The following is a 56,383-nucleotide window of genomic DNA, read 5'->3' as shown; positions in this document are numbered from 1 at the left end:
GGAATCGGGAGCAGTTTTCGGTAAAAAAAAATAAAACATGTTTATAAAAAATTGAGCTGTTGCGGAATACACAATTCTAAGCGGAATCCCCAAATTGTAAGTTGAATATGCAAATTGTAAATAGAATTCGATAATTGTAAGAGGAACCCGCAAATTGTTTGCGCACTCCAGTTACACATGAAATAGAGTTTTAAATTATACTTCTAATTAACCACTGGCCACCAGCAAAATCAATCTGAATTACTGCTAATTACGTCTAACTTCGATCTCAATTCCTACCAACACATCTCACTTCGATCTCAATTCCTACTTACTCACTCAAACTGAATCTCACTTTCTACAAACGAAAAACCAAATTTGACCTCATTTCCTGAAAACTCACATCCAACTGCTACCTCATTTTCTGCCAAAGTACACCAAATTTCGATCTCAATTCCTTCCAACTTCCACTCATCTTCAATCTCACTTCCTGCCAAATTGATTCTAACTGCGATCTCAACTCCTGCCAACATACGCCCAACTTCGAACTCAAATCCTGTCAACTTACATCTAACTTCGATCTCAACTCTTGTCAACGTACACCCAACTTCGATCTCAATTCCTGTCAACTTACTTCCAATTTTGATCTCAATTCCTGCCAACGTACACCCAACCTCGGTCTTAATTCCTACCAACTTACTTCTAACGTGGATGTCACTTCCTACCGAGGTACTTCCAACTGCGATCTCAACTCCTGCCAATATACACCCAACTTCGAACTCAATTCCTGTCAACTTACATCCAACTTCGATCTCAATTCTTGTCAACGTACACCCAACTTCGACCTCAGTTTCTACCAACTTACATCCAATTTTGATTTCAATTGCTGCCAACGTACAACCAACCTCGGTCTTAATTCCTACCAAAATACTTCTAACTTGGATGTCAGTTCCTACCAAGGTACTTCCACTTCGATCTCAATTCTTGTCAATGTACACCCAACTTCGATCTCAATTCCTGTCAATTTACATCCAATTCTGATCTCAATTCCTGCCAACGTACACCCAACCTCGGTCTTAATTCCTACCAACTTACTTCTAACGTGGATGTCACTTCCTACCGTGGTACGTACTTCCAACTGCGATCTCAACTCCTGCCAACATACACCCAACTTCGAACTCAATTCCTGTCAACTTACATCCAACTTCGATCTCAATTCTTGTCAACGTACACCCAACTTCGATCTCAATTCCTACCTACTTACATCCAATTTTGATTTCAATTGCTGCCAACGTACAACCAACCTCGGTCTCAATTCCTACCAAATTACTTCTAACTTGGATGTCAATTCCTACCGAGGTACTTCCAACTGCGATCTCAACTCCTGCCAATATACACCCAACTTCGAACTCAATTCCTGTCAACTTACATCCAACTTCGATCTCAGTTCTTGTCAACGTACACCCAACTTCGACCTCAGTTCCTACCAACTTACATCCAATTTTGATTTCAATTGCTGCCAACGTACAACTAACCTCGGTCTTAATTCCTACCAAAATACTTCTAACTTGGATGTCAGTTCCTACCAAGGTACTTCCACTTCGATCTCAATTCTTGTCAATGTACACCCAACTTCGATCTCAATTCCTGTCAATTTACATCCAATTCTGATCTCAATTCCTGCCAACGTACACCCAACCTCGGTCTTAATTCCTACCAACTTACTTCTAACGTGGATGTCACTTCCTACCGAGGTACGTACTTCCAACTGCGATCTCAACTCCTGCCAACATACACCCAACTTCGAACTCAATTCCTGTCAACTTACATCCAACTTCGACCTCAGTTCCTACCAACTTACATCCAATTTTGATTTCAATTGCTGCCAACGTACAACCAACCTCGGTCTCAATTCCTACCAAAATACTTCTAACTTGGATGACAATTCCTACCAAGGTACTTCCAACTTCGATCTCAATTCTTGTCAATGTACACCCAACTTCGATCTCAATTCCTGTCAACTTACATCCAATTTTGATCTCAATTCCTGCCAACGTACACCCAACCTCGGTCTCAATTCCTACCAAAATACTTCTAACTTGGATGTCAATTCCTACCAAGGTACTTCCAACTTCGATCTCAATTCCTGTCAACTTACATCCAATCTTGATCTCAATTCCTGCCAACGTACAACCAACCTCGGTCTTAATTCCCACCAAAAAACTTCTAACTTGGATGTCAATTCCTACCAAGGTACTTCCACTTCGATCTCAATTCTTGTCAATGTACACCCAACTTCGGTCTCAGTTCCTGTCAATTTACATCCAATTTTGATCTCAATTCCTGCCAACGTACACCCAACCTCGGTCTTAATTCCTACCAACTTACTTCTAACATGGATGTCACTTCCTACCGAGGTACGTACTTCCAACTGCGATCTCAACTCCTTCCAACGTACACCCAACTTCGATTTCAGTTCCTGTCAACTTACATCCAGTTTGATCTCAATTCTTGTTAACTTACACCCAACTTCGATCTCAATTCCTGTCAACATACATCCAACTTCGATCTCAGTTCCTGTCAACTTACATCCAACTTCGTGCTCAATTCTTTTTAACTTACACCCAACTTTGATCTCAATTCCTGCAAACGTACACCCAAACTCGATCTCAATTCCTGCCAACTTAATTCCAACTTGGATGTCACTTCCAACCAAGGTAAACACAATTTTGTTCTCAATTCCTGCCAAAACACATCCAACTGCGATCTCAACTCCTGCCAAGGTACACCCAACTTCGATTTCAATTCCTTACAAGTTACATCCACCTTCGATCTCAATTCTTGTTAACGTACACCTAACTTCGAACGCAATTCCTGTCAACTTACATCCAACTTTGATCTCAACTCCTGACGACTCACCTCCAAATTGTATTTCACTTCCTGCCAAGGTACACCCATTTTCGTTCTCAATTAACGCGAGCTACATTCAATTTCGATCTCAATTCCTGGCAACGTACACTCAACATCGGTCTTAATTCCTACCAACTTACTTCTAACTTGGATGTCACTTCCTACCAAAGTACTTCCAAATGCGATCTCGACTCCTGCTAACATACAACCAACTTCGATCTCAATTCCTGTCAACTTACATCCAACTTCGATCTCAATTCTTGTCAACGTACACCCAACTTTGATTTCAATTCCTGCTTACTTACATCCAATTTTGATCTCAATTCCTGCCAACGTACACCCAACCTCGTTCTGAATTCCTACCAACTTACTTCTAACTTGGATGTCACTTCCTACCAAGGTACTTCCAACTTTGTTCGCAATTCCTGGCAAATTACATCCAACTGCGATCTCAACTCCTTCCAACGTACACCCAACTTCAATCTCAGTTCCTGTCAACTTACATCCAACTTCGATCTCAATTCTTGTTAACGTAGACCGAACTTCGATCTCAATTCCATCCAAATTACATCTAATTTTGATCTCAATTCCTGCAAACGTACACCCAACTTTGTTCTCAATTCCTGCAAAAAAACATCCAACTGCGATCTCAACTCCTGCCAAGGTACACCCAACTTCCATCTCAATTTCTGACAAGTTACATCCACCTTCGATCTTAATTCTTCTCAACGTACACCTAACTTCGAACTCAATTCTTGTCAACTTACATCCAACTTTGATCTCAAATCCTGCCGACTCACTTCCAAAATGGATTTCATTTCCTGCCAAGGTACACCCAACTTCGTTCTCAATCGAGGACAGCCTACATCCAATTTCGATCTCAATTCCTGCCATGTAGACCAAACTTCGATCTCAATTCCTGTCAACGTATACTCAACTTCGATCTCAATTTCTGCCAACGTACACCCAACCTCACCTCGATCTAAATTCCTGCCGACACACATCCAAATTGAATGTCATTTCCTACCAAGGTACATCCAACTTCGATCTGAATTCCTGCCAACTTACATTCAACTTTGATCTCAATTACTGCCAACGTACATCCAACCTCGATCTCCATTCCGGCCAAAATACATCCAACTTGGATGTCATTTCCTGCCAAGGTACATCCAACCTTGTTCTCAATTCCTGTCAACTTACATCCAATTTCGATCTCAATTCTGCTAAATTACACCAATTTCGATGTCAGTTCGTGTCAGCTTTCATCCAACTTCGAACCCACTTTAATCCCAAATATTGAAATGGGGGAGAGTCCTTCTCATGGGACCTTCTCCCCCAATAAACCTCTGAACGACCTCATCTCAAGTTTTGATCATAATTTTTGAACCAAATATTGAATCAAATACTGATTTTTGATTTCATTCGTTGATTGTGTTTCAAGCGATCCTGAAAAGTTGAAGAAAAAATTTTCAAATGAGGTGTTTTTTGGGTAATCAATACTACAGGTTTTAAGATTTGCTCGTAGATTCCGCTGACAATGAGTAAGTCCTTGCTTTTAAATTCCAAATTGCTATGCATAATAATGCCACCTCTAGCTTTTAATTCCAATATGCTTGGAATTTGAAAATTTTTGCGGACTCCACTTTCATTCGCGGATGCCACTTACAGTTTCAATAACGGCCTGCTATACACGCATGTCTTAACACCCAAATTTTGTACTTGGAGTCCATTTACATTTCTGAGCATGTTCAAAGATTTGTCTCTGGAATCCAGGAATTTACAGGCACAAAATTGTGAGCCTATCCAGTGTATAGTTTTGCCTCGTAATGACACTCAGAAGTTATGAACTGGAGTATTGGAAGCTTGTTGACGGTTCTACGAACAGCTGGCTTGTTAGATACAGCAGAAACGAGCAATTTTTTGACTTATAGTTAAACTTCATAGTTGATTTTGTTGCCCTCTTGGCTTTGCTTTGATGAATTTAGCTATCCTGTAATTTTGTGAAGTTGGTTTTTGTACAGAAAACCTCTAAACAACAGCGTGGAAATGCGCGTTTTCTAAATTTAGCAGCTATAAATCTACAAATATATGGTCCGATTATGTTGATACAAACTATTTCGTTTCAATTTTCACTCCGATGAAGTTCGCAACCTTGTTGGAATGCCCTATTGCAAGAATACTTTGGCTGGAGTAAGAAGACTATCAACTGTTTCTTTGCAGTGAAAAATCAAACGAAGTAAGGTTTGAAGACAATAGTTAGTTTGTTCATCATGCAAAATTTCATGACATTATGACTGGTTTTCACAGTAACTGGCAATTCCTGGCAAATTACATCCAACTGCGATCGCGACTCCTTCCAACGTACACCCAACTTCGATCTCAGTTCATGTCAACTTACAACCAATTTCGATCTCAATTCTTGTTAACGTACACCCAACTTCGATCTCAATTCCATCCAAATTACATCTAACTTTGATCTCAATTCCTGCAAACGTGCACCCAACCTCGATCTCAACTCCTGCCAACTGAATTCCAACTTGGATGTCACTTCCTACCAAGGTACACCCAACTTTGTTCTCAATTCCTGCCAAAATACATCCAACTGCAATCTCAACTCCTGCCAAGGTACACCCAACTTCGATCTCAGTTCCTGACAAGTTACATCCACCTTCGATATCAGTTCTTGTCAACGTACACCTAACTTCGAATTCAATTCCTGTCAACTTACATCCAACTTTGATCTCAACTCCTGCCGACTCACTTCCAGAATGGATCTCACTTCCTGCCAAGGTACACTCAACTTTGTTCTCAATTAACGCCAGCTTACATCAAATTTCGGTCTCAATTCCTGCCATTTAGACCAAACTTCGATCTCAATTCCTGTCAACTTACATCTAGCTTCGAGCTCAAGTCTCGTCAACGTATACTCAACTTCGATCTCAATTTCTGCCAACTTACACTCAACTTTGATCTCAATTACTGCCAACGTACACCCAACCTCAATCTAAATTCCTCTGAACTTACATCCAACTTGGATGTCACTTCCTGCCAACGTACACCCAACCTCGTTCTCAATTCCTGTCAACTTACATCCAATTTCGATCTCAATTCTGCTAAAGTACAACAATTTCGATCTCAATTCCTGTCAGCTTTCATCCAACTTCGAACCCACTTTAATCCCAAATAATGAAATAGGGGAGAGGTCCTTCTCATGGGATCTTCTCCCCCAATAAACCTCTGAATGACCTCATCTCAAATACTGATCATAAATTTTGAACCAAATATTGAATCAAATTCTGATTTCTGATTTCATTCGTTGACTCTGTTTCCAGCGATCCTGAAAATTTTAAGAAAAAACTTTCAAATGAGGTGTTTTTTGGGTAATCGATACTATAGGTTTTAGGATTCCGCTGACAATGAGTAAGTCCTTGCTTTCGAATTCCAAATTGCTATGCATAACAATGCCACCTCTAGCTTTTAATTTCAATATGCTGGGAATTTGAAAAGTTTTGCGGACTCCACTTACACTCGCTGATGCCACATACAGTTTCAATAACGGCCAGCTATACAAGCATGTTTTGACACCCAAATTTTGTACTTGGAGTCCATTTACATTTCTGAACATGTTCAAAGATTTGTCTCTGGAATCCAGGAATTTACAGACACAAAATTGTGAGCCTATCCAGTGTATAGTTTGGCCTCGTAATGATTTTCAGAAGTTTTGGACTGGAGTATTGGGAAGCTTGTCGACGGTTCTACGAACAGCTGGCTTGTTAGATACAGCAGAAAAGAGCAAATTTTTGACTTTTAGTTAAACTTCATAGCTTATTTTTTGCCCACTCGGCTTTGTTTTGATGAATTTATTCATCCTGTGATTTTGTGAAACTGGTTTTTGTACAGAAAACCTCTAAACAACTGCGTGGAAATGCGCATTTTCTAAACTTAGCAGATATTAATCTAACAAATATATGGTCCTATTATGTTGATACAAGTCATTTCGTTTCAATTTTCACTCCGATGAATTTCGAAACCTTGTTGGGATGCCCTATTGCAAGAATACTTTGGCTGGTGTAAAAATACTTACAACTGTTTCTTTGCAGTGAAAAATCAAACGAAGTAAAAAATGAGAGTGGTTTCTATTGAACAACCAATAACGTAACCGTGAACTAAACGCTAAAATTTAGTTTAAGAACGATGAAAAAGAAGACGTTGAAAATTTTTATAAAAACGTAAAAACGTAGGCTTGGTGAACAGTTTTTAAATATGCCCCAAAAACAGGGGTGGATTTAGGGGGGGGGGGGGGCGGATGCCCCCCCTCTCAGGGATTCGACCCCCTGCCGACCCAAAGGGTCCCCCCTTTGATACTTTTTCAGAAATCCATTTTGGCCGACCGACCCTAAAATTTTTCTAAAGGCGCCTTGGGCGCCAATATATACTAACTTTGAGGGGGAGCGCGCGCCAAAAAAAAACGCTATTTTTTGTCAAAATTTTTCAAAAAGTGCCCAAAAACGGCTTTTTTGACTGTTTTGACTGTTGTAGAAAATTTAGCCAAAATAGGGGCTCGAAAAAATAGGGGCTCGAAAATTTTTTTCGAGCTCTTTGGGAGAGCTCGAAAAAAATTTGGTTGACCTAAAAAATAAAGGTCGTCAAAATTTTGGAAAATTTTTTGAAAATCCGCCCCCCCCTCGAGAAAATCCTAGATCCGCCCCTGCCCAAAAACAACCTAACTTGCAGAAAATCTACTAGCAAACATGCTCAGTTTTGGACTTGCCAATCAACATTGCGCATGCAAACAGTTGGGCTTATTTAAAAAAAAATCAGGATAAATGTTTTTGAGTAAAAGAATTCCGCAATCAATGGATTTTGACTTTTGTACTTATAAAAATTTTAGATCGAAAACTTTTCCGAAAAAAAATTATTTTGCTTTTATTTGCAAGTTTCAATGATAAAATTCGTGTCTAGCTGTAATTACTGTTTGATGTCTGTACTAGCCCTCTTTTGAAGACAATGAAGACTTCTGAAAAATAATGAACAATTTTCCGAAACAAACTGAGAGTTTGGAACATGGTTTCACTCGGTTTTATTTAAAAAATTTACTTTTTTTCCTTTTCCAATATCTGCTTATTCCAGTTAACTTTTTCCGTAGCCTCGTTTTTTTTCTAATAAGATAAATCCTGAGGTGTTTCAAGAGATTATAATTGATCCAAGTTTTTTTTCATAATTGTTTCCTAAACTTGACTATAATTCCTGTTATCGGCAAAGTAAAGTTAAACTAAACAACCTTATAGTGGATTAAAAAATAGCTGACATAAACAAAATTGTCTGGCAATGAGATGTCTTGCCTCCTCTTGATTCATCCGAACACCCAATTTTACCAAGGAACAAACGTTTTATAGAGGTTCCTTTATATTAATTAGAAGATTCCCGTGGTAGGTAAAAAAGTACTCTGTGAAAAAGAACTTTGATCTAAAACGATGTGCTTATGATTTGGTGGTAAAAATCAAAAAAAGTGTTCATCATTATCAGAAAACACAGAAGCAAGAAACACGCAGCTAAAGTTAACCAAGAACAAAGTATTTAAAACGTTATATACGGCTTGAAATGGGTTTACAATATGTTAAAACGGGTTTCAGAAGTTTCACATTAAAGCAATTTAGATGCAAACGCCGAAGTCGAAAACGTACTAATAAAAAGAATTGTAATTGGTTGAGAAAGAAACACAAAATTGAAAATCTGATAGGAACAATAGATTTTCATCAATTATGATTGTATCGAAAAACATATGGAAAACTAATTGATTGTAACCGATTGAAATATCTTACACTTATCATAATTTTTTATGGAAAAGAGAGATTATAATAGATTTTTTCTCGATTTTTAGAAATGCTTTTGTGGTACTAAAATTATATGATAACCAATTAGTAACTAGATGAGGGTGTATTTGATTTTCATTCAAATTTATATCCAAACAATTCAACGACCAAATATTTTCATGAATGGCGCTTTTACCAAAATTATAAATATGCTAACTTCGTTTACGAATTTCGAAGTGTTTACAGAATTAACAATATCAGGCCAACTAAACCCAAAAGAGCGTTTCATGGCCAGAAATTGGTATTAGATTTTCAGTGGCTCGTCAATAAATTGCTTACTACAAACAAACTTATTCAAATGAACGACGCATTTCTTAATTGTGATAATATCAAAGTTCTAACTAAAAGAGTTGGTTTATTTGCGACACATTAAAACGACATCAATTTGGTTAGAATGAAACTTGAAACTTGCATCTGGATTTTACTGATTTCGTTTCTGCGTTTTTCTAGTTGTCAGCAGACAACGTATCCGTGCAGCCCGACTGGAACTAACGTGACGTGCTCCTGTTTCTTCGACGCCAGACTGAATGGAACTTCCGTTAATTGTCTGGTAAGTACAAAAATAAGACCAAAATTTTTAGAAGTCCCCTCCCCCTCCCCCCTTCCCCTCCATTAATCAACTTTCAAATATAAGCAAAAACTAAGGGCGACCTCTACATAAATAAACACATAAGTACACAGTACTGGTTGGCTGCAGTGCATCGTCAAATTACTAAACTGATTTGGTGATAAATTTATGAATCAAGAGCAGATTTAGGATTTTCCCGGGGGGGGGGGGGGGGGAGTAATTAAAATTTGAAAATTTTTGAAAATACAGACCAAAAAACACGTTTTAGGGCACTTTTTGGAAAATTATGATCAGAAAAGGCGTTTTTTTTGCCGCGCGCTCCCCTTCAAGATTAATGTATTTTTGCTCGATACATTTTAAGTCGGCCGAAAAAGGATGACCTATAAAAAATTTAAACCAAAAGGGATTCCTTTGGTTGATGGGTGGGTCGAATCACTGAGGGAAGGTCAAGTTTTTTAGTTCTACCAAACTGCTTTACCGAAGCCCCCAAATCAAATACCCAAGAGATCATTCAACATAATCAGGGCAGCTTAAAGATTTTCTGGAATTATTTGACGAACAGTTTTTCGGTTTCTGGCGCAAATTTTTTATACTTTTTCCGAAAGATTTCTCATCGGCATTTTTTGTCCAAAAAAGGCACACCCTCGCTCAAAAATAACGCGCTCAAAAACAACACCCTCATTTTGCTAAGTCGGCATTTTGACAACTTGGAAGCCATGCCTTCGTTATTGTTTTGGAGACACTTCTTGAAAAAATTAAAACCTTCTGAGTTAGGACCGAAGTGTAACTCATAGAGTAATTTCGGATAGGGTACACCGTCTGCTCGTCACGCTATCTTATTTTCGGCCGGATAGATTCGTGCAACTTCTTAGTCTAATACCGATCCTAATCTTACTCTTATACTATCTAGTCTCAGGTTGTTTAACTAGTCTCTGCTAGGCTCAATAGATCTAGGGTATACTGGTTTATTGCGGCTGCTGAAGTGCTCGGGAGAGTCCAACTAATTTCTAAGTTAAATTCAAATCTCTCTGGTGCTGAAATTACAAGTAACTTCAGCACTTACAAATAAGTGGGTTGTTAGTTAGATGGATCATGATTGGTTAATATTAAATACTTTACATTGGTAAAACATTTAATTTATCCAATCATAATATGTAGTTTAGATCAGGTTCCACCCATCCGGGTTTTACAGAGTTTTTTAGAATAGTTCTTCTGCAATTCGAAGGATGGATGATGGACGTAGGTGTTTGGCGAACATCATAATTTTCTTCCGTTTCCTCTTTTGTTAGGGAAGTTCCAGGAAGCTGGAGTTAGAGACTTAAGACGTTGTGTTCTTTTTGTGACAACGACTGAGTTCTCTGCAACAAAATCAATTCTGATTTCAGAATGGTTTGCTATGTCAGGTTTTTCTGTTCTGCGTGGAGAACTTCTTTTGTGTATGGTCTAGTTTGGGAATGGCGTGGAGATTGTGCGTGGAGGGGATGCCTGGTTACTCGGATCTGTACGTATACTTGAACATCGAGGTGGTCATTGGTCTAGTTCAATGAAGTCCTTTTCTGCGAGGTCAAGTCGTACTCTAAATCCTTTGAGTTGTGATTGTGAGCGGCATATCGATTGTAGTTGGTCATTCTCTCTCGAGTGTAGTGGGGTCGTCTTGTCTTTTGATGTTCGTCCTTGGTGTTGTATTCTGATCTATATATTGCATCATGTGATTTTACATTTTATAAAACTTTTATTAGTTTAATATTTTTTAATAATGATTTTAGTTAGTTGTTTTCACAAAAGCTTTTTGTTTTAGTTCGGTTATTTTGAAGAGTTACTCACACTTGAGTAGCTCTTATTAAAAATAGTGGTGTGGTCACAAAGCGTGGATGTAGCGCGGTGGGTTAGGCCGGCTATAGAGCATGCTCAGGACGTCCTTCCTGGTGGGTTAGGCCAGGAGTGGGAGTATGATTTCATGCGGTTTTTGTGAGGGGTCCTGTTATGTGACAACGTTTTATGTTGGGTTTGTTGTGGTCTTACTTATGTTTTGTTGGTTGTGTCCTTTTTTCAAAAATCAAATTGTTTGTGGTATGGGTTTGTCTTTCGACTTTTTTGTGTTTTATTATTTCTTTCTTAGACTTTATAATAGTCTTCAAAAGAATAAATTATCCAGTTTTAAACTGGGTTAATCCGGTTTGGGTACCGTTGGTTTCCTTTTCTAAGTCATGCTGTTATTCTATGATTTGTGGTATTTAGTAAGCTGCGTTGGTTAGTTTTGTTTAATATATGATTCCTTTCCAACCGGGTTAAAGGAAAGTTTGAAACATGTTATTATATGTTAGAGTTGTTGAGTGTGAAAACTTGAAACTGAAATTCATTATTTTAAACAATTCTTCGTGGGCGAGCTGTGCGAGTGTGGATAGAATTTCTGTGCGAATGAATGAAAATATCAAAAGGTTAGTACTGCATTTGCATTTATTTAATTTACTACATAGAATTTAGAAATTTACTGCTAGTCATGGGGGAATATTAAGATATAAATTTTCATCATAATTAGATTTACTGCTTGTGGGGGAAAATTTTAGAAATGAATTTACTGCATTGGTATTAAATTTATAAATTTATAAGTGTAAGAGATTAATAGAATTTTTGAAATCTGTTTGATGAAATTTGCGATTTTTATTTGTCTTTTGTGGTTTTTGTAGGTGATCGTCGGATGAAGGCTAAAAATCTAAAGAAAACATGAATAAAGTATGGTGAGTTTTTTAATATTTTAATTAGTTAGTAATATTCATTTAATTCATACTTACCTGTTAGTCGTCGGGGAAAAAACCGTGGGGGAAGATGTCGTGAATTAGTTCTGAAGTTGTTAGTAGTTTAGCTAAGATGCGGATGATATTTTTAGTCTGAAGCAGTGGCCAAAGCAATTGAAGTGCCTTAATAGTGGTTAGTTCTTCAGTGCCAACTGCAAACTCATAAGGTGTGTTTTGGATTAGATTATATAATTTGTGATTGAATTTAGTGTTGTGGATGAATTCTAAAATTGGGATTTCTATAGGTTGTACAAACTCGTGCGGGATAAGGAAGGGTCGGGATTCTTCGGCGTTGAAGGTCTTGGTGATGGGACAGAAGATGTACATTTGGGTTATGGGGTCATAATTACGAAGAATACCATGGAGGTTAGTGTCTTTAATACAATATGTGAAATTTAGGAAAAATGGTGAAGTGTATTTGGAATTAATGAATTGAAAACGATGGTGTGGTTGTCTAGAAGGTGTGTGTAGATCAAAGTGATTTTGGATGAAGCGATAATAACTATATGTGTGGGTTTGTTTAGTGCGCAACATAATATCGTGTGAGCAGTGTAAATCTCTTTCGTGTGGTGCAAGGAAATGAAAGGTTAGTGAAAATATTTGGAAGCGTTCTTTAAAACTTTCGTATGCTTGTGTGTCTGTTAGTGCTTCTGAAATAATGTGATCAAACTTTCGGTCGAAGATGTTTAGTGTAAATATATATGGTGTCTTGATGAAAAATTTCTCGGTAATTTGTGGATTAGCGAAGCGATCGTCGTCTAAGAATTGATCTTGGTTAGCTCTGATGATGTTGTGATCATAGTATTCGATTGCATAGTATAAATCGTACCTGTGGATATAATCAAGGGTTTTGGAAAGTTGGATGAATAGTTCGAGAATAGTGTAGAAAATTAAAAAAATGTTACAAAAAATGATTAGGATTATTAGAAAAGATTCAAGTATATCAAAAAGAAATATTATAAAGGTTTCGAATATTGTAAAAAAATGTTTAAGATTTATGAGTATTTGAGTAACTGATTGAGAGAAGAGCATTTAAGAAATGATCTCTTGGTCGAATATTTTTTGCTGTTTGAGGCGATTTTCTAGTGTGGTCGGATTATTTATTAGTTTTTTGACAAGTGGGTTGAGTTTTGTAAAAAATTGTTGGGGGCAATTTTCATGGTGACTGGGAGGTCGTCTTTTTCTTTATTTTTGTTTGTCAAATGATCCGGGGTATGGTGAGATTTTTATACTTTAGGCTAATTAAAATGTTCATTTTGTGACTTTAGGCTAAGTTAACAAATTTGCTTTGGGGGTATTCGTGGTCTGAGTTGGGGAAATATTGTTGATCTTTGGGTTATTAGATAAGGGAGGGGTACGGTATTATGGTGATATTTATTTTAGTTGTCAAGTTGGAGTGGTTTGCTTATTTTTGACCTGGAGGTCGTAAAGTTATAGTTATAGATGTGCCTGGAGTTCTATATGATTCGTCTAATTGGTCTTAGTTTGAGTTAGAGAAAGTGACGGATTGGATGAATCCAATTGGTCTATTTTGAACTAGAATTATTACGTACTTGTCAGCATGTTATTTTGAAAAATGTAAATGAAAAATGTTTTGGAGATTTCAAGATTGTGAAGCAAATGTTAAAATTACTTTTGAAATTCTACTTTCTTTAAAATTTTAGATTGGGGGATGAATATTTTATAGTTTTTACGTGGTTGATTTCGGAGTCTTGTTGTTTTTCTATTTTCTGATTTGTCGATTTGTTCTTGGGGTATTATTTGTTCGGTCATTTTTCTATTTTTTCTTTGTTTTGGGGATTCTTTATGGTTTTGTGTATTGTTTTTGGTGGCGGTTGGTTTTGTGTTTTGATTTTTGGTGGGGTTATCATTTTGTTCTGTGTTTTTCAGATGTGGTTCATTTTGAATGATTTTTAATCCTGTGAAAGAATATAATTGAGTTAATTCGCGGAGTGCGTATTCTTTTGGGTAATAAGGTAATAGGTTGTTTCGATGTTGAACGATTTCTTTTTTGTTTGAGTCGGTAATTTTATATGTGACATCAGTGGGTTTTGCAATTATTTGGTATGGTCCTTTTCGAAGGGGTTGTAATTTTTTAGAAATTCCTTTTTGAGTATTAAAATTAGGTATTAAAACAAATGTTCCAATTTTTAATTCGGAGGCTGGTGTAAAACGTGAATTGATTTGTTCATTAATGTTTTGTCTTTGTAATAACTTTTTTGTTATTTTTTGATAAATTTCATTGTGTTTTTTATCTCTATTTAGAATCCATTCGGTGTGTGTACCGGAGGCTAGTTTAAGAATTTGTGGGTGATGAAAATGATCTTCATCGTGTGTATGTAAAGGTAGGTTATAACAAATTGAGTCTTTATTTGGTTGACAATAACCTTGTGCGTTTTTATGAGAATTTGCTGTAAACATTATTGGTTTGCGTGGCTTTTGGTTAAAAACCATTTCGTATGGTGACATTCCTAAAGTTGTCGTAATTTGTGAATTATACGCTAAGGGAAATAATTTTACATCTGCTGACCATTCGGTATATTTTGTATCATTTCCGTTGATGATACATCTAAGATATTCTTGTAATGAACGGTTCATACCTTCGACTAAGCCGTTTGTCCAAGGTGCATGAGATGTACGTGGTTTGTGTTTAATGTTATATAAATGACATAGTGTGATAATTTCATTATTTATGAATTCTGTACCGTTGTCTGTAACTAAAATTTCTGGTAGTCCGAATTTTGCTATCCAGTGTTCATAGAGTGTTGTGTAAGCGTAATAAGCGTTACAATGTGGTACTGGGTTAAGTGCTACATAATGTGTAAATGCGTCAACAATTACCATAATGTAGGAGTTTCCTTCTGATGAGGGTGAAATTGGTCCCTTAGTATCAAATGAGATACGATGGTTAAAGTACAAGCTTTGTCCTTTAAAATCTTGTTTTTGTGCTATTTGTTTTTGATTCGGGTAAGGTTTATTTAGTTGACATACTATACAATCATTGCATAGTACTTTTATCCAAATTGGTGCATTTGGGAAGTAAAAATTTTGTATAAAGTTTGAATATGTTTTTTCTGATCCAGAGTGTCCTTTAATATTTTGTGTATGTGAAATATTAAAAGCTATAAGAATCATACTTATAGGGAGACATGGAACTGTAGATTCATTCAGGTTATACTCTAAAAGGTCTGTATTTTCGTTAATGGTTGTGTTGTTAAATTTGCGAAAGTATCGGAGGAGTGTTTTGTTTCCTAGAATGGTTGAATCTGCTTTGATAGGTTTAGTTTTATATTTGTGCCATGATTTCAGTTGTCGAATTACTGGGTCAAGGTTTTGATATTGTTTCAGTGTTGAAATTGTAATTGTTTCTGTTGGGGGGAGAAAAATGTTTTCGATTTCTAATTTAGATAAGGGTATTGTGTCAAGTGGGTCGTGAAGGTCAAAAACTTGATTTATTGTGTATTTTGAATCATTTGTTTGTGGTCCTGATAAATTTATTTTATCAGTTAAATCTTCTTTTTCAATTAGTGGAAAATGGTCTTTTTTAGGCGGGTGTTGTTTTGTTCGTTTTTGTTGGGTGTTATTTTTGATCCATTGAGAATATGGGATTGGTTTGAAAGTTGATGTTCCAAGTAGATCAACTTCATAATGATTATTTTGACAATCTAAATAAAGTGGGAAATGTTGTAAATTATTTATTTGTGATTGTTCAATATCAGTTTTTACTGCATATTTGCATTCCAATCGGGGTGATGTTTCGTTTTCTGCAAGGTAGATTTTTATGTTTTTGGGTATTTCAACTGTTGTTTTTCGTGTAAGTAATTCAGGTGGTGTATTTCGACTTAAGGTGTCTGGTAATGCAAGATTTTTTCCTGCAGTCCAAACTATATGTAAGTTTGGAAATTTCATTAGAATTAGTTGAAATCTGTAAACTCGGTGGTTTGGGTTAGATTTTTGTGTAAAGAGAAAGATGATTGGTTTATGGTCTGTGAATAGAACTGTTGGATGCTTTGATCCAAGTATCAGAAATTCATATTCTGTCAGTGTATATATTATGGCTGTACATTCTCTCATTACAGTTGAGAGTCGTAGCTCTGCTTGAGTGAATAATCGAGAATTTGCTGATATGAGGTTCATTTTATTTGTACCATTATGTGATTGTAATAGTGCTGCACCGATGCCAAAGTTCGAAGCATCGCACATTGCATAAAATGGTTGATTTGAGTCTGGAATTGTGTTTGAAATTTGTTCAGTTAAAAGTTTCTTTATTTCTTCAAATCGTGTTTGATGTTCTGTGTTCCATTCAAAATTATTTTGTTGTCTAAGGATGTTATAAAATGGTCGTAGATATAATTGCATTTTATAAACATATTTACTTAAAAAGTTTAACATTCCAAGAAATTCTTGGATTTTCTTTTTATTTGTTGGTGGTTGAAGTTTTTGAATAGCGTCAATGCGTGATTTCAATGGAGTGATTGTTTTTCTTTCTATATTATGTCCTAAGAATTTAACTCTTGTCAAAAAGAAGTGTGATTTATCGGGGGCGGCCTTCAGATTTTCGTTCTGAAGTATTTGGTGATATTTTTCTAAAACATTGAACATCTCGTCTTTTGTTTGTGATTGCATAAAAACATCGTCTAAATAGGTGATTGCGTTTTTCTTGAGTATTAGTGGTCTAAAAATTTTGCTCATAAAAGCTGAAAATGCTGCTGGTCCTATGGATATTCCATAGAATAAGCGGTTGAATTCATATTGTTGGTTTCCTATAACAAATTGTGTTAAACGTCGTGATTGTTCATCTAGTGGCATTTGATTGTATGCACTATTCATATCGGCGGTTGTAAAGTATTTGCCGTTTATTTTTGTTAAAATAACTTGTATTGGTTCAATGGGCCAATTACATTTTGATTCATCTATGAGTGAATTGAGGTATCTAGCGTCGAGAACGATTTTTAATGATTCTCCTTTAGCTAGAATGATAACGGGGTTGATAAATGTGTTGCCTTTTGGTTGTTCTTCTTTATTAACTGGTGATATAATGTTGTATTGTTCTAAAATATCGAGTAATCTGTTCACTTTATCATGTAAGTGAATTGGTACTTTACTTGCTCTCTGTTTTTTGAAAACTGCGTCTGGTTTTAACGGGAGATGTAGTGATGAACTGATTTTTCCAACGTCGAATTTTGATGTTGCATAAACTGATGAATATTCAATTAGCTGTTTGGCTAACTTTTCGAATTCGTCTTGTGTTATTTGTGAATGTTGGAAATTAAACATTGTTAAAAATTTCTGTTGGTCCTCTGTGTAGTTACTTATGTTGAATGTAGGTTTGAAATATGGAGTTTTTGTGAAATAATCCGTATTTCTGTTTTCGTTACTTATTATATTATTTATAGATAATTCTTCATTAAGAATTGTAGATTGGCAAATATCTAGTAATTGGAGTATATTATTTACGCGATAGGCTTTTTCGTGTATTGGTGATATTGTAGCGTTGGTTTCGCAGTATCCTAAAAGTCCTAAAGGTAATGTTACTTGGTAAGGTGTGTTGTTATAGACATGTAAGGAAATGATATCGGAATTCGAATTTTTCAAATATTTTATGGATGAGATTGTGATTTTGAAAAATTTGTGAATAGGTTTGAATTCAAATTCTGACATATAAAATTTTTGTTTGTTTTGTTCTTTATCATATTGGTGAACTTGTTTGATTGAAAAATTATAGATATTTCCTGATAGTGGTTTTAGGTGTTTTCTTTGTTTGTTAAATATCGGGTAGAATTTTGAAAAGAATGGTGGTTGTTTATTTAATCTTTGAAAAAATGTTAAGGATGTTTCTTTTGTTTTCGTATATTTATCTTTGATTAATATTTTACTATTTAGTATGTTAATTGTTGGTATATACTTCGAAATAAATGGTATTCCAATGATATTATATTTAATATCAGTGATATGGAATATTTGTTTAAATGGCTTATTTAAAATTTTGCTTTGCTCCATTGTTCTGGTGGGGAGGAGAAATAATTGGATTTTTCCGTAGTTTATCAATGTTGATCCTTGTGCTGTTGCTAACTTACTGGAGGTTTCAAGAGGTGTTAGCTTTGGGTGTAAAGTTTTTATTTCATTCCATGTGGGGATGTTTATTATGTTTGATTCTGCTCCTGAATCAATTAAAAAATCTATTTCAAGGTCTGGTGGTTGAAATTCTTTATTTCTTGGGCTTTCTAAGAGAAATGGTATTGTCCAAATTTTTTCTTTTGGTTGTTCTTTTTGTATATTTTGATAAATGTGGTTTGTATTCAAGCATTTTGTTTTGGTATTTTTATTGGTTTGATCTGTAGTGTTAATCTCGTTTGTTTCTTGCGTCGTTGGTGTGGAATTTATGGGTGTAGTGTAATAATTTTGAAGAAATTCTGATTGATTTTCATATATGTGTGATGAAAAGGGTTGTTCATATATGACAGATTCATAGTCATTTTCGACTTTTATCATATTGATAGAAAGAGTGTTTTCAGTATCACTTTCTGAATCTGATGATGTACAGTTTATTTGATTGAGTTGTAACGTATCAGTTACTGTGTCATCAATACCTGGAGGGTCTGATGTTGTTTCTGGATTTGACTGTACTTGATTGATTTGTCTTTGATGTTTAGGTGTACTACTTCTGTGGCGATTATTAGAATTATTATAGTTATTATTATTCCGGTGTGGTGATTGGGAATAATTTCTATAACGATTATTATAACTTGAGTGTCGATTTTGTGAATTATTTCGTGATCTGTTTTGGTAATTATTGTTTGGTCTGTTATAGTTCGATCTATTATATGAGTTATTCCTTGATCGATTGTTCGGGTAATTCTGGTTTCGGTTGTTTGAATAACTTCTATTTCGATTATAGGAGTAGTTTCTATTCCTATTGTATGATGAATTTCGTGATTGGTTGTTTGGGTAGTAGTTATTTCTTGATTGGGAATTAGATCTAGAAACAAATCGTTGTGTATTTGAATGTGATCTGGAGTAGTTATTTCGACTATTTGGTCTATTGTAGTGATTTTGTGATGAATTATTCGTGTTTCTTCGTTCTGGTGATCTTCCTCTATAACTTGAGTTATATGGTGATTGATTTCTTGTATAATTTGTATTGTTCGGGAGTGGTTTTCCTGAACTGTTGTTGCTGTGGACTGTTTTGTTCGGTAGATTTTGATCTTTTTTCATGTATTGATAGAATGATTTATTTGGTTCTTTATATTTTTGAGGTTTATTTTGATTGTCTTGCTGTTTTTGTCTACATTCGGAAATACTGTGTCCGTATCGTCGGCAATAATTACACCATTTTTTGAAAGATGGTTTGCCTTTAAAGTTTGGGTTCTTTTCGTAAATATTGAGTATTTCAGTGATTTTTTCAACGAGGTCTGTCTCTGATTCCTGTATATTATTAATATTAGTGGGAGTCGTTTCAATTCTGTTAACGTATTGTAATTTCAGATTTTCCGTTTCTTCTAGTTTCATCGTGATTTCTGCTTGTTCTAATTTGTCTACTAGTTTTCGAAAATCTAAATCGGGTTCTCGAATTGAAGAAGGATGGGATGCTCTCTTTTTTATTGCTATTTTCCTTAATTGTGGTGTTAAGGTCATCATTAAGATTTCTGTCATCTTTGTGTTTTTATAGTCATGTGTATTTAATGAATATGCTTTTCGAACTAGTGTTTCGATTCGTACTGCTATTTGCTTGATGGTTTCGTTTGGTAATCTGCGAATTTCATTACATAAAACTCTTTGTTGTTGTTTGTTTCTTTCGGAGTCAAACATTTTTGAAAATTCTTGTGTAAATCTTTTCCAGTTTGATTTTATTTCTAGAGGTAGTACTGAAAACCATTTTTGGGCTGCGCCATCTAAGGTTGTTTGTATTAACGCTGTGCGTCGATGTATCCAATTTTGATGTAGTGGCGTATTAATTGGTTCAGGTCCAATATTTAAAATCAGGTTTGCTGTTACTGCATTTAAATAATCTTCTACAGAGTATTCAGGGTCTGTTCCTGTGAAAACCATTAAAGGTTTGTTTGATGTTATTGATGATCCACCCATAAGGTATGGATTCATTGTCATTTGTAATGATTCTGCTGCATTTGGCATTTGAGAAAAATTTGAAAGTTGGTTTCTTGTTATCTCATGTTGTTGGAGATAATATGGGAGTGGTATTTCATTTTGCATTTGTGATGGTTGATACGAGTGTGCAGTCATTGGATTTTGTTGTTGAATTGGTTGAAAAGATTGTGTATTAATTGGATTTTGTTGTTGAATTGGTTGTTGATTTTGTGCATCTATTGGTTGTGGAGAAAAATTTCTATGATTTGTACGTGTTCTCTGTATTCCTTGTTTACGATATTCTTGAGTATTTTGTGCAAATATATCTGGTTGTAAGAAATCATCATCTGAGGATAAATAATCCATTTGATAAGATGTCTGTTTTTTATTTTTATTTTGTTGAAAAAATGGGTAATTTTCACTGTGATCCCGTGGAGGATTTGTTTGGAAATTTGTTGAATTAGGTTGGGCCATTGGGTTATCCCAATTTCGAGATCTTGTATATTGGTTAAAATTTCTTTGTGGTTGATTATATGTTTTTGATGGATGTGTATAATTATAATTATGGTCTGCAAAGTTGTTTCTAGTGAATGTTTTGCGTGTTTTTGATGGTATTGTCATGGGTCTGTATGTTTGGTAATCCATATGTGAATATTTAGGGGCAACCGAAGGTTTAACGGTTGATTGTAAGGTTACCTGTGTTTGTGAAGGATTTGTATTTCTTGGTGTTGTTAAATTTGGGCGTATTGGTGAAATACTTTGTTGTGTAGTTGTTGTGTGTACAATTTCTTCATTTATGAAGTGTGATGGTGTCTGGATATCTTGTTGAGTAAGGTTCCTAGTTCCATTGAGGTTTTCATTGTGTATAACTGTAGAGTTTAAACTATTATTTTGTGTATCAGGTAAAAATGTATTATAGTTTAATGGTGTTGCATCAATTGTTAATGGTATTACTCTTACATAATCTCTTATGTAAGATATTGTACCTATTGCTTGACTTGAGATTGATTGTGGAAAGCTTATAAATGCGGGATGAGACCATTCGGGGTCCCAAACATAATCTGATTGTTCTGTGATAGCGGTATCATCGTTCGAATTTTGGGGTCTAAAATTTTTTCTTGCTTGTGCAATTAAATCAATATTGTGTGTGAAATAATCTATTATGAACCATGCCAAAATTTTTTGTAGATCGTGTTTTGTATGTTGTGAAACGTCGTCTTTCGTGAAATTTTCTTTAATGATGTTTAAATAACTAGAGAGTAGTGTGATTTCATGTCGTACTTTCAAATGTTTAGATGTTTCTGTCGGTGAGACATTTGTTATTGGGATTTCGTTTTCTAATATCGAAATATAACTATATATTATTGCGAAAACTTCATTGGTGAATATGGAGTTTGCTCTTTGTGAGTTATGGTATTGGATGCTTTTTATATATTCTGAAAAAACTTTTGAAAATTCTAAATCAAGATCGTCTGTTTGAATTGTATATTTTCTATTATTATGGTTTGGTGAGGTGAATTCTATGGAGTAGATTCCATACTGTTGTGTTATGTTGCATATATCTTTTAGATAGTGATCTATGATTTGTCTTTTGATTTTTACATCGGGGAACTCTGTTTTACATGGACTGATTCCGGGTTCAAATAAATTTACGAGTAAATTTTGACAAAATATGTGTTGTCCTCTATCAGTATCTGCGTCTACTATAAAAGGAAAGATTTCATCATCATCTGGACTTTCTTCACCTGGGGTGTGCGTTGAGCTCATTTTTTCGTTCGATTACTGTTAATATGTAATTATTAATGTGTCGAATTGGTTGATTCCAATTGTATAAATGTACTGGTTTGTGTTTGTACTGCTTTTTTATTCTTCTTTTTCCTCTTTGTGATGAGTTTGAAGTTGTTTCTGAGTCAGAGAAATATAATTGATCGTGAATTGGGCAATTTTTATCTATTGATTCTTTTAGTTTGTAAAGTTCGTCTAGACTGTTGGTTTCTGATTCTGAAAATGCGTTTCGATTTTTTGAAAATCTTTTTCGTGTTATTTGTCTTTGTTTCGTTATTATTTTTCTTTTTAGTGTTTGTCGTTTTGTTCGAATGTATCCAACTGTTTGTGTATGAGGTGTGATTACAAGGTCGTATTTTTTGTTATCTATTTCACAATTGTGTAAAACGATTGTTTGTTTATTTCTTAGGTTTTTAAATGACATAAGGTTTAGAATGACGGATGCAAAAGGTTGTTAAATGATTTCTATTTTCCTAAACTGTTAGTTCTTACGATTTTTTGGTTAGCTTAACCTGGGTCTATTTGTTCAGGGTTGGAGAGAAAAGTATATCGATTCCGAAGAATGATTTTTTACTTTCTCGTGGCTAGTATAAGTTAAGGTGTTAACTTACTTAATCTTACTTAGGGGTAGTGATTGTGTTCGAGGGTTGGAGAATAGTAAATCGATCCACAAGGTTCAGGTATAATTAGAACGCGAGTAGTTCGTTAGATACTATTTTAAACTTACTAAGTCTAAGATTTATCCTGGGTCTGGTAAGAGGGGGGGTCAAGTGAAGGATGAATAACCGAAGTTCTTCACTGTTTATCCTAATTTGAATGATTAGTTTTGTTTAAAAATTTCTATTAGTCTTAGGTCTTTAGAAAGGGTTGGGTAGTGAATCGACGTTTGAGGTCGTTAGACACTAATTAAGTGGGTGGGGGAGAACAAAGTTGTTCTGTTTGATCCAAGGATAAGCCTTGATGATCAAATTTGAAATTTAATTAAGTAGAAAATGATTTAAGATCCAAGGATAAGCCTTGATGATCTGGTTTTAAAATTAAGTGAATTTAAGTTTTAATAAAATTTTAAATGTGTGTAAAGGAAAGATTTAGTGTTTTGATGATATTAGTGGGTTTATGATTGCTGTTATGTTTTAGATGATGGAGCTGGGACAACAGGATGATTTATGATTACTAACCATTTATTGTCATGCTACTAATTTTTATTTTTATTTTTCAATAAATATTTTTCAAACATGTTTTGTATATTACTGCAGAATTTTAGGAAAACGATCTTAGATCTTTTTATCAATCGTTATTGTATATTAATAAATTTGTTTAGCGCCTGAAATGATTTTGAAGAGTAACTTCAAGGTTTTATGTTTGCAAATGGAAATCTAAATTCATTGCAAGTAGTATTCGAAATATAAAAGTTTGTTCTGGCTTTTGCCGAACTATCATATAACTATACGGCAAGTTTCTACTTTGTCGTATGTCGTCTTTGGTTCGAGGTCTTCTTCCAATTCCGGGTAGTTCTGTTATGGTTCGGAATATTGGCTCTGATCTATTGAGTCGTAGAGACATTTCGATTAAATTATTGTCGTATAACATTTTGTAAATGTTTTTGTCTAATTTCTAATCTATTTTGGTTAATTCTAATCTATTAAGGTCTTGTTCGAGACTTATGGTCGCACCAGATGAGTTAGGACCGAAGTGTAACTCATAGAGTAATTTCGGATAGGGTACACCGTCTGCTCGTCACGCTATCTTATTTTCGGCCGGATAGATTCGTGCAACTTCTTAGTCTAATACCGATCCTAATCTTACTCTTATACTATCTAGTCTCAGGTTGTTTAACTAGTCTCTGCTAGGCTCAATAGATCTAGGGTATACTGGTTTATTGCGGCTGCTGAAGTGCTCGGGAGAGTCCAACTAATTTCTAAGTTAAATTCAAATCTCTCTGGTGCTGAAATTACAAGTAACTTCAGCACTTACAAATAAGTGGGTTGTTAGTTAGATGGATCATGATTGGTTAATATTAAATACTTTACATTGGTAAAACATTTAATTTATCCAATCATAATATGTAGTTTAGATCAGGTTCCACTTCTGTCCCCCTTTTTAGATTGAGGTTTTTATCTTGATTTTCCTTTTATAGGCTCAGGGATTAACAAGTTTTCCCACCGGTTTCGACAGCATCCCGGAAGACGAGCCAGTCGTGCTTCTCGAGTTGGGCAACAACTCCATTGCGGCGATAGGAGAAACGGATCTGAACAACTTCGACAGACTGGAAGTTCTGGTCATGTCAGACTGTAACCTCACCGCCAGTGCTGTCAACGACTTCGGTGATCAAGCTCACTTTTCACACCTTTTTTTTATCAACATTGAACATCTTTTTTCTAACAGCAAACAAGTAATTGCAGCTAGGTTTGTATCTTGGTTCTCATATTAACCCTCATTTTTTTCACACATTCTAAAAAAAAAACAATCGTGTTTTACCCTAATTGTTTTACACCTCGTTTTCACACCACAACTTCTTATTCAACTTTTAACCCAACTTTTTTTGCCTACTTATAAAATCTTGTACTAATTTACCCCAATTTTTTTTGCCATAAATTTCTCGATTACCTTCTGATTGCAATTCTATTTGAATTACAGTCATCCGTCACGCAACCAACCCGCATCTAATTTTAGGCATAAGCAATCGTTATGACGGGTATTATGTTGCTGTTTTGACAATTATTACGGATTACAATTCCCAAAATAAGGTGTTCATAGAAATTATAATCCATTCTAATCGTTACATTTTCCAAGAGATCATAATTTAGGATATATAATTTATCATGATTGATTATAGATCACACAAAAAAATCTTCAAATCATTTATAATCAATTAAAATCGATTACAATCCCTTATGTTGCCAAAACTTTGTCACACCAAAAGTAAAGTTTAAGATATCAATGGGTTAATATTTTTCTGTCAATATCAATTAAATTTCTAAAAACGGAATGTCTTGTCACATTTTAGTTCATCTGATTTCAAAAGATTACCACGAATCAAAAGTTTCATAGAGATCCTTTCACATTAGTTGAAAGATTCATAGAATCTTCCGAATAAATCATGAGCCTAAAGCGATGTGCTGATATTTTTATGGGTTACAAAAACTTAAAATATGCATCATGAAACAATTTCAGTGTAATAATAAAAAAGAGTTGTAAATTTGAATTAATTTGAAAACTCTTAAAACACTTCTTAACTTTTCACTTTCTCATTTTCTCAAAAATAGGGATTGTAATTGCTTATTAAATTAATAAAATCGATTTTTTCTTAAACTTACAGAGACTGGTACTAAAACCAATGTACAATTGATCTTTGAAAATTGAAAATGGACACGGGAAACGGCAATGATGTAACAATTTTAGTAAAAAAAAATTTTTTTTTTTCAGCAGAAAACGGTAAAAAGTGACGGGAGCCATCTGTGAATACGAAAAAAACTGATTTTCAGCAGAAATAATGGAATAAATAAAAAATGATTTTCAGCAGAAATAATGGAACGGGAGCCATTAGTCAAAAAACGATCATAAAACGGTTTTCAGCAGAGACGTAACAATAAATTTTTGCAGCTGAAAAGCGGTAAAGAAAACGACGGGAGCCATTTTTTTCAATAAATAAATCCCATTTTTCCAAAGAACACACATTTTTTTGTTAAATCATAAATTCCGCAGCTGGTTCGTTAGATATTATTAACGGCTGCTCATCGGACTTATTGTCTGAGTAGCGGAATGTCTTCTTAAAATAACAACAAAAACTGTAAGCGTTCTTTTAAAAAACTGGGAGAACTGAAAAAATGGTATTTACATAATATTTGTCAATGAGGGAAGGATCAGCAGAAAGAAAAGCTGTTATCAGTGAAAAACTGCAAACCAGGTTGAAGCATTCGTGTCATTTTTTGTGCAAAAAATATAATCCAAAAATGATCAAAAGTTGGTGTGGATCGAACCACTGACCTTTTGTTTTCAACTTTAATCATATTTTTTTCAGCTTTCTTTGACAGCACTACACTGACAACTCTGATCCTGAACAACAACCCGGATTTGAAAGAGATACCGTTACCCCCGGCTGGCCTTGTGTCTCTAGAATTGAAAAACTGTGGGTTAAATGAAACTCGGAGAAACGCTCTTGATCTGAGTAGCCTGCAGAATCTGCCCTACTTGGTGGAATTGAGTCTGGACAACAACGGTTTGACCGAGTGGCCGATTAATTTTCCTCCTAAATTGGGGGTGAGAAAAAACACACGTTTTTATGTTTGATTTTTAAGCAACTAAATCGGTTCATTCGTAACTTTCACCTTTCTTTCTAAAACCAGATTCATAATACTGCGATGTTTCAAAAAATATTGGACAAGAGATTAACCAGCCTTGCAGCAGTATCTGATTTTTTCAAAAAAATTTCGGCTTTCATTCATTTTTTGGCAATTTCCGATCACAATTCAAAAAAATGAGAGCTGAAAACTATGCTCGCTAAATCTCCGTAGGATGAATTTAAAACCGGAAAATCAATAATGAATTCGTATTCTCGGCAATACAAAATTTATCGGCTATATTGATAATTTTCATTCAAATTTCGCTGTTAAACAAGTTCATAATTTCAACAATACAGCTTGTTTCGGTACAAATTGGCGCAAGCTAGCCACAAGAACCGGTCGGTAATGTCCTTGAGACAAATTGTTCTTTTTAGCGGTCAGCCTTAATCAAGGCTGAACCGAATTAGAACCGAAAAAACAGTGAAAGTAGGACATAACCCCCTTTTTTTAGTATATTAATACATGGGCAAGTGGGTGACTCGAACCTACGTCAACTGTAATGTTACGTTACTTTTTCTTTGTCCGCTTGGCCATCTGGTCTTATTTTATGAGCATTAATACTGTTCTTTTATATGTATCTATAATCTACATTTGCGTTGCAACATCCCTCCCCCCTGAAGAAAAAAGAACCGGAGCGAGCTTAACGGTCGGCCGATTGACTTCACGGGTTGCGGTCTTAACAAGGGCGGATCGAGCGCAACCGTCCTGTCCGTAGTTTAACTTGATGATTCGGGCAAGGGGGTAGTACCCACGCGGACTATCGGGCTCAATCACCCACACGAGATCGCCCGTCTTAAGAGTGAAGTCAGAAAGAGTGTGCCACTCGACACGCTTATTCAGCGAGGGTACAAATTCTCGAAGCCAATGAGACCAAATCGCGTTAGCATATGACTCCGCTCGCACGTACCTTTTCTTGTGGTCGAAGTGCTCCCCAGATAAAAGCGAAGGAAAGCTTGTGGCATGTTGTCCAAGCAAAGAGTGGTTTGGGGTTAACGCTTCTAACTCACGTGAATCAGTACTAACGTGAGTGATTGGCCTCGAATTCAAAGCCTGCTCAACTAAGCAGAGTGTTGTTCCTAACACCTCTTCGGTGACTCGCCTACTGCCAAGTATATCGTAAAGCACGCGCTTCACGCTTCGGACGAGGCGCTCCCAGGAGCCGCCATGATGGGGTGCGCCTAGCGGGTTAAATTTCCAAGCAACCCCTTTGTGTGCAAAAATGGTCGGAGCCATGCCATTCCAGCTCTTGATGCAGGCAGGTAGTTCCTTTGCCGCACCAACGAAGTTCGTGCCGTTATCCGACCAGATCGTGCTTGGTGTACCATGACGCGCAATGAACCGTTCAATGCCCATGACACAAGAACTAGTGTCCAGGGATGGTACAATCTCAAGGTGTACAGCCCTGGTGGTGAGGCAAGTGAAAAAAAATCCCCATCTTTTTTCAGCGCTTCTGCGAACCAGAACGTAAAGCGGTCCAAAGTAATCCACACCCGTATGATTGAAGGTTTTGTTGCTTATATCCGAGACGTTCGACAGTTAAATCGGACATAATTGGCTGGATGGTACTTGCTTTGCGTTTACGGCATGTTAAACATTGATTTTTGATAGACCGAAGTAGTCGACGCAACCCAAGTATTGCATATTTTATATTTAAAACGGAGCGCATGTAATCTAAACTTTGATGAAAATGCTTGTGGTGGAGGCTGCGGGCCAACAAACGAACTAGGGTATGTCGGGCGTTGAGTAATATTGAGTGTTTAGTATCAAACTTGGTATTCACCAAGCGAACAATCCGTCCTGTGGAACGAATGACACCAGCGGGACCGATAAATGGCGAGTATGTAGCAACTTTACTACTATTTTTTAGAGGTTTGTCAGCATTGAGTGTTTTTAACTCAACGGGGAAGGATTCCATCTGAGCAAGATGAATCAGTTTGCTTTCTGCAATATCAAGTTCAGTGGGGTCGGTGATTCATAAGTCCTCGCCGTAAAAATGCTTATGTGAAGGCAGCATCCTCAACATAAAAGCGACTACTCGTTTATATCTTGTAAAGGAGCTGAACCTTTCCCAATTGAGTCCGTGTTCGAGATGTTTGATGGATGTGACATCGGTGACGAAGGAAGATGATGTCTCCAAGCAAATATCAACATCACAAGAAGGACCCTTCAAACGAATTTTATTGATTACACGTTCGTCGGGTATAAACGGCAATCATTAGTCCTGAGAATGCTCGGACCAATAACCCAGCTGCTATCCTTTGCATGATTAATAGAGACGGTAAGGGCGGTCAGTATATCATCTTTTAGTCGTGTGGCGAGCAGAGCAGCTTGAAGCTTTAGCTTTGGTATAGATAGCGCTTTCATGGGCGCAACGCGAGCTTTACCAAAGATGAAGGATATTTGAGTTTTGTGCGAGCTCGAGAGTCGCGCAAGCAGAAATCCAACCGCACAGAAAACGTCCTGCGAGCTATCACCGAACATGTGGAGCTCAATTTGATCAACAGGCTCTGTGAAGTAAGAATGGGGAACAGTCAATTGCCCTAAGAGAGGGAGACCGGAGTGCCACTCGAGAAACTTATCTCTTATGTCTTCTGGCAATTCGTCGTCCCAACTTTGACCACTGATTTTTCAAATATCTTTTAGTAAAAGACGGGCCCTAACTGTGCATGGAGCTACTAACCTAACAGGGTCAAACACAGAAGAGACAAAACTCAAGACGGTTCGTTGAGTCGTTGAGTTATTGCCTTATCGAGAGGACAATCCACGCCTCTGCTAACAACCAATGTGTCTTTCACATGGTCCCACTTAAGCCCTAAGACGTGTGATGATCGTTCGGCACTGTTACATATTTCCTTGATGGGTGAAAACGAGGTTCCGCAATCCTCGGGGTTTATTGCTGAAGTGATTTCATCAGCATTATTGACAAATTTAGTCAAATTAAATCCTCCCAATTTTAGTTACGAAAGCAAATCGCGGCAAATTCTAATTGCATGGGTAGCTATCTCGAACGAATCCAAGTAATCGTCCTTGTAAAACTTTTCATTTACGGTTGAGGCGGCCTCAGGGTATGTGGACATATTATCAGTTGCTGTTTTTCGCAAATCGAAGTTGGCGCACGTAGGCGAATCCCATGCGCCGAATATATGGCGAGTGTACTGATGAACTACCACATCGGAAGTGGTATCCTTCCGCCATAAAAAACGGAGTGAAATTTAATCGCGGGCGAGGACTCCTACCTGGAGGAACATACCCTCTATATCCGCGGAGACGGAGTACTTGTGTTGACGGAATCGCGAAAGTACAAAAATTAAATTTTGGAGTAGGTCCGGACCCACCAATAAGGTCTTATTTAAGAATGTGCCGTGAAATTTAGAAGCCCCATTAAGGACTCGGCGCACCTTGCCCGGCTTATTGGGATTTAGGACGGGATGGTGCGGAAGATGTCATTCGCAATCGGAACTCTTACGTGGATCATGCGGTTCGACGGTAGCGACATAGCCTTTCCTAATGTCCTCTCTAATTGTGTCTGCGTATCTTTCGAGCAGTTCAGGGTCTTTACTTAACCTTCTCTCCAATTATTTAAATTGGGCGAGTGACGAATAATAGTTGTTTGGTAGACTGACATCACTATCAATCCAAAGCATAGGAACAATGTATCTTTCGCCATTGTGAACGGTTTCAGAATATAGGATGAATAAAGCGTGTTTATCCGCGGCGGAACGGGCTTCGACTTGTTTGAAAGCACCATAAGATTCCAACTTGTACCAGGATTTTATCTGGTCAAAAAGGAATCTTCAACAACACAATTGAAACATGAGGAAGTAGAACTAACGGAGGGCAGTAGTCTTGTCCTATAATAACTTCAACGTCCTCATAAGTATATTGAGTGGGCTTAATGGGTGCTAATTGTGGATATTTGTTCTGCAAATCAGCAATATTGATAAATTTGGAACCAATCCGAATATTGTCTTTAACATATGCACAGAGAAAAAATTCGAAATCACTATTATTCGGCTCGGAGGAAACTGTAAACTTGACCCTCTGAGTCTCAACGACGGTGGTTGTTTTGAAACCACTAATTGACAGTTTAACGGGCTCCCCTACTAAGCCGAGACGGTTAACGAGTGACGAAGACACCCAAGAGTGAGTCGATGCACTATCACAGAGAACCAACGTCAGGAAACTGGTTACATCCGAGGATACACCAAGTGTTGCAATTGGCAGCAACCCTTTAGACGATTCAATGTCATGTACATCACTAACAGAGGCATGGGTGGAAGTTTTGGTATTCTCCTTGGATTTGTTTGTTTCAGCCTTATTTGAGACATTTGAATTTTCCTTCCGAGGAAATAATGTTTCGGCTCCATGGAGCAAGACATTATGTGTGCTATCAGACTCCGGCTTTGGGCACTTTTTAGCTCTTGAACATTGTCGGAAACTATGATTGCCATGGAGGCAAGCGAAGCAAAATTTCCGTTCAGCTTTGTATTTTGCTCGCTGAGTAGCATTTTTTCCTTAAGAACAGCACAATTCCACAACGCATGAATACCCTTACACAGAACGCACGGCAGAAACTTAGACTTATTCTGAGCCTTACTAGTTACCTGGCTATTGGCTGCAAAAACTTTGGTTGTTTTTGGTTTAAAGGTTCCTCTTTTTTTGCTTTAGAGTTGAATACACGTAATCTTTTATGCCCCTCGGACATTTTTTTCAACCATTTATTAAAGTCTAAGAGTTTGGGCGCTGCCGATTATGCCTAACAGTATGCATTGACCCAGCTTTCTTCAAGTTAGGCGGAATTTTACTAACAGCTTGGTTTAACAGGTTAACACTCTTTAGATCATCGTTGAATCACAATGATTTGAAAACTGCTACGAGGCCAGATCTGGCAAAATAGAAACTAATGACATTTTTCGAATTGTGCATCTTAAGTGGAGGAAAAGTATTCAGCTTATCAAGATGCGCACCAACAATGGCATGTGGTTGCCCAAACTTCCGTTGCAAGGTGGCCAGTGCATCCTTGTACATAACGCCACTATAACTAAACTCTCCGCAGTTGCGGTTTTTGCTTTGCCTTTGACGAGTGTTTTTAAGTATGTCAGTTTTGTATCATCGGTGAGAACAGCGGAATCAACGGCGGACTTAAACTGACCAAACCATTCGTGCCAGTTTAACGAGTTGCCGTCAAACTGGGCTAAATTCCATTCAGGAAGATGATCTTTGCGGCTATGCATCAATAATTCCGCCAATTCACGAGCGGAGAGAGGTCGATCCGATGAACAACCTTGGTTCGGATAAGCGGAAGACGGTGCGTGGTCTTCGTTGACTGGCTGGTAACCAGTATTAATATACTTGACAGAATGCGGAACATGTTGGGGATGAACCGGCGGAGAATTAAATTACACAGTCCCACCACTAGTATACGGTGCGGCGGTGTTACACGGTGGGACAACAGTTGTCACATTAGAAAAAATGTTTCCAGCATTACAACATTGAACGGGCGTGACTATTGGAGTTGTCACTTGTGTAATAATCGTTGATGTTGGGTGACACAGTATGCGGTACAAATGGAACCTTATATTGCGTCTGAGCTGGTGCTGCATTCAATTAGGTAGCGAAAAGAAAACTGGCGATGGGTTTACTCCAGAAGATGAGAAGCCACCACCAGCAAATGCAGGTGACAAAGAAACAAAACCAGAACCGTGTCGTGCCGCTAACATTGGGACAGGTAATGATTCCGGCTGCCCGATGGCATTAGTTATGTTTGAACTCAGGGTCTGTAAAGGAACAGCAGACGGTGGTGGTAACACGTGTGCACTAGAATGCATTTTGTTAACTGGGAATGAAACAGATGGCATTTTGTTGACTGGGAATGAAACAGATGGAACAGAAAAACTTGCAATGGCAAAAGGCTTGCACTGCCAAATTGAGGCATAGCCCAGTGTCCATAACTATAGATTCCAGGGTCAGTCAATGCTGTGTGCTCATGGTTATGACTATTACTGGTGTGAATTGCATGAGCGAGGATGGCGGAGGTCGTCGGTCCTGACGAAATGGGTACAGGAGTGAAGGTCAGCAAACCTGGCGCACTAACATTGTCAGGAGGTGCCTGTGAACTAACAGAGTCTACCCAATCAATAGTTCGATCGGTTGCTACTTTTGAAGTAGGTTGACTTACTCCTGTCGAGTTACTTTCCGCTACCTTCTAGCTAACCTCAGATGAACTGTCCTCAAGTTCAAACGCTTTCATTTCCATTTCAATCAATTGTTTTTTTTAATGATTTTCAGCCAATTGCTCTAGTTCCAACTGACTTTGTTCGAACTTAAGACGGTTCTCTTGCTCTTTAAGTCTTATAGATACCTAATACTGCCTTTCCAGCTCCTCGTGTCGTGGCGACGTTTTACCAAAGCTAACTCATGCCGTTTCTCATTTGATGACATAGTGTGAACACTAGAGGTATGACGAGTGGAAGCAGATTTATCAGACTTATGTGACTCACGATTTCTACTTTCCTTAGACTTGTTTTCAGAGACCTTAGACCTGTTTTCAGATACTCGTGCTTCCGAATCTATTGTTTTTGTGCGAGCGTGAGTATGTCTCAGACCTAGTTTGTTCTAAAGATCCCTTGCTCCCTGTAATGCCGGGTGCTGAGAGTGACAAAGGTTCAAGGCTCATCTTGTAGCTCTGAGCTTCATGCATTACTTTATCGTTCATTTCGGTTATTTTCTTAAGCCAAAGGTCTTGCTGAGCAGTAATTTTTTCAGGGTTTCCGTTTTTCCCGCTAACTTAATTAATTGCTCATTGACGTCAACAGCTTTTTCCAAAGCAATTTTACAATTTTACATTATCAGTTTTTGCGGTGCGACTATTTTTCTCATTGTACTCAAGTAATAATGAGTGACCTTTAAGCAGCTCATTTTCTAAATTTAGACGGGTTTCAAAATAAACTTGCGTATCTTACTTTGGAATTTTTCGTCCATATTTTTCGCAAATTGACAGTGATCTACGGATGCTCACTTATAGAAAACAATCAATAAATCAATAAAATGAGATACTGTTTTGGTACGTAATTAAATTTACATTAATATATCAACATTAGCTTACAAAATGTTGGAACTTGACGTCTCAAAGCTTCTGCCTGAAGCCTATTTTTTATAGCTTTCCGAGCTTTGAGTGGTAAGCGGTTCCGCTTCTTATGAGTCCTAAGGATGTTAAGGTTAGCGCTATAACGCCTTAGAAGGAGGAGAGTCTATAATTCACGGGAAGGAGGCTGGTGAAGCCCTTTGTACTTCTCAATTAGTACCTGCTCCTTAGCCTTACGCTTAGAGATAAAATCTTTGACAACGTTCAGAACGAGAATACCTGTTGAAACTAAACTTTCCTCTATATCCTCGGCTCTGTTCCGTCTACAGTATACGATCGCAGATATATTTGTTCTATAGCTCAATAGCAAATTGACAAGTGGCTTGCAAGTATTGTTGCTGCGGTGCCTACTTATCGAGTTTTTAATGACGTCGTGCCAATTTACAAGGTCTTATTTGTGAGACAAGTAGTGATGAAGGTAGTACTGTATTGTTTTCTGGGAGTCCCTAGCGTTAAAGTTCAAACTTAAACCTGGCTTCGTAAACAAGTATCTTTGATGCGCTTCTGGGACGGAGCGGGAAGTTTTCGGAGCGCGTGATCAAAGGAATTAGCCCCTAGAATGAAAAACATATACTTAAGTGGACCTATGCGACGGCTTCGTTAAGCTTAAGTTCCAATGGGGTTAGGAAAATTAAGTAGGTCGGTTGAACTCCAACAACACACATGGAGTAAATAAGAGGATGAAAGAATTCAACTTAACTCACTTAATATCACTGTACCTGACCACTTAACAATACTGTCACGCAATGAAGTGAATAATCGGACGGGCTGAAACGGCTTTGATTTACTCGAAGCTAACTGGCTTTCAGTTTCAACAAAGGTGGGTGGGGGATCAGGCCAACTGGTTAAGTTCCAACAACACACGCGGAAAAAACCTGAGGATGAAAAAACTCAACCTAATTTGCCTGATATTTCGCTACAAGACTACCTAACATAAGGTTGGTGTCATCTTACAGCACAGTTTTGCAGAATTCTGGAGACGTTTTCAAGATTTTTTGGCAATTTTTTTAAACTTTTTTCACACAATTTTTCGGAAAGTTTTGGTCAGCAGGTTCGAGTCATAAACCAATCCAAAAAACTAGTCCAGTACATCTTGTCTATGTTCCGATTTCACGGATTAATATTCCGTTCACATATATCCAAAAACGTTTGATTTCGAGAAGAAACATGTCAATCAGTTTGTCCATGTACCGATTGTAAGGTTTTTCAGTTCAATGGAACTGTCCAAAAACTTTGGGTATTGGGAAAAATTACCGGGTGCTAGCTTGCGGGAAAAATTTTAACATGTATGACAGCGTAAATCAATTTTATAGCACAATTTGAAAGTCATTAAAATTTTGGAAACTTCTTACAGTTTTAAATTGGAGATTGGCGACACCGGGAAAAATCCAAAAACTTCCGCCAGTCTGCTCTTCCGTCTGTTTCTTTCTTCTCTCTGCCACAGTAGAACTTGATGAAGAAGAAGAGTCCGAAGCCGGCTACAAACACGAAGCTGACAGCCACAATCACAGGCCCCACAATCCTAATCGCTGAGCTCGATTCCTCATCCTCGCTGCCTCCTTTTCAGATTTGAAGAAGTGTTGTAATCTAATTGTGCCAATATCGTCAATTACGATCTCCAAATGCAGCAAATAGTCGCCGTCCTCTAAACCCTCCTGAAAGTCGAACCCACAGTAGCCGGCAAGGCTGCCACAGTCAATAACTTGTTCAGCTGTGCAGACACGAATATATGAGTAAAGTTGTGCCAAAAGTCGAACGAAGTTCTTTCGTCGATTGATTGAATGAGTAATTGCGCTAATGCAAAACGAGCTGAGCGGACAAATGCAGCTATCCAAATCCAACAGTTTTTTCGTTTGGTAGATTCTGTTGAACTTATGTTGTAATAAGGTCAACGAGATTGTCTACCGATGACTTCGTTTTCAACTGTTCCGCGCACTCAATTTATGTGGCGTTCCAAACGTTGGTTGAGTGAAATTGGTGTGTTGTTTTCTGTGTAGATTAAGCGAAACTTGCCGATAGTGCGAGTGACAAACAACCCAGCCTTTTTCCTGTGGGGGCGAGTCTTGCGAAAGGGGATGCCGCCTTATTGATGGTTGGAATGCAATTCGTGAGCTGAATTGGCGATTGTGCTATTTGAGCGTGTGTTAGCAATAATAACGACGCAATAGTATATTTGGACGTGTGTGGTGTCTCTCGTTAATAGAACCAACTAGGTCCCTTGTGGGGCGCCAAAATACGCTCGCTAAATCTCCGTAGGATGAATTTAAAACCAAAATACCAACAAGACTGCTCGTATCAGGACGAAGCCCTGAATGTTCCGACTGGCTTTTAAGGTTTATGGAGCAGCAGTAATAGCATAAAAAAATTAAATGAAATAAAATAAAATGATTTTTTTTTTCAAAAATTTGAAGTTTTTTTTATAAAAATTATCCCCGCACACGCCATATAAAGTACAAAAGGATATATTTCGTTCCTTGCAACAAATCAATTATGGCAAATAAGCTTCGTTCAACCAATTTGAAACGATTTATAAGACGGATTAAATCTCCGCTTGCGCAAAAATAGCGCGAATAATATCGCGCGTTAATTGTCCCACGTTGGTCAAAATGGCCAAAATGGCAATCTTTAAACCCTCATAACTTTACGAAAAATGATCACAGGTGAAATATCTTTTCAAATTTAAGCTCAGGATAACAATTCCTTTTGAATGATATAAAAAATTCCGTCAAAGATGGCTAGTTAAAAAGTCGAAATTTGTCTGAAGAAAAAAAAACCCACCCCGAGCACAAATATTCCGTTACTTTCGTATCAAAAGTCGGAACAATAATGAATTCGTATTCTCGGCAATACAAAATTTATCGGCTATATTGATAATTTTCATTCAAATTTCGCTGTTAAACAAGTTCATAGTTTCAACAATACAGCTTGTTTCGGTACAAATCGGCGCAAGCTAGCCACAAGAACCGGTCGGTTATGTTCTTGCGACAAATTGCTCTTTTTTGGGTTCAGCCTTAATCAAGGCTGAACCGAATTAGAATCAAAAAACTGTGAAAATAGGACATAACCCCCTTTTTTAGTATATTAATACATGGGCAAGTGGGTGACTCGAACCTACGTCAACTGTTATGTTATGTTACTTTGTCTGAGTCCGCTTGGCCATCTGGTATTATTTTATGATAGAAAATGAGAGCCGTTAGCCGTGGTAATATTTTTGCAAAAGAGATAATTTGAAATTACCAGATCAGTAAACCAAATTACGTAACACTTACATCAAATTCGGAATTAAATATTTATAATATAAACAAGACTGCTGCTATCAGAGCAAAGTACTGAATGTTCCGACTCGACTGCTTTTTAAGGTTTATGGAGCAGCAGTAATAACATAAAAAAGTAAATGAAAAAAAAATAAAATGAAATTTTTTTTTCTAAAATTTGAAATTTTTTATGAAAATCATCCCCCCACACGCCATTTAAAGTACAAAAAGAGAGATTTCGTTCCTTGTAACATATCAATTATGGCAAATAAATTTCATTCAACCAACTTGGAACGATTTATAAGACGGATTAAATCTCCGCTTACGCGTTAATAGCGCGAATTATATCGCGCGTTAATTGTCCCAAATTGGTCAAAATGACCAAAATGGCAATCTTTAAACCCTCATAACTTTACGAAAAATGATCACAGGTGAAATATCTTTTCAAATTTGAGCTCAGGACAACAATACCTTTTGAATGATATTTAAAAATTCCGTCAAAAATGGCTAGTTAAAAAGTCGAAATTTGTCTGAAGAAAAAAAAGCCACCCCCGTGCACAAATATTCCGTTACTTTCGTATCGAAAGTCGGAACAATTAACCCTTAGCTAGTAGAACAATAATTTTAAAACTACGAGGTTAAGAGCTATTTCATTTCATTATTTGATTCATTTTTGTTTTGAGGAAATTTGATTAAGTTTTTAGCTAGTGTGAACCATTAATTTTCGGTTAACTGATCTGGTCTGCCCGTTTTTGGTTTACTGATACATCGATTTACTGACCTACTACCAAAAATTAGGACCTCCTTTTGCTAGTAGGAGGAGGCTGTGAGGGATAAATAACAGGATCCAAACTTAAATTATACAATTTATCTAGAGAGCTAATTTTGAAACCCAAATTCAGTTTTTCTTCAAACTTTTAATCATTTTCTTCTCATTTCGGTAGATGAAAATTCGCATAAAATGAATGCTTCACGTGCTTGTTGAACTTTTACTTTTGAGTTTTGATTAGCCGAAAACGTTTCGGGTACTTGTATTTCAAATAATCATAACTAACTTGACATGTTGAAAAGGTACTTAAACTTGCGGACAACCTTCTCAGCAAAATGAGCGACCTGTCGGACTTGACTCGTCTGGAACAACTTCTGCTGGACAACAACAAGATCACCACTCTGGATTCCACAGTGCCAAAAATGCCCTCTTCCTTGCATGTTCTGTCGCTGGATTACAATCTAATCAACTCTATCAACGATGACTACTTTCACAATCTAAGTTATTATTTTTTTTGACTATTTTAATTTCCTTTGCCCCCCCCCCCCCGGTTTCAACTCTCTCGACACTTTCAATCCTTAATTTTCCCCACACCTAGAACTTAAGTTCTATATAGGCTACACATAATTGTTTGCTGAAATCAATAAAAAAAAGATTTGGTTAATTTCAAAAAAAAATACTTTTAGCGAACTGTTAAAATTAAAAGAACACGGGTACAATGTTTTAACAGATCAGCTGGAAAAAAAATACATTTTAAATGACATCATATTTTTTGTAATCACTTGACCTTTGTCCTTATGAAACTTAATTGATTCAGCCAAAAAAGTCAAATCATTTTTAAAGCAAGTTTTGACAGTTATTGATTGTTCTTAATGAAACTAAAAACATTGACAGAACCAAAATCTACGATCGTCTAAAATTAAAAAAATGATTTGGGCAAAAAACCTCAAGTTTTTCACCTCCAAAACTTAGACAGATTTTGATAATTGTTAATTGTTATTGAAAATAGAATTTTTTTGGTAGGGCGACAATTCGTTGCAGGCGGAAATTCGTAACAAGCGAACATTCCTAACGAGGTATGGGCAAGTAGAATACGCTTGCTCCGCTGCGCTTACCTTCGGCACGAGAGAAATACTGCGCGTGAATCAGTGTTCATCGCTTAATCTACTGTTACGAATTGTAGCATGTTACGAATTGTCGCCTGTTACGAATTGTCGCCTGTTACGAATTGTCGCTTCACGAAATAGTTCATGAAACCGAATTGATTTTTTATCTCAGATTTCATCGAGGACCTCAGCATCGGCAACACATACATGAACTACATATCCGGAATCGCCTTCCAAGGCATGGCTCCTCAGTTTTCGGGTCATCAGATCCGAATAAGTTTCCGGAACAGCGCCTATCTCGAGTTCATCTCGCAGGCAAGCACGACTTTTGTCAATGAATTTAATGCGGAGTTGTTGTGAAGTGGTTACAACTCCGCCTCTCAAACAGGAGGTGGGATGTTCGAGGCCCACCATGATCCGTGCTCGTTGCTTGAGGGTGAGGCAAAATTACCCAGCCCAGAAAAAAAGCCAAAAATACGTATATCTCTGAAACAGGGGCGCAACAATGTGGATAAACCGTCATAAATTTTAGCAACAAAGCCAAGCATGAATTGGTGTTTATTGCGCAAAGTGTCTATAATTTTTCACAATATTTGCTTTAGAATTTTTCGGAAATTTTCTTAAGAATTCAACCAATTTTTGAGGGATTTATGTTGGTAAAATAACTGGAAAAAATCTACATCTTACACAGAGGCGAAGTTGCACTTCGCATACACAAGCAAGAACAAGACCAATAGGGCAACTGCGAAAACCTGAATGGGTAAAACTTTGAGTCTACGAAGTTTTTCAAGTGACGCAAGCCAATTATGACGCATTAGCAGTACCAGTGAAATTGTACAATGAGAAAAAAAAAGAAATTTACCGAGTAACATTCTTCATTTTATAGAGCGGACGCATTAACTAGTACAAGAAAAAGTTTATAAAGACATCCGACCCTGCCCAGGCTCGCACCCTCTTATTTTGTTGCGGGTCTCCTTCCCTGCCTCTGCTCTACAGGTCCATGATACCTCAAATCTTAAAAACTACTAGAGGCCCAGCTAAAGCTGGAGGTACCTATTTGATATTTTTTGAATTTGTTGTACTGATGCGGGATGAAGTAGGTTATTTAAAAAATTTATGCATTGAGCTCTACCCAAAACCTTGATTGTTGGTTTATTTAAGGATGACAGAAAAATTTCGTAATTCTGCAATTTTCCCAAAACTTGTTTCCGGCTCAAATTTTCAAGCGTAGCAATTCATGAAATGTTAAAACGGACAAAAAATCAGAAAAATTATTGTGTTAGAAAATTGAATGTGAGCGCTTACACAGAAAGCTTTTTCTCTCTTCGTTGAAACCAGTATCTCAGATTCGGAAGTGCAGTTTTTGAGAAAAGTCAAAACATTCGAAAAACAGTCAAAAATTCTACTTTTCCCTGGTCCGATGGTCACAACTTTTTTGTTTAAAAATGGGCGTAACCGCTTATGCAGCAGAGCTTCCCACAACCCGTTCTACCAATCGAAACCAAAATCTCAGATTTGGGAGCGTACTTTTCGAGAAAAGTCAAAAAGTTTGAAAAAACGGTCAAAAAATCGAAAATTCGACTATTCAGAGGGTCAAAACTTTTTGTGTGAAAAAGTTTGAACGTATGGGCTGACGCAGAGGAGCTTCCCACAACCCGTTCCTTAGATTGAAACTAAAATCTCAGAATTGAGAGAGTAGTTTTTGAGAAAAGTGTGAAAGTTTCAAAACATGGTCAAAAATTTTTTTAGGGCCATAACCTTTTGTGAAAAAAAAATGGGCGTAGTCGCTTATGCAGGGAAGCTTCCGCAACCTGTTTTATCGATTGAACCAAAATGTCAGGTTTCGGTGGGTGTTTTTCGAGAAAACACAAATTACCCCCACATAATTTTTTCGAAGGCTGTAGAAAGTGGGGTAAGGTAGAAAGAGGCTAGGGGAGTATGCAGGCAAACAGAGGAGTGGCCAGAATCGCCATTACTTCCACTCTTTTGAAAGTCGGTAGATTAGTATTTGAGAAAAACGAAAGTTTTCCAAAGCGTTTAAAAAACCGATTCCATACATTGTCATAATTTTTATCAATCAGGAATTTGTGATATAATAGTCTGTGTTAATAGCCTTAACATTGGCTGTACTAATAGCTGGTTATTGATCAAAGTGAGCATTTTTAAAATGAACACATTTTGCCGCATTAATATTTGCGTCGCAACAATATTTGCGACTTAGGTTGAAAAAAAAGATAGTTCATACAACACAAATAGTAAAAAGTTGCAAATTGTTTTCTGTGATTTTTAAATGAATATATATTTGAAAAGGGAGACAAATCAGGGGGTATATTTAGTGAGGGGGTCGAATCCCTGAAACATAGGAAAACGAATCTTTATCAAAATGGCTTTTAAATGGTCCCAAAAACACTGCCTTCAATAAGTAGAAGTATATGCTACTATTTATTTAAACTGGTCACGGACTTAACACATTTTTAATAGCTTATAATTGCATTTGTTATTCAGTTTTTATATGAACTATCAATTATATGATACATCATTTCTTGCATATTCTATTTAGGCGTTTCATTTATTGCATATTTTAGGAGTTGTTTGACCCGTTCCTGTATTCAGTGAACTCGTACGACATTCTGGAAATAGAGCTGGACGGGACTCCCCTGGACTGCGAATGTGAGATGGTCTGGATCCCGAGACTCCTCAACAACCTGGAAAAGGACAAGGGGCTGTCACCCAAAAATGTAAATTCACCTTTTCAACTGTTTCACTTAACATTCGCTCAACCCTTTTCATGAGAAAGCAAGGACTCTCTCCCATTATAGAACCCCCAGTAAATTTAGCCGCACCTTCAAAAAAAAACAAATCTATAACGATGGTGCTACTGCAATTTTTTTAAAATAAGGTTTATAATGGGAAAAACTGCCAAAGCCAAACTCAACTTTTCAAAAATTTTTTGTAGTATTGTGGTGCAATTACATTGATAAATGGCTTTTCAATTACGCGTAGAGGTTTTGAAATTCTTTTAGGCTTGATGGGCTCTTGTTCTTGTACTCTATTGAATGTAAGACACAGCTTCTTAGGCTCAAATATTTAACCTTCGAGTTAGGACTCCGACACTTTAGCTTAGAAAAGTAAGGTCTAATCAGTGAACGTCATATCCGTACTTGAAGTAATATCTTAAATATCTTATCAGTGTATGATCATCTCCGTCTTTTTCAGGTCACTATCAGCGGAACCTGTCTCAAACCAGCCGAGCTCTCCGGCCGAACCCTCTCTTCTCTTTCTGAGGCGGATATTCCTTGTAATAGACCAACCAGTCCGCCTTCGCCCGGAACGGTAAACGAACATTTACCATCTTTTTACGAGTTAATTTGATGAGCGACGCTCTTTTCAACGGCTCAATGTCGTGTTTTTGCATCCAAAATTTTTACCTGGTAACACTATTGCAGCTGTTCTTGGCACCACTATTTGCAGCCGAATTCGCTCAAGTATTTATAGACCTGAAACCAGAAGTCAAGTGAGAGCTCGACGTCACTGAATATCATTGCTAGGGCATGGGATCGGATACACGATCTGAAGCTCTCGAATAGAACGCCTTAACATTATGCTTAGTGTCTAATCTGCCCCGCCCCCACACAGCGATTAGATGTCAATCCATTTCTGCAGCTTAATCATTTAGTTATTGGGTGGCGTTACAACCTAATTAAATTAAAAGAAGTGTGAGCCACTAATCATACCTTAAGCCGGCTTGATTTTCTTTTTAAAAAAGACAGATTAAATTAAACATGGTATAGCAATCCGTTTATGTAAAATCATGTTTAGATAGAAGTTGTCGAAAACAAATGAATGCGATAATTCCTAAGAATAGTCTGTCTGGGGTGGAGGGGTGGATCTCGAATTACATCGAGAGGGCGGATTTTCATGATGGCCTTCCTGCAAAGAGCATTGCGACTCAAATTTAAAAAGATCATTTTTTAAATCATTTTTGAAATATTTGGCCGCACAATTTTGTTTTTGGCGCGCGCTTTTTCAAACACTTAGTTTATATTGGCTAATTGAGCAGTTTTTTGAACTTTTATTTTAATTTTAAAGTTACAATTTTATAAAAAGATTTTTGCGAGTTTTGGTGCATGCCTATTTCTTATGTTTTTGGCATGCTTTTTTATGATGACATCACTTTTTTTCTCGCTTGGTATTCCAAATTTAGGATCCAAGAATTGATTAAGTTAAGTTTCTCAATTTTTTGTTTCTGAACTAGTAAAGTTAAGTTCTCTTTGAAATTGCTGAATTCAGTGAACCAATGTGCACAGTAATTTTAAATTTCAAAATGAGTAGCAAAAAAAATCATCATACAACACCAGTTTCATACAACACCATAAGAACTTGAAATATTTTCATAATCCACATGACGTCGGAAAATTTTCAAATAAGATTCTATAATTGAAAACATGCAAGAAAATTTTTAAAAAAATCAAAAAACAGGGTAAATTTTTATTTGGGATATTTCCAAAGAAGTTCATTACAAGGCTAAATACGAGACTATGTATTTTGGAAGTTTTAAGCGTTTCTGCGAGATGTCGGAAACAGATTTGTCGCGGAATCCACATTTTTTTCTTTGATCTTCCTTGCTGTTTTCGATTTCACGAACAAAAAAATTTGGGTCGTATGGAATCCACAAACAAATATTATTTTATGTGTACAGTTAAATTACAATTAGGCGGAATCCTTGTTTTGTTTGCGCTTTCTATTAACATATTCTAATAGATAGGTTTTGAAATTACGTTTTAAATGAATTTTTTGTTGGTCATCAGCAAAATTTTCCAACAATTGACTTTTAAACACTGCCAACAGTTTAATCTCTATTTTTGTAAACACTTCAACTTTATTTACTGACAACAGTTCAATCTCAACTTCTGCGAAACAGCTGGAAGTCACAAGCCAAATCTCAATTACTGAAAAAAGAAATCAAAAATTGATGAACCTTTCTCAAAAACGTTAGCAAGGAAATTACACTGTTGAAATTGGCGAACTCCTGATTATAAAGCTCACTATAATTAGTTTTCATTTCATTTTAGCCTTCAATCGACTGCTTTCAAATTAATGCCACATTTAATCAATTTTAAGCGGGATCCACATCTTTAAGCGAGAGACAATAGTTAAATACTTGCTTTTAAGTTCCGCATTTGATAGATACAAATTCTACCTTCAGTTCTTAATTGGTCATGCGATAACTGTTTTAGTTCAATATAATACACAAAAACTACGTACTTCGCTTAACTTTGCGGAATGCACCCACATTTGCGATATCCAATTTCATTTTGTGGAATCTGCTTACATTTGCGGAATCCGGAACAAGTAGCCATCTTTGCTCGTTCTGGAATCCACGGACACTAATGGTCACTAATGTGACGTTAACTTTCACGTTCCCTGTATTTTGCGCGGAATTCATGGAAGTTTTCTACCATAGTTTCTTTTCTACGAAACTTATTTTACGGGGGGCTTATTCCAATTTTCCAATAAAATTTTATCGTGTCAGTTTCTAATTTCTATGCACCGCGACCAATTGCAGTTTTTGAAAATTTATGGAAATTTTTAACATGAAAATTGCAGTTTTTCAACCGCGCTTCCTCCTAAAATTGGTATAGTGTCGCCAAAGGCGTCTCATAGAAATTCTAGGGCTGCTCTGCAAAAAATTAGTATCGTAAAACATACCGAATAGGAACGCGTTGGAGGGTTAAAGATCTTGAAGGGAGCGTGCGCTTAAGCATTGAGCAAGATTGATGGATTGGCAATGCGCCTCAAACTTCCAATTTCTAATTGAGGTGATGCTTAAGCCATTTCAAAAACGCTGCCCATCTTGTAATTATAAAGTCTTTTCTGTTTGGAGTCTAGGGATAGCTGGCTCTGTGGGTCAAGCCGAATAAATGCGAACAGACTTAATTATAACCGAATCGAACCGAACCCACGTTGGAAACTCATGAGCTACCTACTCCTATTTTAAATATTAATTAACTTTAGTTATTAACTTTGCGACCTTGTCTTATGACTTCAGGTGAACCAAAAAGCAATTTTTCCATAGACTCCTTATATGAAATTGTATGACAGGTATTTTTCTTGTATGGACGTTAATCCGGTATTATCTTTAGTTATTAACTTTTCGACCTTGAGTTATGATTGCAGGTGAATAACAGTGGACGAAATGCAGCCATAGTGCTGGGGCTGATATTGGCACTTGTAGTCGTCTCTTCAGTCGTCTACTTCGTGTACAATCGCTACTTCAAAAGCACCTACCTCACAGTTTAGTCAATTTGACTATTACTTGTGATTATATTATCATTAAACTGATTATGATACAATATACAATTTTGAACCCAAGCTGCTCTTTTGGAAAAAGATGATCTATTTAGCATGAGTAACATCAATATTTTGATTAAATAATTTTTTGTTTCAAGCTCAAAATTAAAAGTTTTGTTTAATGAAGAATTTAAAGTTTATATATTTAGTTTGAGCAAGCTAATATCATGGTTACTGCTCTCAAATGAAGATAAATCTTCTCGTCGCGTTCTAAAATGCTCCTAGACTAGATTCATAGATCAGTCTATTCGTATCAGTATCAATGTTTTCTTGCACGATTGTCAGCTGAGAGTTTCATCCCGGGTCGAGATCCCGCTCAAAAACCGCTCAAGATTTGAGCGGTTTGAGCGGTTTTCCAGCAAGATTTGAGCGGTTTGAGCGGTTTGAGCGGTTTGGGCGGTTTTTTTGGAAAAACCGCTCAAACCGCTCAAATCTTGCTTAAAAAACCGCTCAAAAACCGCTCATTTCTTGCGGTGATTTTTGAACGGTTTTTCAAGCAAGATTTGAGCGGTTTTTGAGCGGTTTTTGAGCGGTCTTTCAGGGTCGAGGTCCCAAACTCATGTCCATACTTTCGCGACAAAATTTTGGCATTTCCAGACTTTCCAGACCAAAATTAGGCATGTCCAGGCTTTGGCGACCAAAACATGGCATTTCCAGACTTTTGCGACCATGATGATCCGTTGCGACTATCGCGCCGAAGCAGAGGTGGCGCGACCAAAACATCGCGACTCATATTTGGTATGTCCAGACTCTCGCGACCAAGAGTTGCCATTTCCAGACTTTCCGAAAAACTAAGGCGCGACTTTCGCGACCTAGGCGGATATGGCGCGACCCTGCGAGTCAGGAAATGGCGTGACCGGCGCAACCAAACCTAGCTATTTCCAGACTTTCCAGAACCAGATGAAGACGGCGCGACTTTTCAGAGCAACATGGAGACGGCGCAACTTAAAAAAAGTTTTTCAGGGATTTCTCGACCATGGTGGATACGGCGCGACTCAGGAAACGGTGCGCCCTCAGATTTTTCAGGGATTTCGCGACCGAGGTGGAGATGGCGCTACTTTCCAGACCGAAGTGGAGATGGCGCGACCAGAATTAAGCTCCTCGCGACTGAGGTGGATACAGTGCGACTTTCCAGACTGAGGTGGAGACGGCGCGACCAAGATTATATTCCTCGCGAATGAGGTGGATACAGCGCGACTTTCCAGACCGAGGTGGAGACGGCGCGACCAAGATTGTATTCCTCGCGACTGAGGTAGATACGGCGCGACTTTCCAGACCGAGGTGGAGACGGCTCAATTTTCCAGACCAATACGGAGACGGCGCAACTTTCCAGACCGAGGTGGAGACGGCGCGACTAATATTTTATTCCTCGCGACTGAGGTGGATACGGTGCAATTTCGCTTAACTTTCAAAACAACCCGTACTGACAAGAAACGGTTTGCAATCAATTTTGTACAAATAATTTAGTAAAGACCTAAAAAAATCTATTCAGTTTGAAAAAAAATGTAGCTAAGAAAAACAGTTTCAGTCCATTCTAAAGTCGACTTATTTTGGCTTTTGTCAAAATTTTGATTTCATTTTTCTACGGATTTTTTTAACAATAAAATCTATTCAAATTAATTTAAGTAGAATTTTAACGGATTTTGTGTATTCTCGTTTTGAACAGATTATATACAGATTATATTCAGTTTTTCTAGGCTATCAAACAATAGAGAAAAAAAGAAAATAAAATTGTAATAAACGCTTTTTAATTGACTTTTCGTTTTTCATGTTTGCCTGAAAACAAATGTGAGAATAAATTTTATCTAAAGTTTTCAGCATTAAAAAAGATTTTTTCTAATTTTTTTTAATGAATATGTTATTTATTTATCAAAGCTAAGCCTAGAACGCTGATAATGAAAACACATATGACAAAACTTTGCATAGTAATACTTCTCATTACTGCGGCGAACCTTAGTTTTGAACAATTTTAGAGGAAGTCCTTGAAACGCAATAGTTTGCAGTAAAACTCTCCTTGTGTACTTTTGCTCTCTGTATTTCTGATGGAGGAGACTTTTTTGAGTATACAAACTTGCTCAAGCTTCGAAACAAAAAGATTAGTTAGGTCAAATCGGTTTTTGATGACGTTTAATAACAAAAAGATTAGTTACGTTAAATCAGATTTTGATGATGTTTACTACCTTGTGAGTTATATTCTAGGTTTAAATCATAGAGTAATTTCAGATAGGGTACACCGTCTGCTCGTCACGCTACCTTGTTTTCGTCCGGATAGATTCGTGCAACTTCTTAGTCTAATACCGATCTTAATCTTACTCTTATATCTGCTAGTCTCAATTAGTCTCAATAGATCTAGAGCATACTGATTTATTGCGTGTAGGTCTCTTGGAGAGGCAACTATGTTTTAAGTTAAGTTCAAATCTCTCTGGTGCTGAAATTACAAGTAATTTCAGCACTTACAAATAAGTGGGTTGTAAGTTAGATGGATTATGATTGGTTAATATTAAATATTTTACAATGGTAAATTATCCAATATAAGTCGGTTGTTAGTTAGATGGATCAGGATTGGTTAGTATTAAATATTTTCTAGTGATAAAATAACCAATAAAAAAATATAGTTTAGTTCTGGTTCCATCCATCCGGGTCTTACAGAGTTTTTGACTCTTTTATGTTCTATCTGTAATGAAGGATGGATGATGATCGTTGGTATTTGGCGAGCATCATTTTTTGTTCTGTTCTTAGAGAAAAAAGCGCCACGAAGCTGGAATTGTCGATATGAAGTTGTTAGTTGTTGCTCGACAATGACTGTGACCGCCAAAAAAATCAATCTGATTTCAAGATGGTTTGTTATGATTGTTCGTTCTCCTTCGACGGAGAACTGACTGTGTTCCGTTCTTGTCTGGGAAAAATTGAATTTGGAGAGAGTGCCTTGAAACTCGGATCTGTACGTATACTTGAACATCGAGGTGGTCATTGGTCTGATTCAATGAAGTCCTTTTCTGCGAAACCAATTCGTACTTCAAATCCTTTTGAGTTGTGATTGTGAGCGGCATGGCGGTTGTGTTTAGCCATTCTGTAGATTGAGTGTGAGGGGGTCGTCTAGTTTCTTGATGCTCGTCCTTGTGGTCGTGTATGATCTATATACTGCATTATATAATTTACATTTTATAAAATTTTTGTTGATTTAGTTTTTAGTTATGATTTCTATTAGTTATTATCGCAAAAGCGTTTTAATTTTAGTTTTGTTGTTTTTGAAAGTTACTCACCCTTGAGTACCTCTAGTCAGTCAAAAATATGGAGTAGTCACAAAGCGTGGATGTAGCACGGTGGGTTAGGCCGGCCATAGAGCAACGTCAGGACGTCCTCTTCTGGTGGGTTAGGCCAGGAGTGAGGATATGATTGCATGCTGGTTTTTTGTGGGGTCCTGTTTTGTGTTAACATTTTATGTTATAATGTTACTGTTTTTTTCCTTTTGTTGTTTTGCTTGTGTCCTTTTCTTAAAAATCAAATTGTTTGGTTTGGGTTTGTCTTGCGAATTTTTGGTGTTTTATTATTATTTTTTAGACTTGTCAATACTCTTCAAAAGAATAAATTATCCAGTTCTTAAGCTGGTTTAATCCGGTTTGGGTACCGTTGGTTTTCTTTTCTTAGTCGTGCTTGTTAGTTTGTGGTTTATGGTGTTTAGTAAGCTGCGTTGGTCAGTTTAGGTTACTATATAATTCCTTTCCAACCGGGTTAAGAGAAAATTGGAAACATGTTATCGCTTGTTTGAATTGTTGTTAGTGAAAGTTAAAATTTGAACTCATTATTTTTGAACAATTCGTCGTGGGGAGCTGTGGGAGTTTAGATAGAATTCTTGTGCGAGTGAATAGAAAGTAGCGATTGAAAAGGTTAGTACTACTCTCTTCTTGTATAAATTTACTTCTTAAATATTGAATCTTACTGCTTTGTGGGTGTCGTCTTAAGGATTTCCACACACGGTCTTGCGAAGCTATCCCTTTTACCGTGCTAAAGCAGGGGGGCACTAAGGCTCGGTATTAACGAAAATCCCGAAAGGGTTATGTTAGTGGTGAGTTGTCCTCTACTGTATTCTATTGCTCCCCCTTGGTCAGTGATGCTCTTGCTCGCTATATCTCGCTTGAAGTCGCGTACAACGAATTCCTTTTTTGCAAATGAATTCAATATATATAAGTCCGAATACAAAGGGCCTACTAGTTCGGCCAGAGTATAATTTATTAATATACAAAATCGCTGTGAAACAATTAACTGATGAGTTCAGATAGCGACCACAACTGGGACCTACTGAATCTTACGTTCGTTAACTCGTTCTCCCTTCAAAGTCCGCTCTCGAACCTCCACTTCTTATCTCTAGTTGCGCTCCGTTTTTGTTTAAGTCACGCCACTTCATATCGGTGTTTTCATCCCCTTAAGCACAACCGCCCCCTATGGGTTTCCCTTTTACCTACTCCCTCTGTCAAAGCTGACGGGTTCCAAGTCCGGGGTTTTTATCGACTTGTTCACGTTTCGTAAATACATCCCCCTGCGGTTGGTATCGTACATCGGGTAAGTAACCGAAGTCGTATGATTCTTATCAGTTAAATCCGCCCCTACGTTACTTACTTAAATACCAACTGACTTTGGTGTCAAATCTTGACCCAAGCAACAAAGTCGTACGATCCCAATAAACTAATCATAACCCGATTTTGAACCAAATTTACTAATATTTTCCCTATCATGTTAGGATAAAGTACACGGTCGGGGATAAGTTTTGGTTTTATACTCGGTAGTACCCCTATGACCCAATTTACCCTAGGCACATAGTTCCGTGCATGTACAATCCCATAGCAATTAGCTACCTCCAGGTATGAACCGTTTTCCCTTTTCTTAATCCCAGCCAGAGACAGAGGGGGAAATGTCCGGGTAAAAGTGCATTTTTCGTCGATTTTATTTCTACTACTTTATTTAGCTTTAAATCCACTTTTAAATCTTTCTACTTTGTTTACCCTTAGCTAACAGCCATCCGATTAAGCTATTTAGACCTCATAACGAGAAATGAAATACCTAAACTTAAACCAAGGTAACGATACACAAGCAGAAAATACGCTAAGTCGAAAGTTTGCTAGAATTACCAATTCTACAGTGGGGGTTGAAATTATTAATTGATTTTCATCGTATTGAATTTTACTACATTAGGGAAAATAATTATAGATTGTTTTACTACTGTGGGAAAGAAATTTTACTGCATCATTTAGAGCTGTTGGTTAAGGAAAGTTTATAATTTATAAAAGAGTTTTGTATTTTTATTTGTTTTTTCTTTTGAAAAAAAATCATCATAGAACACCAGTTTCATACAACACCATAAGATCTTGAAATATTTTCATAATCCACATGACGTCGGAAAATTTTCAAATAAGATTCTATAATTGAAAACATGCAAGAAAATTAAAAAAAAACCAAAAACAGGGTAAACTTTTATTTGGGATAATTCCAAAGAAAATCATTACAAGGCTAAATACGAGACTATGTATTTTGGAAGTTTCAAGCGTTTCTGCGACATGTCGGAAACAGATTTGTCGCGGATTCCACATTTTTTTCTTTGATATTCCTTGCTTTTTTCGATTTCACGAACAAATAGCTAAAATTTGTGTCGTATGGAATCCACAAACAAATTTTAATCTATGTCTACAGTTAAATTACAATCAGGCGAAATCCCTGTTTTGTTTGCGCTTTCTATTAACATATTCTAATAGATAGGTTTTGAAATTACGTTTTAAATGAATTTTTTGTGGGTCATCAGCAAAATTTTCCAACAATTGACTTTTAAACACTGCCAACAAATTGAACTCTATTTTTGTAAACACTTCAACTTTATTTATTGACAACAGTTCAATCTTAACTTCTGCCAACAACTTGAAGTCACAAGCTAAATCTCAATTACTGAAAAAAAAAATCAAAAATTGATGAACTTTTCTCAAATTTCCAAAATTGTTAGCAAGGAAATTACACTGTTGAAGTTGACGAATTCTTGATTATAAAGCTCACTATAATTAGTTTTCATTTCATTTTAGCCTTCAATTGACTGCTTTCAAAATAATGCCACATTTAATCAATTTTAAGCGGGATCCACATCTTTAAGCGAGAGACAATAGTTAAATACTTGCTTTTAAATTCCGCATTTGATAGATACAAATTCTACCTTCAGTTCTTATTTGGTCATGCGATAACTGTTTTAGTTCAACATAATACACAAAAACTACGTACTTTACTTAACTTTGCGGAATGCATCCACTTTTGCGGTATCCAATTTCATTTTGTAGAATCTGCTTACATTTGCGGAATCCGGAACAAGTAGCCATCTTTGCTCGTTTTGGAATCCACGGACACTAATGGTCACTAAGATGACGTTAACTTTCACGTTCCCTGTATTTTGCGCGGAATTTATGGAAGTTTTCTAAGCAGAATCCGCTTACTTTTTGAGAAGTGTTTACATGCTTGTCTCTGGATTCTAGTGATCTAGAGACACCAAACTCTGCGCCTATCCAGTGCACACTTTGGCCTCGTAATGATGGTTTTTAAAAAATGGTCTAGCATAGTTTCTTTTCTACAAAACTTATTTTACAGGGGGCTTCTTCCAATTTTCCAATAAAATTTTATCGTTTCAATTTCTAATTTTTATCCACCGCAACCAATTGCAGTTTTTGAAACTTTATTGGATTTTTTAACCTAAAAGTTGCAGTTTTTAAACCGCGCTTCCTCCTAAAATTGGTATAAAGTGTCGCCAGAGGCGTCTCATAGAAATTATAGGGCTGCTCTGCGAAAAATGAGTGTCGTAAAATATACCGAATAGGAACGCGTTGGAGGGTTAAAGATCTTGTAGGGAGCGTGCGCTTAAGCATTGAGCAAAGATTGATGGATTGGCAATGGGCCTCAAACTTCCAGTTTCAGATTGAGGTGATGCTTTAGCCATTTCAAAAACGCTGCCCATCTTGTAATTAAAAAGTCTTTTCTGTTTGGAGTCTAGGGATAGCTGGCTCTGTGGATCAAGCCGAATAAATGCGAACAGACTTAATTATAACCGAATCGAACCGAACCCACGTTGGAAACTCATGAGCAACCTACTCCTATTTCAAATATTAATTAACTTTAGTTATTAACTTTGCAACCTTGTCTTATGACTTCAGGTGAAAAAAAAGCAATTTTTCCATAGACTCCTTATATGAAATTGTATGACAGGTATTTTTCTTGTATGGACGTTAATCCGGTATTATCTTTAGTTATTAATTTTTCGATCTTGAGTTATGATTGCAGGTGAATAACAGTGGACGAAATGCAGCCATAGTGCTGGGGCTGATATTGGCACTTGTAGTCGTCTCTTCAGTCGTCTACTTCGTGTACAATCGCTACTTCAAGAGCACCTACCTCACAGTTTAGTCAATTTGACTACTACTTGTGATTATAATATCATTAATCTGATTATGATACAATATACAATTTTGAACCCAAGCTGCTCTGTTGGAAAAAGATGATCTATTTAGCATGAGTTACATCAATATTTTGATTAAATAATTTTTTGTTTCAAGCTCGAAATTAAAAGTTTTGTTTAATGAAGAATTTAAAGTTTATATATTTAGTTTGAGCAAGCTAATATCATGGTTACTGCTCTCAAATGAAGATAAATCTTCTCATCGCGGTCTAAAATGGTCCTAGACTAGATTCATAGATCAGTCTATTCGTATCAGTATCAATGTTTTCTTGCACGATTGTCAGCTGAGAGTTTCATACAGTTATTCGCAATTTCGCTTAACTTTCAAAACAACCCGTACTGACAAGAAACGGTTTGCAACCGATTTTGTACAAATAATTTAGTAAAGTCCTAAAAAAACCTATTCAGTTTGAAAAAAATGTAGCTAAAAAAAACAGTTTCAGTCCATTCTAAAGTCGACTGAATTTTGCTTATGTCGACATTTTGATTTCATTTTACAATAAAATCTATTCAAATTAATTTAAGTAGAATTTCAACGGATTTTGTGTATTCTCATTTTGAACAGATTACATACAGATTATATTCAGTTTTTCTAGGCTATCAAACAATAGAGAAAAAGTGAAAATAAAATTGTACTGTACGCTTTTTAATTGACTTTTCGTTTTGATGTTTGCCCTTAAAAAAACAAATATGAGAATGAATATTGTCTAAAGTTTTCAGCATTAAAAAAGATTTTTTCTAATTTTTTTAAATGAGTATGTTATTTATTTATCAAAGTTAAGCCTAGAACGCTGATAATGAAAACACATAAGAAAAATTTTTGCGTAGTATTACTTCTCATTACTGCGGCGAACCTTAGTTTTGAACAATTTTAAAGGGAATCCTTGAAACGCAGAAATTTGCAGTAAAACTCTCCTTGTGTACTTTTGCTTTCTGTATCTCTGATGGAGGGGACTTTTTTGAGTATACAAACTTGCTTAAGCTTCGAAACAAAAAGATTACTTAGGTCAAATCAGTTTTTGATGACGTTTAATAACAAAAAAATTAGTTAAATTAAATCAGATTTTGATGATGATTACTACCTTGTGAGTTATATTCTAGGTTTAAATCATAGAGTAATTTTAGATAGGGTACACCGTCTGCTCGTCACGCTATCTTGTTTTCGGCAGGATAGATTCGTGCAACTTCTTAGTCTAATACCGATTTTAATCTTACTCTTATATCTGCTAGTCTCAATTAGTCTCAATAAATCTAGAGCATACTGATTTATTGCGAGTAGTTCTCTTGGAGAGGCAACTATGTTTTAAGTTAAGTTCAAATCTCTCTGATGCTGAAATTACAAATAAGTGGGTTGTTAGTTAGATGGATCATGATTGGTTAGTTTTAAATATTTTCTAGTGATAAAATAACCAATAAAAAAATATAGTTTAGTTCTGGTTCCATCCATCCGGGTCTTACAGAGTTTTTGACTCTTTTATGTTCTATCTGTAATGAAGGATGGATGATGATCGTTGGTATTTGGCGAGCATCATTTTTTGTTCTGTTCTTAGAGAAAAAAGCGCCACGAAGCTGGAATTGTCGATATGAAGTTGTTAGTTGTTGCTCGACAATGACTGTGACCGCCAAAAAAATCAATCTGATTTCAAGATGGTTTGTTATGATTGTTCGTTCTCCTTCGACGGAGAACTGACTGTGTTCCGTTCTTGTCTGGGAAAAATTGAATTTGGAGAGAGTGCCTTGAAACTCGGATCTGTACGTATACTTGAACATCGAGGTGGTCATTGGTCTGATTCAATGAAGTCCTTTTCTGCGAAACCAATTCGTACTTCAAATCCTTTTGAGTTGTGATTGTGAGCGGCATGGCGGTTGTGTTTAGCCATTCTGTAGATTGAGTGTGAGGGGGTCGTCTAGTTTCTTGATGCTCGTCCTTGTGGTCGTGTATGATCTATATACTGCATTATATAATTTACATTTTATAAAATTTTTGTTGATTTAGTTTTTAGTTATGATTTCTATTAGTTATTATCGCAAAAGCGTTTTAATTTTAGTTTTGTTGTTTTTGAAAGTTACTCACCCTTGAGTACCTCTAGTCAGTCAAAAATATGGAGTAGTCACAAAGCGTGGATGTAGCACGGTGGGTTAGGCCGGCTATAGAGCAACGTCAGGACGTCCTCTTCTGGTGGGTTAGGCCAGGAGTGAGGGTATGATTGCATGCTGGTTTTTTGTGGGGTCCTGTTTTGTGTTAACGTTTTATGTTAAATTGTTACTGTTTTTTCCTTTTGTTGTTTTGGTTGTGTCCTTTTCTTAAAAATCAAAATGTTTGGTTTGGGTTTGTCTTGCGAACTTTTGGTGTTTTATTATTACTTTTTTAGAATTGTCAATACTCTTCAAAAGAATAAATTATCCAGTTCTTAAGCTGGTTTAATCCGGTTTGGGTACCGTTGGTTTTCGTTTCTTAGTCGTGCTTGTTAGTTTGTGGTTTATGGTGTTTAGTAAGCTGCGTTGGTCAGTTTAGGTTACTATATAATTCCTTTCCAACCGGGTTAAGAGAAAATTGGAAACTTGTTATCGCTTGTTTGAATTGTTGTTAGTGAAAGCTAAAATTTGAATTCATTATTTTTGAACAATTCGTCGTGGGCGACCTGTGGAGTGAATTCTTGTGCGAGTGAATAGAAAGTAGCGATTGAAAAGGTTTGTACTACTCTCTTCTTGTATAAATTTACTTCTTAAATATTGAATCTTACTGCTTTGTGGGTGTCGTCTTAAGGATTTCTACACATGGTCTTGCGAAGCTATCCCTTTTACCGTGCTAAAGCAGGGGGGCACTAAGGCTCGGTATTAACGACAATCCCGAAAGGGTTATGTTAGTGGTGAGTTGTCCTCTACTGTATTCTATTGCTCCCCCTTGGTCAGTGATGCTCTTGCTCGCTATATCTCGCTTGAAGTCGCGTACAACGAATTCCTTTTTTGCAAATGACTTCAATATATATATAAGTCCGAATACAAAGGGCCTACTAGTTCGGCCAGAGTATAACTTATTAATATACAAAAGAATGATTTGCGATCTGTACACGCTTAACAATTTCTTCTGCGTACTCGGTCAGTACACGCGTCGATTAAGCTCTCTGACTTTTGCTAGCTTCTTCTCTAACTAATATTCCACAAGGCACTTCGACTTGCGTTCTGACTTTACTCGCTGTGAAACAATTAACTGATGAGTTCAGATAGCGACCACAACTGGTACCTACTGAATCTTACGTTCGTTAACTCGTTCTCCCTTCAAAGTCCGCTCTCGAACCTCCACTTTTTATCTCTATTTGCGCTCCGTTTTTGTTTAAGGCACGCCACTTCATATCGGTGTTGTCATCCCCTTAAGCACAACCGCCCCCTATGGTTTCCCTTTTACCTACTCCCTCTGTCAAAGCTGATGGGTTCCAAGTAAGGGGTTTTTATCGACTTGTTCACGTTTCGTAAATACATCCCCCTGCGGTTGGTATCGTACATCGGGTAAGTAACCAAAGTCGTATGATTCTTATCAGTTAAATCCGCCCCTACGTTACTTACTTAAATACCAACTGACTTCGGTGTCAAATCTTGACCCAAGCAACAAAGTCGTACGATCCCAATAAACTAATCATAACCCGATTTTGAACCAAATTTACTAATATTTTCCCTATCATGTTAGGATAAAATACACGGTCGGGGATAAGTTTTGCTTTTATACTCGGTAGTACCCCCATGACCCAATTTACCTAGGCATATAATTCCGTGCATGTACAATCCCATAGCAATTAGCTACCTATAGGTATAAACCGTTCTCCATTTTATTAATCCCAGCCAGAGTTAGAGGGGGAAATGTCCGGGTAAAAGTGCATTTTTCTTCGATTTTATTTCTACTACTTTATTTAGCTTTAAGTCCACTTTTCAATTTTTCTACCTTG

The 56,383-nt window shown here is 36.8% G+C and overlaps 1 protein-coding gene across 1 annotated transcript; it reads left to right on the top strand.

Moving 5' to 3' along the window:
- Positions 1-9,074: 9,074 nt before the first annotated feature.
- LOC134846084 (leucine-rich repeat and immunoglobulin-like domain-containing nogo receptor-interacting protein 3) lies at positions 9,075-45,055 on the top strand. The gene is made up of 8 exons (XM_063863289.1): positions 9,075-9,312; positions 24,133-24,319; positions 26,017-26,255; positions 37,808-38,006; positions 38,784-38,926; positions 41,197-41,349; positions 41,828-41,944; positions 44,789-45,055. Exons 1-8 carry the CDS (start codon positions 9,157-9,159, stop codon positions 44,909-44,911), a joined length of 1,317 nt encoding a protein of 438 aa, XP_063719359.1. The 5' UTR covers positions 9,075-9,156; the 3' UTR covers positions 44,912-45,055.
- The last annotated feature ends 11,328 nt before the right edge of the window (positions 45,056-56,383 follow it).

This window comes from Symsagittifera roscoffensis, chromosome 5 (assembly GCF_963678635.1).
Source record: "Symsagittifera roscoffensis chromosome 5, txSymRosc1.1, whole genome shotgun sequence".
Lineage (NCBI taxonomy): Eukaryota > Metazoa > Xenacoelomorpha > Acoela > Convolutidae > Symsagittifera > Symsagittifera roscoffensis.
The sequence above is the reverse complement of the archived record's forward strand: the minus strand, read 5'-3'. Positions and strand labels throughout refer to the sequence as shown.

What these genes read in the sequence shown, in the direction of transcription:
- LOC134846084 (XM_063863289.1), top strand. Translation starts at nt 9,157, where the DNA reads ATGAAACTTGAAACTTGCATCTGGATTTTACTGATTTCGTTTCTGCGT. An exon ending in ATCTCGAGTTCATCTCGCAG is followed by an intron (nt 38,927 to 41,196) that starts GCAAGCACGACT and finishes TGCATATTTTAG; the next exon opens with GAGTTGTTTGACCCGTTCCT. An exon ending in GTCCGCCTTCGCCCGGAACG is followed by an intron (nt 41,945 to 44,788) that starts GTAAACGAACAT and finishes TTATGATTGCAG; the next exon opens with GTGAATAACAGTGGACGAAA.